This window comes from Rutilus rutilus (assembly GCF_951802725.1).
Source record: "Rutilus rutilus genome assembly, chromosome: 16".
NCBI lineage: Eukaryota > Metazoa > Chordata > Actinopteri > Cypriniformes > Leuciscidae > Rutilus > Rutilus rutilus.
Genome location: NC_140224.1, coordinates 29,392,987 through 29,445,865, shown reverse-complemented (window position 1 = coordinate 29,445,865; position 52,879 = coordinate 29,392,987). Strand labels below are relative to the sequence as shown.

General features: G+C 37.1%; 1 protein-coding gene across 6 annotated transcripts; it reads right to left on the bottom strand.

The window, feature by feature from the left end:
- Nucleotides 1-1,435: 1,435 nt before the first annotated feature.
- On the bottom strand, nt 1,436-39,508 carry qki2 (QKI, KH domain containing, RNA binding 2). 6 transcript variants are annotated; one of them, XM_084434917.1, is made up of 8 exons: nt 38,696-39,508; nt 25,710-25,849; nt 20,048-20,164; nt 15,888-16,031; nt 10,838-10,925; nt 9,384-9,671; nt 7,428-7,502; nt 1,436-2,848 (listed from the first exon to the last, which is right to left on the bottom strand). In XM_084434917.1, exons 1-8 carry the CDS (start codon nt 38,835-38,837, stop codon nt 2,832-2,834), a joined length of 1,011 nt encoding a protein of 336 aa, XP_084291043.1. In that variant the 5' UTR covers nt 38,838-39,508; the 3' UTR covers nt 1,436-2,831. The 6 variants fall into 6 exon arrangements, with proteins under 6 accessions (XP_084291043.1, XP_084291044.1, XP_084291045.1 ...); XM_084434918.1 differs by having other exon boundaries at nt 9,384-9,668; XM_084434919.1 differs by having other exon boundaries at nt 1,543-2,732.
- Nucleotides 39,509-52,879: the final 13,371 nt, after the last annotated feature.

The following is a 52,879-nucleotide window of genomic DNA, read 5'->3' as shown; positions in this document are numbered from 1 at the left end:
TTTACAAAAGACGATGTTAGATTATTTAGTTTTCTTACACATTTCAGAGAATCTGGAAAGTTTTGCTTGCATTGTATGGTTTCAATGGACTCCTTTGAAAGACAATTACCGGTGTAATCCATCTGTGGATACTCTTTTCTTGGTGACTCTTATGACTTTCCAAAACAGCTCAACAGATGGCTACAATACAAAAACAAGCACACATAATGGAGTGTTGAGAAAGAAAGAATGAAACTGTGTGAAAAAGAGGTGGGTGTTCTTCCAACTCAAGCAACCGTACCATTTATATAGATTTTACTTCTTCCTTTTTTTTTCTGCCCCATAATCATCCTGTCACTTTCCTGTTAAATGCAGCTTTGTTCAGGATGATCAATTAAACAGTACAGAGAAGTTTGGACCCAGATCTTCTCCATTATCTACAGCAGACCTGAATCAGATTAGTAGGCAAAGTGTTCTGGCACATGTAAAAAGCACAAGAGAAAGAGCGACCAAGTTAGTTTCTTTTTTAAAACTATGATTTTAATATTCCGCTGTTGCTTCTCATTACAGAGTTTAGTCCAGCATATTTCAGTCAGTAACACACTCTTTTGCTTAATTTCACACAAATCCTGTTCTAAAGATTCAAAGCAGACAAAAGAAATTATTGACGGGGTTAACGTAAAGAAATCATCAAATGTTAGTACAATCGGCAAGAAAAGATTAATCAAATTATGTAACTAGAAATGGTTAATAGCTTACAATTTACATAAGAAGGCACATAGGCAAAGCAACAATGACAAACCAAACGCCCCAGCAAATAATAACCACTTTAAAACTTGCTCAGAGTGAGGCTGGAACCAAATAATATTGTTCATCGAATGGGGGTTTCCATTTTCCACCACCTATGGAATTATATCATCATGGAAAAAATACGTCTCTCATATCATTTTTGTAATAAGGCATACTGTTCATATCTGGAAATGTGATTTAATGTTATTTCTCACATACAAAATATGATAGAAAAATACATTATAAAATGTTACAATGGTTATAAATAGGACTGTATATTTTCCAATGCAGGGAGCTGCTTGGGTTTGCAGAAAAATAAAAGAAAAATAAAAGACAATAATAATATGCTTGAATGGCGAGTTGCAGTTCATTGGCATATACAATACACAAACACTCACTCACACAATCATCAGTAAACATGCTCACACATGTCGACACGGTCTATAATAATACTGCATGGAAGGCAAACACTAAACCAAAAAACACACATTAACAAACAACTCCAGTTCCTGGTCGTAAATATATTTGCCGGATTTTTCCTTTAGCAATATCCCGATTAATAGTAATAATAAAAATAAAAAAAATTACATGCAACTTGATCACAAACGCAAACGTCTAAAAAGTATTGCATTTGCTCTGCATAAATACAACCAATATTATAAAAAAAAAAAAAAAAAGGAGATGTATCTTCTCAAAATCCAGTTATGATAACCAAATAACAAAATGTAATCATAATTTGTTAATAGGCTTTTAGTTTCTGAAATGGTACTGGAAGACCAACTGAAGGACATTTATTCGGTAATTTTAATAAAACTGAAAATCATTTGCATAGGAAGGAAATGTGACATGTCTGCACACAACTTCTAGTACACTTCAATTCTTCAAAAGGAATAAAATGAGTTCTGTACTAATCAACCCCAAACCTTTATCAATTTCAACCTGCTGAAATGAAAAAAAATGCTCCTTGAGAGAAAAATACAGAATCGAAGTAATAGTTTAGAAGTTTCATATTGATGTGCTTCATTGCTGTATAACAGATGTAGTGATGGCTCTATGAACATACACGTATATTTTCACAAACAATCAAATTGCGAGTACCTAATGTAGTGGACAGGGTAAAACTCTATTAATCATTACTTGTAAAGAAAAATATTAAACGCACATGTAACGCCTGCAACATTGTTCTGTACACCTCTTGTTTTCATGATCACGATAAAGAGGAATTGAACAGAAATACCTGATATGTTGGCATATAACACATTGATGGACATTCATACTTGTTCGTAATTGATGATAGTGTAAAATAAGGCACTTGTTTGTTTGTTTTTATTTAAAAAAGACACCGTTTTGGTCTCTAAATATTTGTCATAAGGAAATAAGCATTGTTTGTTCATCACATTTAGACAATACTGTTTGTTTTTTTAATACAAAAAAGGATCACCTGTGAAAAATATATAATCATTTCCTCTGCAGCACCCTCGTATCAAAAAGATATTAATCGATGTTGTGTTTGTACACACTTCCTCATGTCACTGAATGCTTTTCGGCAGCTCTCTGAAGAAAACGCTGGTAGGCAAGCATGGCTTTTACATCCCTTATGGACATTTGGACCTCTAAGTCAGTTTTAAAGTAAACTGCAGGGTTTTTCTTTTAACTATTCAGGATGGTATGAGAACTGCAGTGCACAAACTTAGAGTGTTAAACATTATGCTCAATTATTTATTTTTAGAAACAAATAAAGATGTGTGTATGTGAAAGGCTAACATTAGGATTTTAGGTGTCGCCCAGACAGTGTTATTGCTTTATGACACTTCAGTGCAGGCTGGGAAGCCCAGGTCACCTGACCAAGGAGGTCCTCAGTTTGAGAAGGGGAGTGATTCGGTTCTGCGGGTGGTGGCGTGGGGCCATCACGGCTTCTCGGCTGTGTTAAGCGAATTAAAGCTGCTTCTGGGCTCACCAGCAGGCTGCCAAAACATAGAAGCGAAGGACGAGAGCCAGAGAACTGGTCAGCAGGCAGGCAATGGTCAGGTCATCATTGGGTGAAGAGTTCAGAGGGTCATTGGTTAGTTGCCGGTGGCGGCTGGGTTGTTAGAGAAAAAAAAAATGGACAGACAGAGGGGAAACGAAAAATAAATCAAATAAAAGGACATAAAAAGAACACAAAAGAAAAAAGATAGAGAAGGAGATTAGTTTCAGCTAGTGACGGTTGGATGACAATATGACATTACTAATTACAGCTACTGTAAGAGAAAACTGCTCAAAAGTCTACATTAACACGGCAAAATCATGAAAGCCTCATGATTTAACTCCAGAACCCATCTCCCAGGTGAAAATGGTTAAAGAAGCAAAAAGGCAAAATCAATTACAGAGTCATTACGAATTAAACTAACAGCACTTAATAGTTAGTAGCAGTCAACAGAGTTTGGGACGGGTGTTTGGAAAAACCGACCTCAATCCTGGATTAAGAGATGCAAGGATCCTCTGACTGCTATTAAGCATTAGAGTGCTGCTTCAGTACAAAAGCCACAAAGCTGCTAGTGATAATGATATGGATTCATGAGTAGTTACAGAGATGTGACGAGAGAAGTAAAATCAGAGAGTGACAGGCTAATCAAAAGATTTCTAGACAGCACAAAAAGTTTGGTGGTTTTTTTAACTCAAATTTTATTGCCTTTAAAATTGGACTATTTACAGAATGCTAATCAAACAGAATGATACTAAAGCACATCGGCTGAAATTTAGGGCTAAAACAACACTACAAACACAATGAACACAGTCTACTTGTTTCGCAAGCTGATAAAACTCTTACAAGACAGTGTTTCAAGACTGTCACAGGTACGACATCCTAAAAAACAAAATGTACCCCTTATGGAAAAATAACATGGCATTGTTCTCCAAGCTTACATGTTTATAAATTCCCTATTCATTTACAAATACAATAGAATTTCATAAATGTTCTTGCTTTATAGTTAAACATATTGCTTTCATAAACTCATCTTTAAAAGATCACACACGATAACTGCTTTTCCATACATTTGACAAAATTCAAAAAGAAGCTTACTGCAAAACAACAAAGAAACAAACAAACCAAAAATGGAATATTTCGCCAGTTCGTCTGTTGTTCTTGTGCTAACAGGCAGGCACAGTGTGTAACCGTCCTGCTTTGATAAACAACCTAACATCTCATGAGGTTTTTTGCGTTTCTTGTTTCACTTTGCTCTGTCTGAGTAGCGCAGACTAGGAGCTGGTGATTTAAAATCTTCAGTGCAAAATACTTGTGCCATATTTTTATGATGAGGAATTTCTTGAATGGAGAGTTTAAGGGATCATAAGCACCTTTATAACGCACCGAGCAACTATTTTAAAAAACGAGTGGTGCATTATGATGACTTGCGCTCTCAAACAAGTCCTAACCTTCATAACTGTCTAGTCGATCTCATGTGACACTGTCCAAGCCAGGTGCTAGGAATATTTCATCCAATGCAGGAATCTTTTACAAATGATCAGAGATCTTTCTGTGGCTGTGGACAGTAAGCCAGACAAGGTAGATTTGACTTTTTGTGCAATTTCACAATTGTTATGCATTAAACTGGTCAGTTGTATTGGTCTATTAAATTATGACATGTTAAAGTCTTATGGGAGTGAAATTCACTTATATTGATCAGTAGATTCTCACATTTAAAGTTTTTTTTTTTTCAGGAGTCATAGTTATATGTACAGTTTTGGCACATTCACATGTTTGTAATATGAGTTGTTTAATTCAGTTTCAATTACAGCAATCTTTAAAAGCCGGTGCGCTGTAATTCCCTTAGATCCAGTTTATTCCATTTAAGGCATTTGAAAGATTTTTTAATCATGAATATGCTCAGTGACCCGGGCCAGAAATGATTACTTTTAACTTAAAATACAACGATCAACTGATCTATACATAAAAACTGCAGTAAAAGGTATAAATAAAAGTATAATAAGTTGACGAAAGATTCTCAAGAATGCATTAGAAAATTGCAATATGAGAAGAAAAAAAACAAAACAGATTTTGCAGGAATCAAAGTATCTTTACAGAAGAAATACTGTAATTAGATACAGCTTATAACAAGCCTGAAATAATATTCAGTAGTTTGAAGTTTCTCAATTAATATGATTAAGTATACATCTGGATCATAAACTGGGTAAAATTTCACCTATCTTCTAAACATTATTCATGCTTGTCTGGCCAGGTTGAACTATGATAAATAAGATTATGTTTCATTATGTGAAACTTAAAAAAAAAAAAAATCTTAGATCTTCCTCCAAAACCTAAATCTTGTTTTAAAGTTGTTCCATTATTCAGAAAAACTCTTTGTAAGCTGCCAAAAACTGTTTCAAAGGATCAGGATTGGAAAGTAGATATAAATGGGACACTGTATTCAGGCGGCATAAAATGATCTTCAAATACACTAAAACTATGAAAGAATATTAAAGGAATGACAAATGAAGAATAAACCGAAGCAAACAAACAGGTGAGCTCCATTACCCTTCATCGACTATGAGCCCGAAGGCCATCACAACGTCATCAGTGTAAGGAGTGCAGTGGACAGTCAGTTTTGCTCCATGTAGGTTCTGTGAACCCAAAAGTGGTTCTAACACTATCACACTAGTTTTTCATCTACATGCGTCCACAACTAAACTCCAGGTCATGTTTGTCTCAATATACAATGCATGCAAGTGCTGAAGTTATCAGATCATACCAATAGTCTGTTCCAAAACCTGGTGAGCTGCCTACAGAGGCAGTTGTTATGAGTTAAGTAATATGCTCATTGATTCCATTCTGACTTTAAGGCCATTCGCAATGTGAGGACTAAAGATAGCCTCGTTTTACCTCATTTTAGCCTAAGGCGGAATGGTATGTATCCTTCACGGAAAAGGCAATCCCAGAATGCATTGTGACGTTGCATTCACTTAATTACTGACAAGTATTGATAAAAAAATAAATAAAAAAAACTCTATCAAGTATTTGTGTTCTATGCAGGAGCGTAGTTTGTTAGTTTGAAGCTTTTATACGCGCTAAGTTCCCATCTGAACTGAATGGACAAATTATCAGCACAAAATTTAAACCCCAGTTTATTTAATTCTACGTTTGTGGCGCGCAAATCACCTAATACTGTGCACGCGTTACACGAGCTGCTCCTGTCGCGACGCCGATGATAAAATGTGCGATCCATTTGTATTATTTTGAGAATTAACAACTTTAAAACGCTATGGAGAAAGTCAAACATGATCTAAAACAGCTACATAAACTAAAAAGAAACAGGAGAAAACAAAGTTTTTAAACTACTCATGACCACCCATACTAGAATTTATCACTGTTTTTTTTTTGTTTTTTTGAGTTGCTATAATACAAATAATAAAAAAAGTCAACATTGAGGAGCCATCAATGGTCTCACATGTAATTCTAGCCTTATCGTAACAAATGCTATAGTTAAACAATTACAAGATCTATACGATACATTTTCATTAGGGCAAGTACAAGTTTAAAGTATGGACGTTCTTGAATTACTGACCAAACAAGCAGTTTTTCCCCATGTGTAAAATGTGTTCTGTTCTAATGATGACGGACAGGAAAAACCTGGCCTTCAGATATTCCAAGAGATGACATAGTTGTAATCATTAAGAGCCTGATGAACTGTTAAGGAATAGGAAATAAATCATTTCAATGTAAGAAAATGTAAAGTTAGTTTGACTTCCCATGGCATTTTGAAGTAGAAAATTCTGTCAAACTGATAAGGTTCCAGATGCTTAAATAATATAAAATACATAATATATCCTATGTAAACAAGTAATTGTTAACTATAGGCTATTTCTTTATTGCAGTTATGTTATCAACCAACTTTGCATGTGTGGACTATAGGTAAGATACCACAAATGACCATTTTGCAAAATTAAACAAATAAACAAACAAATAAATGTCATAAGGGAGCATTCTCTGAGACCCTGCTAAAACGGTTCACACATCAACCCCCCCCTATGTGTATCTATATATCCTTAAAGTATCACACTGTTAACTTAGCAACATGCTAACTGCAAACTCTGAATCTATTGAAATCAATTGCAAGTCGAGTCTCCTGTGCGGAATGCAATTTATGTTACATGTTGCCTAAGTAGTGTTCCAAATTGTACATTAACAGTGTTCCATGGTGGTTAGGATGCTCTTTTTGAAGGTAGCTCACTAGATTTTGGAACAGAGCTGAAATCTCTGAGTTTGGAATGTTTTCATAAGCCATAAGGATGTTTTGACCTATTGTAAATCAGTTATCATTTTTTTTGCTCCAGTATTCTATTTTTTTAACCTTTGCTTCAGTGACCCCAAGAACATGCTCAACATATAATAACGAGTAAGATGATAACACCTTCAGTTTCAATGCATTTCTAGGTTGGCAGGTTTAGTGAGTATAAAAACCCTGCACAGTATGACTGGCATGTACTTTACCCAATAACAGCAACACTGAAATCTCAAATGATGCCTTTGTTTGGCAGGTTAGAAGTTGCTAAAAACAGTTCATCTCTTTGTATTGAGTGAGATGCAATGAAAAAGACAGTGTAATCAGCATACTGAAGACGACAAAGTACACACACACACACACACACACAGAGCACAGTTTGAACACTGGAGCTAAACTAACCTCGTTCTGCGGTCACTACCCTTTGGTAAGGATGGACGCGCATATCCTGCCTTCGTACTTTAGTAGTCACTGCACCTGCTCAGAGCGCAACATTGCCAACAAAACAAGAATTAACAGATTATTCATCAAAATACATTAAAACAACATTTCACTCAAAATTGTTTCACAAACAAGGCTTGGAAGTCCAAATTACAAGCCACAAGTGACCTTTTCTCCATTGTGAAATCACATCATATGTTGTTCCCCTTCTCAATTTCCCAGTAAATCTGATGTATTTCCATCAAAACACAAATTCTGCTTAATGCTCTGACTAATTTAAACTATAGAGCCCTTGTATTCCTCTCAATTCACAAGATGCTTCAGATAAAATTAATTCACTACAGGCTTTCATGGAGAATGTTTTTTTCACAAGCACGTTATATTAGCAATAATACTGATCACTCTCTAAATATCTAAGATACAGTTGCAGGAAAAATATTACAAGCTAAACAAATATAGATTATTTTCCAACAGAGGAATGTAATAAGGCTTAATTATCAGTATTTATCTGAAAATATCAATTTTTTTAATCTATGAATAAGTCAACAAAACAGTTAAGACCAGTGTAAACATGAGTAGTAATGATCTTTAGTCTTTTGTTTCTTATAAAAATCAGTTTCTTCGTTTGCTCTTTTGTTCCAAGGCAGCTGTAAAGCAAAGCATTTTTAACACTCGTATGGGCTGAAGACTGTGTAAAACCCCTGAGCATTACTAGCCTTTTGTCGGGAAAGCCATACCTACAAGGACAAGACAGAACGCTGGAGTTAGTCTACTGGATCTCTGAGCAAATGAGGACAAACTGTGTACTCCAAACAGGGTTGGACATACAGAATATAATATGAAATAAAATAAAATGTATCTTTTTAAAATAGAATCAAATGTATATAATAAAACAAATATAAAAATACTTAAAGGAGCCGTATGTAAGATTGTGGCCAAAAATGGTACTGCAACCACTTTCAAATTACTGTAGAGCGGTGTATCCCCTCCCCCTCCCCCCTGACTCGAGGTTGCCAGATAGTCTGGCAGGATCCAGCAGGAACGTTTGTAGCTGCAGCTGTGGAAACTAGAGCTGAGCTGGCAACCCGGATGCCGAAACACTACTGACTTCGTGATTGGTAGATAGGTGGAGGGTGGCGCATTAGGCCAAAACACAACATGACAACATCAACATCAGTTGAGGGCTGCAACTTCACTTTTAAATGACAATATCCTGGCCGGACTACTGTTGTCAGTGATATAAGTATTTGAAATGAACATGATTTCTTAATGTCTAGTGACATATCAGGGCCATTTTATGATTAATTGAAATACATTTCTTACATACAGCTCCTTTAAATAAATTTAAAAAAAAGTATTTTATTGTTTAATAAAATAAAACAATGTATTAACATAAAATGTATAATTATTGGAGTAACAAAGCAATAATATAATTTGCAAACTACTAGTTTATAGTTAATAAACTGCAGTTAATACATTAATAGACTGTATACAAATAGGGAGTGTCCTTCATTCATTGTCACTGTAATTAAAAAAGTGTTATTGTTTAATTAGCTCATATGTAAAGAGTTAGATAATGCTTTGTTAACAACTTATAAACCATGAATATTTCACACTTTAGATTACGTCATGGAAAATCGGAAAATGTCCTTAATTAAGTGCTTTAATCCAGCCTTTATTGGACATTAATTACATTAGTAATTTAAAATGTTTCAAAGTATTATATAAAGTGTTACCTTATTATTATTATTAATATTATTATGAATATAAACTGCTACAGACAGATGAACAGTATAGCAACTGTTGACAAATACCATGCATTTTGGGTATATCATACCAGTCATAACTCCAAGTCATGGTAATCACATAATCTGTACAAAACACCTTTAAAGACAAACAAATTATCAAATCTCTTACCTAAAACACCACTGGAGTCAATAGGATATTCAAGAATGGAGGCAGGGGCTAGGGTGTAGGGGTAATCGTAGGGTGCATAGATGATGCCTGACTCGGGGGTCTGGGGTAAGAGGTGGTGCGGCGTGCCCGTGGGCATGAGGGCAGAGGTCTGGATCTGTCGGATGAGGGGCATGAGGGTGGGTGCGTTGGGTGCAGGGGTACGCAGTGCCCCAGTGGGCATCCCCGGGGAGGGGCCGGTGATAATGCGGGGAGCTTGTGCTGTGGCGGCCAGGGAGAAGGCTAAAGCTGCTAAACAGAACAAGATGCACAAGAGCAAATACACAAAGATGTGAGGGGAAAAGAAACTCAGGTGCTAATCAATCTACCTTGTTTTACATTTCAAAAAGCAAACCAGCTGCCTGTTTGCGTATTAATTCATCCACATGGCAACAAAAAAATTGAGACGGGCAACTTTGGCCCTGGAGGGCCACTGTACAGCAGAATTTAGCTCCAACCCTTATAAAAACTCACCTGCCAGCTTTCTAGCATTCCCGAAGACATAACCTGCATCTTTCGAAGGCTGATTGTGTCTCGGTGGCGCGACAAAGGCAGTCCCAATTCAAAGGCTCCTTCAAATGCGTCCTTTGTTTCCCGTGCAATGAAGGATAAAGCAGATCTTTCGCAGCCTTGCCTACCAGCATGATTTTGCCGAAATATTTTTGACTGAAATTGACGAGTTACACTTCTAAACATAAGTATTGGGTTTCAGCTTACTCAAATATCTAATGATTCAATGTTTGTATCATTAGATATTTGAGACCATGGTGAACATATTTACATAGTTTGTGAACCCTGTTTTGTTTTCAGACAGTTTAATATAACTTTCAAAAAAAGTCCAGTACAAATGTTACTGCCACCCATCAACAACAACAGCAGCTGTCAGCTGCTTGGAGACAAGAACAATCTTCCGTAGCCTCGACGGTCCCATTTAACAGTGCTCGTTCCGACCTTCGCTGACTTCGAAGGATGAAGCCATTGAATTGGGACACAGGTATTGATTATCTTGTTCAGGTGTGTTTGATTAGGGTTGGAGCAGGACAGTGGTCCTCCAGGACCGAAGCTGCCCATCTCTGGTTTAGGTCATTATTATTCCAAGTCGATATTCAAACTTTCTTTTTAATCAAGTTCACAAAACCCCAAAATAGACAGCATATCTAAAACTGAAATGATGTACAAAAAGACTCAGTGTAAGATGTACGCTAAGTGGCTCGAGTTGAATTCATTGCAAGAAAAGATTAGTTTATAACAAAACCCTAATCAGAATGTTTGAGGAATATCAATATGGTGCTCCAATATCTTGTAAACAAAGCTAAAGAGCCCAATAGAGGCGAAATTAGTTTAATATAGAGGGATGAATATTAGAGGGGAGGAGAATCTGGACAGATAAACAGGTCGATGTTTGATGTCATTCTTACGTGACTTGATGTTGGCGTCTCTGTATGTGCCGTTGAGTATGGCCAGCTCCATCAGCTGCATTTTTTTCAAGCTGTCTTCACCTTCAGCCTGCACATACACATGAGAAAAGTTGTTTAGAATAATTTTACATTGTTTAGCTTACTTAAAAAAAGCTGGATTCTACATGACTACACTTTTTGTTTACTAGAATGTTTGAGAAGTAGGCAGTGCAGTGGCGTGGGTAAGCTAATGTTTCACACTTGCTAACAGCTAGCGGATGATTTACTCAGCCACTGTTAAAACAAGCCAGCCCCAAAGAGCAAGAGGTTAAAAAAACAGATAGCATTACTCTCAGCAGCGAATACTGCGACCAACGCCTCTCTGCATTCCCGTTTTCCGTGGCTCATCCTACAAGCTGTTTCCCACTCTGCATAGTTCACTTCCCCTGAAGTGGACACTTTTTTGTCAATTAATGATGAAGCGGTTCATATAAACCACTGGTTCTCAGTCAGGGGGCCTCAGCAAACCTCCAAACGGTTTAGGGGCAACAAGATGACTTACAATTATTAAAATAAGACAAAATTATTTTAAAAAAATTGTTTTTTTAAGAAGAACAACCAGGATTCCCACAGTTTTTAAAAACTTTTAAATGATGTGTTTCTAGACCTGGAAAAGCCTAGAAACATTTATGATTATTATCAGTGTTGAAAACAGTTCAGATTTCTGTGGAAACCGTCATACATTTTATTTCTCAGGATTCTTTGATGAATAGAAAGAATATATATATATATATCACTCATATACATACACACACAATCAATTATTATTATATATAAATATTTATAATTTTTTTTAATATAAATGTACATTCATTTTAAATTATGTATTTTATATTTTTTTCTAGTTATACAAAAATTTACATTAATCTTGTAATATCATGAACGCCTGGAAAAGTTATGAGGCCTTATTATTGTGGACAATATTCTGTTGTCTACAACACTTGTTTTCCACCTAATCATTTATCTGTGCATGACATAAATAAACAGCCATAAATGCACTGATCTACTGACAGCAACTGTATAAAAATCCAAGCCTAAATAAGAGAAAAGATCAGCAACTGACTTTTCGTCAAGCTCTCAGACAGTAAAGTCTGAGTTCAGAGCTGGCCAGGGAGGGGCATGGCAGACAGTCCACAGAATAATATGAACTATGTCAGCAAGCAGAGAAGCGAAAGAAAAGCGGAGCTTTTCAAAGTGGGATCAGTGTGAGAATGTGCGTGTGTGTGTGTGTGTACCACCCTTCTCTCTGCTTGCTTTGCTGAGATCTGCCAGCCAATTGACTGAAGCTAGTGAATATCAACCACTGTATGACTGTATGTTAGTGAAAATACATATATAACAATTATAATCTTTTGATGAAGGAAATGCTGAATTCAACAAAAATTGCTGAAAAATCTGAATTATTCTCGTGAAATTAACTTCTCTTCCATTAGCTTTTAGCAGAAAATGGTGGAAGAGCTAGCACAAGTCAAGCTCAAACCTGTTATGAAAAGACATTTAAAAACTCTATGTACTATAAATCAGTGGTTCTCAACTGAGTTGGTCATGGGACCTACACCTTCCCATGGTCATGAAGCCACAACCCACATTTTTAGGGATTTGAACCAAGCTAATTTATTTCTCAAAAATGGCACACACACAAGTAGGCCTACCATCCCACTTTACTTAACATACACATAAATTGTAAGAATATAACTAACACAAGATAAACTATTTATATCCCTCATTCATACTATAGTTTTTCATTATACAATAGTAAGTTAGTATGAGCCACCACAGTTATCAAAAATATAGAAAATAGCAGAAAGTAAAATAAAGTGGTATTTCGGGTTACGAAATACAATTACCATGGTAAATACACAATACTAGCATGAAGTGTTAATGAAACATCTGGACACTGATCCATATATTTAGGTTATAAAAAAAATACATTGAAAAAATATATACTGGATGCCAAAGCTTTAGTTTAGTCACCATTCAATTCAGGAAAGAAACAAATGGGATGAATTTGCTTAGACAATGATTTGTTCCTATGGGGATCCTTTTATATCTTGATATATAATTGCAGAGACAATTTTTTCTCCCAAGTGAGACAGAAAGACTAGAGACTCTAGTCTCTGAGGGGAAAATATGTCTTCCATATGTTTTGGGCCCTGAGCTGGAAAACAAACGCCACAATCACTTTTTTTTTCTACACTGGGGCAGTGAAACATTCAACATTTTTGAAATATGAAAATGGTGAAGAAGTGCATAACACTGACTTGCCTAAAACAGATCAAACTGAATTCAAAATAAATATCAAAACATTATCTTTGAACACTATTTTATTACAAAAAGCAACTTCTACAAATTTCTCACAGCTTTAAAATGAGTAGGCAGTGCCAAAAAAAAAAAAAAAAAAAAAGCTGAACACTTCCCCAGGATGGTTTGATGAAGACAAACACAAACGCAGTGGGTTTACCTTTAAGACGAGAGCTTCCTGGAGTAAACAGTGCTAAACTTTATAAAGAGCTTATTCCCCATTCAGGATTCCATTGCAGAGAAAGGGCACAACTGTCAATCAAGGATCAGTGCATCCCAAGAGGGTTTCCATAGTAGCACCACAGGGAGTCCAGAAACCCTCTCTCTTTGACAGCAGAGGAGGGATTACAATCCACAATTACACAATATTCCTGAATTCCATTCTCTAATTCTATTCTGCTTTCTACATTAAATAGCTGCTTTTCACAAGAAATACCACAGACTCGAGAAATGCTTTTTCTGTATTTCACTTTAAAGTTAACAAAACAACATTTGCAACAGTATTATTTTATTATTAGTTAAAGGGACTATGTGTAGCTTTTTAGGTATTTTATTATCTAAAATCAATATTTTTATTAATAAATATGCCCTCAATGGTGAACAAATACCTATGCCAATGATCAGACTAATCCTCGTAAACGAAGAATTTATTATCTTTATATACATGGGACGGGTAGGTCCACGGAGGCTTCCATGTAGTTCCGCCATCTTGAAAAACTATAATAGCAGAGAGGGACAAAAAGTACTAGGCCAACGCGTCTCCACAACGCGTTTCCGTTCAGAGCCAGCGTCACGTGACTGAAGCCAGCAGAAGCGGAGGAGCAGAGCAGTGAGAGGCGCTTGTCACTGCCGCGGCAAGTTTAAAAGGATGCACTGCACGGTTATTTATACACCGTTCATTCATACATATGCTGAGTCACAGGATGAGTCCTCGTCGTCGAAAAAGTCCAAAATAGACCGTAAAAGGAAACGTGACCGGAGATTACAAAAAACAAGGGTTAATGTCAGGATAGCTAATGCAGGAGAAAGCTTTCAAAAGAGACCCTGAAGTTGCCTGCTTTCTTCTCGACAGGTAAGTCAATGTTACGGTCTTAACTACAAGCTTTTTTTTCATTGCTTGGTTGTGTACTTTATTATATAGACAGTAGAACATTTATAGTTCAAAGTTAAACAGGCTCTTTGATGAATAGCAGCTATTGAGTAAAGTAACGTTAGAGAAGGCTCTGATGATGATGATGATGATATCTAACAATGCACGTACTTCAAAAAATATAACGAGTAAAGAAGGCATTACTACTAATTACCATAGTTAATGTTTTTCACAGTCAGTAATTCATACTGTAACATTCTTTTTTTCGTTGTTTCAAGTTTCAGTTTGTTTTAAATAACAAACCTGTTCACCCGAAGAAAAACTCGAAGTGCTATTATAACACATCCTGTCATAGCTTTTTGGTACATAACGGCTACCGTAGATGCAACGCGCATTTGAAAAAGTGAGGCGCTGGAGAGCATTATTCGTTTGAATGCAAAATACAATTTCACCACTAGATGGGAGAAATTCCTACACACAGTCCCTTTAAAAACTATAACAGTATTTATTAATATCTGAATTAGCATTTTTTTTTCTGTTTTAATCATTGTTTAAATGATCTGATCAAAATCATTTTCTATAATAAATTTCCATTTTAACAATACCAACACAAACAATATGTCTGTAATGTTACATATTTTTGAGTGAAATGGAACAATAACTGAGAAAAAAAAACATGCAACCCATTTTACAGGTACTGAACAAGAATAATATCAGTCATTGACTGGATTATGTCTCTACTTGATGGATAAAAAACTAAGAAAAATAGTTCAAGTTAAGAAGGCATTTTGATGTTAAGCGACAAAGCAAAATCGTTTCAGAGGACATGGAAATAGCATTAAAGCAAATATGACCAATTTTGATTTCAATCTTTTTTTTACTTTAATATTACATTTTAGTTTAAAGTCCTAAAAAAAATAATTAAAAAGTAAATTGCTCTTCTTGACATTTCAATGTATCCAGCTAAGATTAGATAACTCTGATGCAAGAATATTGCTATATTTCAATGTCTGACCTCAGCCATGAAAAAAAGAAAAAACCTTGTGAAAAACACTACAGAAAAAGAACATTTCTCTCAAATCTCACCAGGCTTCTAATGGCACTTCCTCCTAACCTGCTGTCACTTCCTTTAGACCCAAAGGTTAATTGGCATTCAGCTCTGCGTCCCAGGGCAATGCTGAGACTTCTGTTGTTCCCCTGTGGGGATCTTTTGAGTCTTGACCCTTCAGTCCTGAGCTCCTCATTAATTTATAAGCAAAGGTAATTAAGCCTATTAAAAACTGCACACGGTGCTCACCTTTGCACATCTGGAGTCATGTGTGCTCATTGGCTCCAAATTTATTCTCATGGAGGAAAGCAACTCCTCTGTTTCTGCTCCCTGCTCACATTTACCAGTCTGAGGATGCAGAGCAACTAGCAGGGAAACAGAAAACCTGCTGAGCTCAGCTCTTTCGATTAATAGTGTTCTCCTCAGAGTAAATATATGTATCAGCGCCCAAGCAGCTTTTCCATGAGTCTTGTTTGCAAATCGATGTGATTTTTCCACTCTACACATTTTTTTAAAGCCTCTTCTCAATAAATACACACAAGATCAGGAGATCAAAGGGACAAATCACTCACCGCAGGGACAAGCAGTTTCTTGACCTCCTCGACGGCTCTCTTGAGTTTGATCTCGGCACGGTTCTGAGAGTCTTCCACAGTGATGAGGACATGCAGGTCTTCGTTCAGGTGTTCCCAGTTGGGTTTTCCTCTGTTTTGCTCTTCCTGTTCAAATGAAAACAGAAGAACCGTTTGAGAACCGGGGCTGTGTGCACTATTCAAAGCTGAATTAAAGAGTTTTTTTATTTTTTTTATAAATTCCCGAATTTGAATTGATGTGTCAAACAGGATGCAGAAATGCAATTCGAATTTAAATGCAAGCAAAATTAAATCCATCTCAATGCAGCTTCAAAGTCTCTACACGATCCCAGTCAAGAAATAAGGGTCTTATCTAGCGAAATGTTAAAAAAAAAAAAAAATCAAAATCAAAATCAAATAATTTTTATATATATATATATATATATATATATATATATATACACTTTTTAACCACAAATGCCCGTCTTTTTCGCCCTTCCCTACCTTTTTTAACCGGAGTACACAGACAAGTAACTTAGATAGATGACGTGGCGCGTGACCTTTACAACGTGATGACGCAATGCGTGGCGCATCTCAGAGATGGTACAAGACGGGCATTTGTGGTTAAAAAGTATATATATATTAAAATTTTTTTAGAAAATGACCGATCGTTTCGCTAGATAAGACCCTTATTTCTCGACTGGGATCGTGTAGAGACTTTGAAGCTGCATTGAGACGGACATTTAAACCTTCTTTGAACATTGGAATAGTTGGTTGCCATTGAAGTCCATTCTGTGTAGGAAAATCCTGGAATGTTTTCCTCAAAAACCTTAATTTCTTTTCGACTTAAGAAAGAAAGACATGGATATCTTGGATGACATCGGGGTGAGTAAATTATCAGCAAAACATTTTTTGAAGGTGAACTAACCCTTTAAATTGCAAGGGAGTCAATTCTTCGGACAGAAAGATAGACAGACAAATAGACAGATAGAAAGGGGTAGGGTGAGATTGGCAAATGACTTGATTCGCCCACATAAGAACTACTGGTAGATGTGTCGGAGAACATACACAACCGGCCAGGCCACATTTCCAACAAGACATTTTTCGAAAGTATTTTCCAGGGACATTTGTAAGACTTTGGATCAACTGCCTATGAACGCACAGACCGCTTCCTTTGAATACGCAGTGCCACAGTTTCCATGGAAACTTTTCCAGACTCTTATTCCAACTGTACAGCTAAACATGGACATAACCTAAAACATCAACAGACACTTAGCAACAGTTAACTTGGAGACAAGTGACTGTCGGTTAATCTCAGGGTTCAGAACGGCAACAGCAGTGACAATCCTGTTGCCATAGAAATGGGGCGTTGAGCCTTATTGAATGCATTGTCTCCAGCTGGGTTTTTCATCACAGCGGGGCTTATGTTTACAACACAGCTCAGGCCTACAGAACAATCCATTACTGTGAACTCGCTCGCTGCCTTCTGAGGTTCCCACTTCAAGCAATCACAGACATCGCCATGGCCTCAAGGGAAAAGTTTGAATGAGAGTAACAAAGACATAGACGGCCCGGCCTCATCCTTGACCGGGGGACGCCAGCCTCAGATCACAGTTGGTGGTGTTATATTTGTTAATAAGTGGCTGCCACCTCCTCAAAATATAGAGTAATTAGATGATCAAATATGTGCATCAGATAAGGCTGCAGTCTTGAGCACAGCTGGTTATGTGCTAATAATAACTGTAATTTTGACTCTGAAAAAGTCTAAGCAGCAGCACAATGCATAGAGGTCTTCTGGCCTACTTCTGGTGGGTCTGCATTTTTGTGCACAACACAGCAAAGAATGAAAAAGTTAATAACAGCTATAGATCAACAGTGAATGTAAAAGGCCAATCCAACACAAGCTGTAAATTACAGAAAGTTCACATCAACACGATTTTAGCAAGCTTTCATAGAAGGATTGTGCACCTAATGGTGCATTTGGTCTATTTTCCATTTTCATTTGTACGCAAACCTCCCTCAAACTTAGAATCTTTATTTTGCTTTTGCATGATCCGAATTACAGCGTACAGCCTAAACAGGCTATTCCGTCACGTCATGTGATATTATAAACGTAGCAGTTTGCTATAGTAATAATTGACAAAAATATAAATCTGCCATCATTTACTTCAAAATCAGTGTGACTTTCTTCTGTGGAATATGAAAGGATATCCAAGTTGCTCTTTTCCATAAAATGAAACCATAAGATGTTCCTCACATAAAGATAATCAAACGGCTTGAAGCATTTTTTGCTTGTTTTGGAACCTGACAGTTCCTGGTACCCATCCACTTTCATTGAAGAAGAAAAGAACAACCAGGATAAGCTTATCCTTTTGTGTTCCACAGAAAAAAGAAAGTCATACAGGTTTGGAATGACATGAAGGTGAGTAAATAACCAACAACATTTTAATATTTGGATAAATTCATGCTTTAATTACGAACACCTTTCACAGCCAAAAACCCTAACTCTATTATTTGTTTATTCCAGGAAATGTGACAGTAAATCTAATTTAGAGAAAGAGAACAGATGCAGATGGCATCTCCATTTGACGCATGACTTGTTTGCCCCTGGCTGTAACTTTTCTTATTTTTCTCGCTTCCTTTGATTGCCATAATTTTTCACAAGATTTATGCACAAGTTTCGCTCTGCTGTCAGAGTAGTTTCAGTGTTACAGAAAATAAGTTTGCAGAACACCAGAGGGCTTGATGGTTTCATAATCTCACATTCATTCTAGCACAATACTCAAAAACTTCACAGATTTAATTTTGACATGCTATTATGACAACAGCTTTTTGCACTGCTGTCAGAAAACAATTATGTCAAACTTGAGGAAACAGCTGAGGTTTAAACTTTCCATTTCAATTGTCTGTTCTGCGCTTCCTAGATGTGCAACACTACAGTCTGGCAAAGAATGCTGAGCCACCAGTCTGTTTTTCCGTCTTGACCCACAGTACGAAACAGCCTTTATAAGCATCTCTGGTGTGATAGACATAGATTGTGCAATACAGTGAGAGAATGGCACTTTGCCTAAGGCATCTCAGCTCAGCTCATTGTGTTCCATTAATTCGCCATCAATCTGAATCTCATCAATGCGTCTAACCCAATATTTTACAGTGTTTGCTCTTAATGTTTTATGTGCATGCCTGTGTAGGCAGTAGAAGATGCACTGTGAGGAATAAACACAGATGGTGTATCCTCAAAAATCTCAAACTGATAAAACAAGTGATTTCTATTATGTAAAAAGGAAACATTTATGATCCATCTGTGGATCACTACTACAGGCTTGGTGTGTGGGAGTGGGAAACAGGCCTGAACTCAAAACGGTAGTTGTTAGTGTCTGTATACCACATTGAAATCAAACAGGATGACATAAAGCACTTTAGAAAAGCACCAATGCAATGCCATTAAAGCATTACAACATTTTGAAGCATTATTTGTTCTGTTCTTGTTTATTTGGTCTTTTCTTGATTTTGATAGTTATTTGCAACATGCCCATACTTCCTCTTACCTAAAAACTTGGGACTAAATGGTTGTAGGACGAGACATTTCAAGGAAGTGAAACCGTATTCTTTGAGCTTGAAAAACAGAGCATTCTCCTTTATCTAATAGCACTCATTTTCATTTTAATGCGAGTCATTTTTCCTCTGTGTCAGGCAGCCTTGGAGGCAGGCAGATCGTCTGCCTCAGTTCTACAGTTGGGAAGGCCATGCAGACTCCGTCAGGAATTCCATTAAAATGGAAGTGCCTGGATTTTGTCTCCTTCCATTTGGTATTTATTAGTTATGCGCTGTCGCAAAGATAGTATATGGTCTTCGTCTCTATAAAACATGCAGTAAAAATGGCTCACAAGCTCGTCCATCATCAAAGAAAGAAAGAAAGAAAGAAAGAGTCATTTAACTTAAATTAAACTGACTTATTTATAATCATTTAATCTTGTATAACTTACAAAAATGTTGAAAATTGCTCAACTTATTTTGATGAGTTAAAGTAATGAAAAAACATGTCATTTTTACAGTGCAACAAAATAAAGAAATAGTAAGAAGGGAAGGAAAAGAGAAAAAGATATAGAAATAAAAGACGAAAAGTAAAAAATTGTAAAATGCAAAGGAAAAAAACATCTCACCTTCTTCTTGTCTCTCATGGAGCCTTTGCCTCGCACCATGATCTTGCAGCCCGTCTCCGCCTCCAATTGTTTGGCTGTCAGGCCCCGGGGCCCCAGGATTCTTCCCACAAAATTGAACTGTGAAGAGACATCAAAAGGTAAGCAAAACAAGAGAATTCTTTCAGTGGAAAACATCTGCATTTTACACATCTGGTATGAGGATCCCAGAGCTGAAAAGCTGAAACGGATCTGAAATCATTTGTGTTGCAGTCTCGCCGTGACTGAATGATGTGTGCTTTATCACTGCGCACACGCATTCATTCGTAATGCGCATAGCTCTGATATTTTAGTCATTATAAAACTACTTAACTTGGTTAAAAAAGACCTTTGAAAACTAGAGGCAGAGGTAGCCATAGTCACATCCTCAAGGTTACAAAACACAGACCATCATCCCCTCAGCTAATGGTTCTCCCATATGGAGGTTTTGGCAGAGCTCGACGTAAACTGCAGCATGGTAACATAATTGTATAATTCAATCAAAGGGACTTTGTAAACCCTGGCAAGAATGCGAGGAATGTTTAATCCCCTTTTATTGAAAGGGGAACATCTAGAGACCAAATGCGGTTTTGGAATGTACCATTTGCCACGGGGAAGCCTTAACTGTGCTCCACCCTATTCCTGCACTGACACAAGTCACATGGAACAAATTTTAACCTAACAAAGGGGTCAAAGTGTCATAGAAACACAAATACCTACCATATTTAACAGCCAATATGACTTGGAATAGGTACAGGATGTACACGAAGGTGCTCGCTTGTTTGTTTTTTAGTCCAATCCAAATTCATGTTCCAATTGGTTTCTACATGATTTCTGCTTTAAAAGTCAAACAAAACAAACCTGACATGTGGGACTATGAACAATCAACAATAATTTGTATTCTTACATTGACATACTATTTTCAAAAACCAAGTTGGTTTGAACCGTTTCCACTAGTTTCCACAATCAATCGAATACCGCAAACATTATAAATGATGTTTTTCGACATCTTGGTAGGGAAACCACCAGGCAAGCATACTGAATGATTAGTGAAGCTGTGATTCGACCCATGGCGTGATTTGTTGCTCTGCCGCTTTAACAGTCGCGAGGCCAGAACATTGTGCTTTTTGGCATTTGTGGGCCAGTGGTAGCGCCGCTCTTTCAGCATTTAACCTTATCTGTCACAAGGGTTGAGTGATAAGCCAGGCAGCTGCATCTCTCTCAGGGTCACAATGCATTCTCTTCCTTTTAAAGCTCATGTCTTCTCGGGCCGCTCACAGCTGCTGGGGGTCATTGGCTCTCTGTGCTGTATATTTAGAGTTGAGCTCATCAAACTACTGTGTGGATGGCACTGTCTGTCTGTCTGTGTCCTTGTGTTATTGTCGTTTTTAGGCAATGTTTGTGCAACTGTTGACTTCGTGAACTTTTTGTCAGTCTAGAATGTTTTTTGCCACCTTCCTCTCATTCTGATTGGTAAGCCGTATAACAGTGAGATGAGTCACCGCTGGTCTATGTAACCGCACAGAATAAATGACAGAAATGACTGCTAGTGTATAATTTCCATAACAGAGGGACATTCATTTCGAAGAGTCGGATAGAGGGTGGATATATTTTTGTGTTTACAGCACAAAAATACGCTTTACTAACATTATAAGAAAAGAAATAAAAAAGAAATTTTTTATTTGATCAAAAATACAGTAATATTGTGAAATATTATAACTATTTAAAAATAACTGATTTCTATTTGAATATATTTTAAAATGTATTTTATTCCTGCGATGATAAAGCTGAATATTTAGTATCATTACTCCAGTCTTCAGTGTCACATGACCCTTCAGAAATCATTCTAATGTTTTTGTTGCTCAAGAAACATTTATTATTATTATTATCAATGTTGAAAACAGTTGTGCTGCTCAATGTTTTTGTGGAAATATGAATGTGCCCTTGCTGAAAAAAAAAATAAAATAAAAAATCAACAACTAAAAAAAAAAATCTTAATGACCCCAAACATTTTAATTACACCCATTATATGGACTCACAGAATTTTTTTTTTTGTGTGTGTGTTCATCTGAAGAAAGCAAGTCATATACATCTGGGACGGCTTATTGAGTTATTGATGGAGTTATTGATGAGAGAATAATCATTTTTGGGTAGACTTTTCCTTTAAGAAAACAAAGAAAGTCACAGAGTCCTGACAAAAAGTAAACAGTGTCTTTTCTGTGATTTTTAACAAGTTCAAGGCTCTTAATGAACAACAATGGAGCATTGGAAAAACCTCATTACCAGTCGACAGCTAGAGAGAAAAGAGTGGGAAGAGGATGACAGACTGAGGCGACGGCCTGAGAATCATTCTGAATGGTCTTTACATAGAAACAGTGAGAGCATGCAGAATAGAAATCTAATCATCATTCCCCACCCCTCCCATCTCCTCATCAAAGTCCACATTTGTTTTCACACAGACTATGCAGGCAGGGATAATGTTCCAGATCATTCTCTCCAAAAGGCGACGGAGGACAGAAAGGCCAGTGACCTGCTTGTCTCTCACCCGCACTTGGCACTGATTGTGGGATGGTGGTAACCCTGACGGGATTATCGGAATTCTGGTTCTATTACAGGGGAGCAAAGTCACTCTCAAAACAAGCCTGATGATTGATGGCTGCAAATAGATAAGATTTGTTGGGCCCCGACTGATCTTTAAAAGACAACGGCCAACAAAGTGTAAAGAGGAAAAAAGGTAGAGGCAAAGCAACAAAGAAAAAAAAAAACAGGGAATAACAGTATCTTACATTTGCTAATCATGTACATTTGTCGAAAACCTTGCAAACTTGCGATTTTCTGTGACGTGAACACTGAAAATTGAATTGAATGTTGATTAAAGGCAACTCTAGCTGGTTGACAGCTATATTGAATTGTCAAGAATATTCTAGGAAGCATCAATAGAAATATTTGATAATAACAAAATCAATAATGTATTGCACAATATGCCACTATTCTAGCTAAAGTACTTGTGTAGTTTGTTCATTTTAATTATTTGAAATTGTAAAATTTCCAGCTATACTGAAATTTAAAAACAAACAATCTTTATATGAATCAATTTTGTCAAAAAAAAAAAAAAAAAAATTTATTTCAGCAACATATTTTTGTACATTTATTTAAAAACATCTCGCCAAATAATAAAATGTACCTTATTTTGAAGTGGACCAGAGAAAATGTTGGCCAGGCAATTAAAGCTCTCATAGGCCTGAAAAATCCCTGTTGTTGAGCCTGATTAATCACAATAACTGGATAATATTGCACATGAACCAGACCTATTGGTGCTTGCGGTGTGCTACTCCAAATGACTTTGTTGCTTTATGAATTTGTGACCTCAATGAGTCACTCAACAATGGGAAATTCTGAGCAGGTTGTCAAAATGTATCACATTTTAATACACTAGACACCAGACATCAAATCGGAAGTTCCTGTGTTTTGTCATCCATCAGGCTAATCTATTCAAAAGCTTTTCTTTCTTCAAAATGTGTTTACTTGACGCAAGAACAGCATCAGAATGAGATGTTTTACATTTTGTGAGTTCCAATTTCTCTACATAATTTTTCAAACAAGTTAATTTTGCACACTTGCTCAAGTGCTGTCAGTAGTTGGTTGGGTTTCACCCTAATATAGAGTACAATTCACAGAGGTTAATTATAACTAAACGAGAGATAAGAGAGAAGCCCCAGTAACGCATCTCACATTCAAACTCGATTAACCCTGACCCCGCTATCACTCTTATCAGCTCTTTAAAATGGCAGAATCGTGAGAGCTGACAGCCAGAAACACTCCTCCGTCTACTTAACATCTCCTTAAACTCAGTCTCAACCCTAAACCTGTTCAAGATCAAACGAGCCAGATAATCGCCCACTGTGAAAACGTACATCCCAACACTTTGTTCAGTTCATATACAAATGTTTCAGATCGGACTCCTCGCGTAACCCACTCTCGGGCCTGATGACCGTTTCTGCATAAATTATGTTCTCTGAGAAGAGTGTGAAAGCTGCCCTTGCATCGAGATTTGAAAGTCACGATGTATTCAAATTAGAAACACAGGCTGTGAGTCAAACAATGCCTAGGATTGCAGTATTAAGCAATATTTACCATGCTAATTATAATCATTTGATTATTGTTGTCCTGGTAGAGACGAGTTAATTGGATCAATCTGCTGCAGGCTTCTCATGCTCCCCTGAGTCGACGTCTAAGGTAAAACAATCAACGTGCAAACCCCCCCCCCCCCTCCAGAGGATCCACCTGTGATTATAGGCTTGAAATAAATGTGCTTTCATGGACAAATTACCAATTTTCTGTCATTTGAGTAATCTAAAAAAAACATGTGTTAACACAAAGACTTGTCTCTCTCTTTATTTACATGCACTAGTCAGGGTGCATTTTAATCCCTCAAACATTTTCAGGAGGTAAAAATGGCAGTTTCGGTACATTACTTTTCCAGTAATACCATGAAGTGGCAATGATCTTATCAAAATAATAATCTTCTATAAAGCAGCTTTATTGACCTTAATGTTGCATAAACATGCCCACACTGATGGAGATTCAACAGTAAACTGCTACTCGACAGTCTATGAGTTGGAAGAAAACAGCAAGGACTTTGGGCAGCATTTGGGACAGGGCCAAACATTATTTTTGCAATTCCGGGAGTCATTAGTGTCAGAAATGGTTTTCTACTTTTCACTTGCTGCCTTTACAAACCATTGGCATTAAATGTGTTGATTCTGTAGAAAACATACACTGTCAGAAATAAATCTTTAGGGGTACAACAGATTGTTTCTGTGCAGTAGCCTTAATGAGACAGATTTGTATCTTATCAACCCCTAAAGACTGTCCATCAATATATTAGGTGTGCATGTTAGTACCTTAACTGTACCTATTAGTATCTTATCTCAGGTTTAGACTACACAATATTTTTGTCTGTTATGATAGTCACTGTCAGATTATGCCATTTTGACTCCTAAATTTTTGTGTCGTGGACAAGAAACATGTCAGACTACACGTTACTTCCCGACCAATCATCACTTGTCGTCTTTAACAATGTGCGTGATGTCATCAAGAAGGCGGAACTAGCGACTGACTTCCGGAAACAAGAGCGTAAACAAACAATGGTTTCAGAAGCCACGTACATACCGGGTTGCTGAAGCGGCTCCGCTATCATTGGCCGGCATTTATCTTTTTTCACTCTGTCCTGGTAGTCCCTCAAAAAAACATTATAAAGGCAGTAGGACTGTTGCCATATCTCCACAAACCTTTCTTTCCTCCATTGCATAATTCCACCTAGCAGCAACAATACCATCGTCTCTCTTTTGTTTCACCATGTTTGAAAGATGTGTACAGAAGAGCTTTGATGTGACGTGTGTGTTGTTTACGAATCACCACCACGACACCCTACCTCAAACAGATCGCGCCAAAATCGGGCCGCTATCGTGTAATCTGAACCCGGCATTAAGGTATGTGTTCTTTAGGGTAAGATGGCATACAAAAGGTGTACTTTTAAGGGTACTGCCCCACTAACAAGCTAATTTTTTTGACTTTTTTTCCTGACAGTGTAGCTACTAACTAAACATTTCTAAAAACGTTACAATAGCAGTGAAGTAATACTTACGTCTGGGAATTCTTTTACAGGCACATAGAGTTTCTCTTGGAGTTGTGCAATGGGCCCCACAGCATCTGGGAGCTCGGAAGTCCTTTTATCTGTGCCGTTCATAGTGTCATTGTACATGTCCTTCCGTACCCGTCCAATTTCTGTCAAACAGACACATTAAAAAAACAATTATTTGGAGGCTTAATCCATAAAAGTTGCCTCATCTATCTTTAAAAACAAAGAAAAGTTTTGTTTTTGTTTGTGTTAAAAATGACTTGCAGAAGTCTTGATGAGTTCATGCAACTATTTACATATAAAAACAACTCCCAAAGGGCATGAGAGCCCAGCCAGCCATGGAGGAGCTAGCGCAACATGATGTGCATTCACAAAGAGTGAATCAGACACCAGCCTTTTGAATGCTTGCTGGTCCAAACCGAGGAATTCCAAAGAGACCAGCTTAAAAGACTGAAGCAATAATTATTTTTTAACTAAAGCTCTTTAGAGGATATTGGGAAGAAGCAGCAGTATATTAGAATGGATTTACACCGATGTACAATATGGTTCAAAATAACAACATCAAAGCAAGGCCCAGGCCTACAGATTAAAATGACCTAAATATAACCCTGATCTGAGCTAGCTGTAGCTTGTTGGGGTCCCATAGGATCCTCCCAGAGTAAAGCAGAGAACCTCAACAAGATCTCATAAGCAATAACTCAACCGTACTCAGCAGGATGTGGTCTTCTGAACTCCACTGACACCACCACCCCCTCCCAAAGATGAACAGGATTGTTTTCATATGACTTACATAAGTGAACGCAGGCATGTAAGCACATTTACACTCAATTACATGCAACACATGCTCTTGGCACTGCCCCATCTAACCATGTGTTCGATCCCTGCCATGAGACACAGCGTTTTCTGATTTACAATGTTTTAAATGAATCCAGACTGCACTGTCACATTAGGACTGGTTTCATCTGTTCATATGCTATCATTCAGAATAAAGCTGATTAAATAAACCCTCCGAGTAAAACCAGCCATTTGAGGTCCCACAATGAAGCACAAATCCAAACATCAGCTCAAACTGCTCAAAGCCGATTAATTTACACATTCTGGGACTTACTCATGAAATTGGTATAATTGGTCACTTTACATTGAGTGTTGAAAGGGGATTAAACAGTCAGTCAGAAGTTTATATTGGGTTTTGTGCGACTCTGCGGCTTAACATTCCAACAGTCTCGACACTTTGGATTAAGTATGATTTATCCCATGAGTCACGAGGGCTGGGCGATAAATACAATATTCCCATCTAAATTTTAATGTTTTTTGTTTGCCCATTAAGTCGAAGGGATAGGATAGTTCACACAAAAATGAAAATTCTGCCATCATTTACTCACCCTTACTTCATCTTCGGAACCAAAATGACCTAAATGAGATCTGTTTCTTATATAAAGTGATCGTGTCTCTTCAGATGACTTGTATTAAAAAGCTCAATTCATTTGGATATGGATGAACTTTTTGATGCATTAAATCTTTGGTTGCAGGGACTTTTAATGGATGGACAAAAATGATGAGAGAATATTAAAAAATATCTTCATTTGTGTTCTAAATGTATGAACGAAAGTCTCATGGATTTGGAACAACATGAGGGTGAGTAAATGACAGAATTTTCATTTTTTTTGGGAGAACTATACCTGTCATTAGTGCCCGGTTTCACAGACCAGGCTTAAGCTAGTCCCAGACCAAAATGCATGTTTGAGCTGACTTAATTGAAAGCAACTTGCAATGGCATATCTTAAAATATGTCAGTGCCATTGATTTTGATGCACACCAGTAATGTTTTTTCTGAGGCACATTTATAAAAGCTACTTAAATGTCCTAATTTAACTAAGGCCTAATCCTGGCTTAATCTAAGCCCTGTCTGTGGAACCAGGCCTATATGTTTTTAAAATTCAGGAGAAAAACATTTCAAAAGAATAGATTCAAAATTCAATGATTTGCTTGCATCACACAAATATTTTAACAGAATTCTTTGCATGCTATTTCCATATATTATTATTAATATATTGATAAATAATGTTGACATATTGGGTTATATATTGGTGCAAATGAAAACGATCAATACTAATATGAAAATCAATCTTATTTGTGTTCAATTGGTAAATATCAATGTGAAAACATTTTGGACCTATATGGAAGCAATCACTTTTTGGTTGAGATGGTAATTCCTCATATTTAAAATAAAAATACAGAACAAATGCATAAATAGAAATGCAAAATTTAAAATAAATACTATCTGTTTTAACCATATGTATTTTGTCTGAAGAACAGCTGAGGTGACACAAGACATATAATTATCCACCCCCAGTTTGGCTGTTATTAGCACAAGCTTCAAGTGCACTAAAAACAAACATTAGAGGCGACTGGTCAACACTGCCAACCACAACATACACAGACAGTGAGATAGTCCTTCCTACTGCTGCTGCAGACCATCATTTACGTGTGTGTGTGACAGAGAGAGAGAGAGAGAGAGAGAGAGAGAGAGAGAGAGAGAGAGAGAGAGAGAGAGAGAGAGAGAGAGAGAGAGAGAGAGAGAGAGAGAGAGAGAGAGAGAGAGAGAGAGAGAGAGAGAGAGAGAGAGAGAAAGCAAGACGACTCTGATTACAGTTTGTGTTTGCTTGCTGTCATCTGAGTCTGTCCAATACTACAGTATGATACACTTGGTCTGGTATGGCTGTGAGCGAGCAACAACTACATCACAGAGACATAAATATCACCTCCATAATGCCAGCAGATCCTGCACTCTAAACACACAGCGCTACGGATAACCTACTCAGTTGCTGTTATTTACTAATGGCACACTGTCATGCGTCTGGTTTAAATTACTTCTTCTGACAACTTTAGTATTTTTCACACTTTCAGTGTCAGCCATGGAAAGTTTGCACCTATATGATAACTTTCAAACAGGCAAATTTGGACGCAGTTTTTAGACTTTCTGAAACTTTTGACTTTATAAACCTAAGAATTGGAACGCAGAGATATGTGCTGGCAGAAAACCAAGCGTGATTTAATGTGAGATGTCAGACACATTCTTTGGTCGTTTAGTGAACAAAAGTGTTGTTGCCTGCGAGAGCTGGCGGTCTCCAGACCATGCTGGACGCTGGATAAAGACAAAGCGTTTACTCAACCAAACACTGCTTCATAGTGTGTGCCATTACATAAGGTTTGAAAAGATGTGTGCACATACACACACACACAAATTCATAGAAACAACAGAAGTGGAGATAACAAGAAAAACAACACTATGAATGAATCATTTAAGGAAGGTTGTCAATTCAAATACTTGACAGAAATATCAACCAAGTACGCAAGTACATTTTTGGGTGAACTAACCCTTTAATACGGGATTTATGCCGTCGTATGTCCCGACTTCGCCTGGCTGCATCGTTTTATCTGAAGACTGCCTCTTTGTCGGCTCTTGTGCAAAATGATACGTGTGATCCTCCATTTGTTAAAATTTCACTAATTACAATCGTACTTCGTTATTACTACTACTTCGTCGTGCGTATTCAATGTAGTGATGGTGCAAATTGCCTCTAAAAACACCAACGAAGAAGCAGCAAAAACAACAGAGTGACGAAGCGCGCTCTGTAGAGAAGTTTGTCCGTTTAGGGCTACTGTAGAAACATGGTGGCGCAAAATGGCGACTTAACATGTAAGGTGACTCGCGGTGTGTGTAGATAGAAATGGCTCCTTCTAAAGAAATAAAAACATAACGGTTCATTTTGTAAGGTCTTTCTACACCAATCAAACCATAGTTATGTATATTATAATGGATTTCTGAAAAAAAGATACTCATACATTTTACACATTGCACCTTTAAGTGTGTAAAATAAATTCTATTTAAATACAAGTGTTGTGCAGTGATTGCTAAATCAACTGGTTTGTAAAAACGTTTGTTAAAAGTTGTACAAAGCTAGAGGTTTTGTATTGTATATTCCTTGATGACTTGTAGGATAGTTGATGAATTATGTTGATTTTGTGGTTCATGTTAGCAGACGATAAAGCCAGGCCACATTGCATGAATCAAATAAATTATATTTATTTTGTTTTCAATTAACAATTTGTTTTGATATTCTGTACATCTCTTTACATGCCTTTTTAAAATGTTTGTGAATCAAGGTTTTATATAACTGCTTAATAAATACATTAAGTGGCTTGTATCTGTTTTTCTACTGATTGCACTATTTTTTTACAGTCTATGTGATTGCATCCACAAAGACTAAGTAACGTTACACATAAACTGGGATGGGCAAAGATACATCAGTCTATTTTGAAGGGATGTAACGTATAGCTCTTAAACTCCTGCAAAGTGTACGCACTCAATTCAAAAACAAGGTTAACGATGTCCAGATTTGTGAGCGGAGGTAACGTTAGTGCGTCTGGATCTGTAACGTTAATCCAGTCTTGGGCTGCTAAATAATATGGATCAATGTTGTTTATCGCGGACAGTTTGTCCAAATAACGTTTTTGGCAGTGGCATTTAGTTTCTCCCGATAGGGTCCCTTCTCTTTTTCTTTCAATTTCTTCCGTTCTTCTTCAATTTTACCTCGTTTTAGCCAAACACACCCACTATTACATGTCATAGCAATGGGCGGCGAAAAGGTAAACAGAGATCATGCCTGCAAACATGGCGCCCACATCCCATAATGCAACACTGCGTGAAGTACCTTGACATTCCCTATAACCAAGTTACCAACATACATTTTTCACATTCTTTTTGTGAGAAGAAAGCATCCCTACAACTTCCGAAAGTAAACAGCAGTATTTTACTGTAGCATTACATAAAAGTAAGTGTCATTTTAATGTCAGTGTAAACCAAGGGGGGTTCAGGGCTTCAGGTTGGACATAATGTTTAGCAACAGAAATTTAACACCAAGCTTCTCTGTATGAATTCAATATACACTGATTTTTATTAAAGCTACAAAAGTTATTCCATGAGAGATTTTCTCTTTGTCTATTGTTGTTTGATTAACATTAAGCACACAGATTGAAGGTTTATTAGGCTGCTGTCACTTTAAGAGCTGCATGGATCCAATATGTTGTTACATGTGCACTTTCTTTCTGTGTAACTGTTTACTCCATTGACTGTGACTGACATAACTGACTGTGTTTACGTGAAAACTCACCAAGATGGGCATTCTAACATACTTTTGGCCATATAAACTGCAGAAGAGTTGAAATCGTGATTACGCACTGTCCGAGAGGCGGCTTCATGAGTGCATGTGTACTTCGCTTATTGCGCTTAATAACATTAAGCATATCACACGTATGTCACAGTCATGTGTCCAGTCTATTCTCTGCTGTCTGCGTCTACCTAAAACTTAGACCTTTTGAAGTATTAAAATCATTCAGTTATAGTAAGCCATTAGGAAATGCTTATCATGATATGTATATTTTCAATATATTGTCCAGCTCTAATTAAAATGTAATATTTCAAAATACTGTTTTATTCGCCTATTGTGCCCATTCCTAATTCATCACATTCATCATATTTCTGCAATGATTATAAGTTCCCCACTGATTTATCAAAGTCTTAGATAAAATCATTTTATTTAATTAAATATACACTGATTCTTAGTCAGGCACCAGAGAGTTTTAAGACTTTGGAACAGAAACAGATTATTTCAGTCTCTAACACACAGACAGCGAGTTGACCATCTGTGGCAGTGTGGGAGAGATGAGAGACGCTGAGATGAACAGAGGAAACATGATAAAAAGGTTAAAAAAAATAATAATATAAAATAAAAGCTAGAAAAGGTTGCAAGAGGGATGAAAGAGTAGACCGCAAACCGTGAAACCATCTGGATAATCGTCGACTGCCAGGAAACGGTCCGACTCCTCCTCCGTTTTCACACAGAGAGCAGACGCCACAGTTACTGCAATTGTCAGGCTGTGACAGTGTAAAAACAAATGTGTACATGAAAGAACAATATTTCCCTTTGCTCTGACAATATATCTTCAAACTAAATCACATTCGGCTTCAGACCAAATACCTGTGGTGAAAGCAGATCTGTTTCAACTGCAACTACCGTCATTTTAACCAACGATTAATGACTTAAAAATGCAACATGCATAAATGATTCTAATTAACAGCATTTTGAATGCTTGCTGTGTTGAATGCATAAAAAAAAATCTGTCATTATTTAATTGCGAAAGCCATGCATGACGAACAGACACAAATTTAAGCCATGTTTCACTGAAAATCATGCCTTCTGCCATAGCTCTTAAATCAAGCATTATGTCAATGATGGCTGACCATGTGATGTGCCACAAGGACCAATGAGCTCTGATGATGTCATTGACATCCAATCTGACACCTGAAGCACTTGAAAGGCACCATAAATCACTCAAAAGGTACAGCGGAGTGCAGGATTTTCTGAAAATATAGACTAAACATTTGATCTGTTCATCAAAACTATCAAATGACTTCAAAACATATACATATAAACTGAATTTTGTAATGATTAATATAAATTAAGATGGTTCAAATGCTTATTTTGACTATAAGAAAAACAGTACACAGATTTGGAACTACACGAGGGTTGAGTACATGTACATGACTGAATTTCCAATCAAGGTCATCTTGATTCTCCTAGCAATCAGGAAATTTGAATGTGCAGCTTGCGCTTATCACTCTGATTGTGTAGGTCAGCAGTAATGTGCTATTGTGATTGGATGATTGCTGATTGAGTTTAGGTTGAGAGAGACAGAGGAATTGTCTGGTGGTGTCAAGACGACTGCAGGGCAAACTGGCAGTTAAGGGTGGGATAAGTATTGAGTATTTACAGATGCAAGCTAAGCTGCCTGGAAAGAGCAGGAGACTGATGAGATCACTGACACGCTTGATAATCAACATTTATCTTATCAAAGAAAACGGCCAAAAGGGAGACAAAGAAAAACAGACACACACACAAACATCTGAAAAGCACTTTCACAAACACACGAGACTCGAGGCTTGACACAAAAGCTAAGATTTGACCTGAAAACGACATTATGACTGTCACTTTATAGCTCAAGGTCATGTCTGCCACTGCCAAACAAAGCAGTTTCACTCAGAAAAGCCAATGAGTCAGATCTAGTCAGATTTAAACATCATTAAAACTATTTTTCCCCAATATTGTTTGAGATTCACCTCTAAAACTCCCTAGCAAAAATCCAGATATGTTCAATTATTTACAAAAGTATTTATTTAGCTTTTCTCTGGGAAAGAAAATCAACTGAGGCCAATTATGATTGTTATTCCACAGAAAAAACATTTGTCATCTTTAATCTAAATGTAAGAACTTGTGCTGACCTCTGAAACGACTTTTCAGCAGGCATCACTAAACCCTCTTATTTTTAAACCACTTGTCAAAGTGACCACTTTTTATGATGCAATAAATTCCTGATGGATAAAATCATGTCTTGAAAAATATAAATATAATAAAATATAACAACTACCGGTCAAAAGTTTGAGGTCGGTAAGTCTCCAGACAGTGCTGTCAGTAAAATGCTGTGCCTTTCACAGATCTGAGACCAAAATGAAATGTATACACCCGAAAATAAATGACATTCGGAATGGGATTTGGAATGGGATCAGTGCTTAAACAACAAAATACCAAAATGTTGGGACAAAACATATATTCCCTTTTAATAATCGCTGGGATCAAGTCATTTGCATACAATGCTGGATATAACACTCAAGACTTGCACATACATTTTTCCTCATGTCAGATTCCATTGTCCATTAAACACATATGTAATACTTCTACCACTTTGAGGAACGTTTTATTCTGTTTAACTATTGAAAAGGTTTTTAACCAAATAAATCCAAATTTATCCTTAAGGTTTTTAAAGAAAAAAAAAAGAAAAAGAATCTTAAATCTTGATTATGATTTCACATTTCTAACTTTAGTTAGTGTGTAATGTTGCTGCTTGAGCATAAACAACATCTGCAAAGTTACGACGTTCAAGTTCAAAGCAAAGAGAGATATTTTCTTTTAAAGAAATTGCTTTTTAAGGACTACAACAAACGGCTGGTATGGACTACACGACATTCCTCCCGGGTTAGTGACATCACCAACCCCAATATTTACATAAACCCCTCCCCCTGAACACAATTTATATATTATCAAGACAGAATTTACTAATCAAAGACTAGAAGATAACTACACATAAGCTACATAAATTCATCAACTAACCAGTCAGGAATGTTGTCTACATGTTGTCACTTCTTCTTGAGTCTCTCCATCTTTCTGACTCCGATTTGAACATAAAAGCTAAAAGTTTTTGAAATTTTCAGTGCATTTCTGTGTGAGGTAATTAAAGCTGCTAAGGACAAGAGATGTTGTAGCTCCGCCCCCTGTGCCGGGAGCAGCAGCTCATTTGCATTTAAAGGGACACACACAAAACGAGGCGTTTTTGCTCACCCTCAAAAAGTGACATTTAACATGCTATATAAAAATATCTGTGAGGTATTTTGAGGTAAAACTTCACATACACACTCTGGGGACATCAGAGATTTACTTTACCTTGTGAAAAGGGCATTATACCACCCCTTTAAAAACATTTTTTTATTTTTTAATAGCTAAACCTGGCTCTCGCCATTAACATAGCCAAAGAACCTGGCATGGCGTTAAAAAGGAAAGAAAAAAAGAAAGAAGTCTCTTTTTTGCACCATTTATTTGCATTTATTTGATCAAAAAATACTAAAAACAGTAATATTGTGAAATATTATTACAATTTAAATGAATGGTTTAATATTTTAATATATTTGTCAAATGTAATTTATTACAATTTTGCAACCATTGTCACGTGATCCTTCCGAAATCATTCAAATATGCTGATTTGGTAACATTTCTTATTATCATCAATGTTGAAAACAGTTGGCTGCTTAATATTTTTGTAGAAACCATGATAAAAAAAAATTCAGGATTCTTTGATGAATAGAAATATCAAAAGAACATAATTTATGGGAAATATATTTTTGTAACAATGTAAAAAAATATATAGATATTTTGATCGATTGAATGCATCCTTGCTGAATAAAATAATTTTTTAAAAATCGAACTGAGCCCAAACTTTTGAACAGTAGTGTAAATGTAATAAAATATTGCTTTATTAATAAAACGTTTTCTAATTGCAACATTTTCTGATGCTAAATATAATAACTGGTGCGACACCCTAATGGAACTTTTCATTTGGTTGAACAGTGATTTAAGCCTTTTTCATTCACCTGCTGCCCTCACCCCAAACCCTGATCCCCCGGGACTTTCAGCATCTCGCTCTGTCTGTGTCACGGGATCTGGCTAAGGAGGTAATAGCTTAATGCAGTCAAAATCAAAGACCATGGATGTCACATGTATTGAGTCAAAAAGGTCATTTAACTACACTCACTCACACACATTCATACTGAAAGGCATTTCAGGGGAGCATGAATATATGGAACAATCATGAACTTGTTAAATAATAGATACATGGACACAATTATATGTGACAAAATGTTTCCTGGAATACCCGATACTCTCTCACACACACACACACACACACACACATTCACTTGATCTCTATCTGTGGAACATTCAGCACTTCTAACAGTCATGAAGTGATGACAGACTCATGAAGAATCATGTGATCTTTGCTCCACTCCACTCTGTGTGTGCCCTTGTCACGGTCATATGATGCATATAGGTCAGAGAGGCGTCTCTTCACTGCTCATGTGCCACTCTATGTTTGGACAGGGTGACCAGAGCACCACGCTTCACAGTTTAACCGAGAAGACCATAATGTGAGGACAATCAGAGGTCAAGAGGCACTAGTGAAAATTCAAACTTTTACCCCTTTAGGAAATACATTATGCTATGGAGACATTTAGAAAACGTAAATTACTAATTTAAGTGACAGACTTAAATACAAGCATTAAAAGATACCCCACCAGAAAAAAAGAAAAGAAAATCAAGGCACTTTATAAATGGGATGCAAACTTTACCCAAAGTATTACACGAAAACACAATCAAACGAATACATTTCTTCATTTTATGCACTGTAAAAAAATATATATAATCAATAGTTATGACAGCATATGTTTTTACATTGATTTAACACATCAAAATAAGTTAAGCATTTTTAAGTCAATAAATGTAATTTAAGTTGAAATGACTTAAACATCCAAGTTGATTGTATATTTATGGCAGCAACTTTATACTCTTACAAAACCTCTAATAAAATACTATTTATTTGACCTTATGAGGTGGAAGGTTTTCTGAAGGATAAGAACTTTCTTTTGCTGACCATTTATTGAAAAAAAAGTTAAAATGGCCATATTTTGTACCCCATTTATTGAAAGTGCCTCCAACAATAACATTTGAGCAATGTTGTTAACGCGAGCCCAATATTATTTATATTACGCAATAATAAGAGGCAACAGAACAGTTGCAGTAAAAAGAACAAAAAAGCACATTTTGCAACAATTTCATCTTTGAATCACTAGTAGGCCCCCTGGGGCTCCGAAGTCTCTTTTTATATCTAAATCAGATAAAGAAAAGCCAGTGTTTTCAAAGAGAGGTTCAACACTACTTCTGGATTCGCTCCCAGATATTTTCCTTCAATGATGGCATAATTACTCAAATAATTCAATTAGCTGCATACCAGCAGAATATACTGTATACTATGTTCCTCAGAGGGAACTCAAAATAAGTGAGAAGAAAAAGAGCAGCACTTGGAAAACCAACACTGGAGATTTACAATACCCATAAGAGAGCACAATATTAAATAATATGGGTTATAAAATATTATGTGTAACAGGTTGTGTTAATTTAGAACACTACAGACAATGCACGCAAGAACAACTGCTATAAACAGTAGCCTACATTTTAAATAATGCAGAGATAAACCTATAAGAGCAACTAGAAACTGTCAGGATGCCATGAATTTTAGGTAAAAAATTAACACATTTGAAAACTGCAAACCCAAACAATGGAGTTCTCTGGCATCATAAAATCCAATGAGTGTGTTGGAAAAAATAGCCTGTGCTCAAGCAAAATACCAAGCTTATTATACAGTAACCTCTTTAAAATAGCCTGACAGAACTGGGATCCTCATTTAAGGGAAATATATGAGACACTAAAGCTATACAAAATGTAGTGGGTGATTCAGAAACTGTGATTGTGCGGAGAAAGCTAGATTAAAGAAAGCTAAACTTTGTAATTCCACATGACAATCAACATTTCAAGAGCTCCAAACAGTTTGTGATTTGATCAGCTGAAGAGAACAGATAAGGCTAAATTAGCTCTAAACAGAGGAACTGAAAACCCTCAAGTTTTGTGAGTTTATTTATGACACATCCTTCAATACGCCACAAGCTATGGGTGAGCTATGATGAATCTAGAGAGATTTCAGTGTACCAATGAAGCAGACAGACGAAATCCACTCTAATATGGATTGCAAGATACTCTATATATAAATCTAACAGATCACCCTTCTCTCCATGGAAGTATTGCAGTGATAACATTCATATTATTACACTGGATTATCAGCAATAAACTGTGAATGAAATAAACCAGGGCCATGGGCTGATTAGAATGAGAAGGAGAAAGAGAAAGAGAGAAGTGATTCTGTTATCACATCCTTAGCTTCCCCTGCATTCTCAGAGGAAAACTATATGCGTTCTGCAGCGTTTGAATATGTTGGAAGTGTCAACTCTGAGCAAACTCAAGCTTTTCACTTTAAGAACAAAACTTATTTTACGATACCACCCAGGTCTGGAGAGCCTAGACAGATGTCGTGCCACTGTAGTACGTGTTAAAAATAGCCATACCTCTAAATTCACAAAGCAAACAAGTAGGTTAGTCTCGATTACAGCCACCAGTTCCCTAAATCGGAGTATCATCCAACTGCGTCATGGCCCGGTATGATATTTTGTAATTGAATGCATCTGTGCTGATTTAATAAGCTTGCTGCAAAATATCTCAGTGTGTTTGGATAAGATTAAAGACATTTCCAGGTCATGTAACTGATTCATTTGAGCAAAAAAAAAAAAAAAGAATGGTCATTTAGGGAATAAATTATACTGTCTGAAATGTTTCTGAAGCCTGTTAAAAATCAGAACATGGTCATTATTACAGTCTGAAAGAATGAATAACCTTCTGTAGTGATCAGCAAATGTGTTCTTTCGTTCATGATCTAATCTTTTTTTTTTTTAAACAAGCCATGTCCTCGAACAAATCACTGTCGTTTGCTTCAATGGAGACATCTATCTTTCGTTCATCAAAGTCCCTTCCTTGTGAATGCTTTCCTGGTTTCAAATACTGACTAAACCGCTTTAAAGTAAGAGCTGTGAGGAATAATTTCATTTGTTGGATCAATTGAAAGAACACACTTCCTTCACCGAACAAGTCGTTGTTTTGAGGCAGCACAGAGCTAATCTTGTTCAGAATAAAGAAGAGAGAAATGATGTGTAGAAATTACTTTGACTCTCTAATATTGCATGATTTGTCATAGCTTTTTCCAGCATAGACGACAAATGTGCTGTTTGTGTTCTATAGGAAAACATGAATGAACGATGCATAAACACTTAGGTCCATAGTCTCATAGTAGATTAGCATAAGTAAGTATCATAAGACTTGATGCTTTCAACGAATCAGGAGTGAATGATTCAAAGACTCACTCATAATCATATGCACTTGTCGCCACCCATTGGCGTAACAACACAGTGTTACTTGCTAAGTGTAGGCTACTTACTAAATTAATCGGATGACGAATAAAAATAAAATAAAAAACTCGAATCACTGGAATGAATAAAAGTGATCAAAAGATATTTTTACAACAAATTTAAGAGATTTTGTACAACAACACTGAAACAGAAAAATAACAACACTGACATTTTTAGGATAGCCTACATCTGCGAGCATCCGCAGTTCTTCCAAACACATTCATTCGTTCTTTTGATAAAATACCAGAACTCTCACCTTCATCTAACAGTCGCTCGAGATGGTTGAAAATGCCACAGAAGTTTGGCAGGCTGCTCATCAGTTTCTTGTCATTCATGAGCTGCATCAGATAATCAGGAGTCGGCTTAGGCTTCTCCTTCGTTTCCATTTCCCCAACCATGTTTAAAATATTGCCCCAAAAAAAAAAAAAGCTAAAAAAAAAAATGCGTTGAGTTTTGGAAAAACACGACAGCCCCCCACAAAAACGCAAACGGAGGGGTTTTTGATATGTTTTCCGTTTTATTCCAAACTTTTGACCCGATGTTGCTACTTTTCAAACACAAAGTTCCAACTTTGTATCACCCTCAATCATCCGTTTAAAAAAAACTGATGACGCAATTAACGAAACGAATCTGCGCGAAAGTTCTTATTTGTTTGTAGAATGTTTGCAGTCAAATAACTCCAAAAACTCCCGCATGCCCGCTGAGATTTGTTCGTCTCTCCTCTTCTACAGAGTATGTTTTATAGCCACCACACCAAACCTCTATCCAGGCTGTTGAAAACAGCTTCTTCTCCTCCCAGGACTTTTTCACCGACCGTCGATGTGTTTCACTTGAATAACGGTTTTAAAGCAGGGGCGATGTTCACTTGTAGGCTCTATCTCTCGCGCTGTGGAAACTCCTTTAGTCGCGCCTGATGTTTCTGTGTTCAGTGCCGTTCTCTCCCAAAGCTGTCTGTCAGTCACATGATCATGATCAACCCTACACTGCTCAACATTGCCATCGTGCGAAGTCGCCAATGGGAGGAGAAACCAGCACTCACTCTATCTCTCTCTCTCACTCTCTCTCTCTCAAACTTGTACACAACATACAGTATACTTGAGGTTGAGGAGGAGCTCCCATTCACAACGTTTTTCTTACATTAAAGTCATTATGAATTCTACAGACTCTTTGTATGGGAAAAGCCAGGCAGGGGCTAGAGCCTAGTTGTTACACTTTTTAAATGAAACATTCCCATTAAAATGACAGTTTGTGACAATATGCCATAGCGAGAATATGCAAAATATGTAATTGGACATTCGAATGGGGCTAACGTTCTGGCGATGTTCTCTTAAAGTTATGAACAAACGTTATTCTAGTAACGTTAATGTGACATTGATTTAAATTGATCTGGTCTTTAATAACGTCATCAAAATGTTAGCACAAAAAAAAAACATTATTTTTGAATGTTCAGAAAACATTAAGAAAAAACGTTTTCATAACAGAGTGAGAACGTTAACATATATGAACACTTTTGTTAGCTGGGTAGTTACTGAGATATAGGCAATTTTCTTGTGTGACAACTAGCCAAGGTGCACTTCATAACCCTAAACCAAACTTAGGCTACTACATTTTAAGACATTCTGCCCTCATAAAACAAATACACACACTCAATAACCCCTAAGCGATGACATGAGTCAAAAAAGTGGGCAGGCTTTTTTTTCTGCATTCCAATGCATTACTAAATATTTAAGCATGCGGCTGTCTCAGAGATAACATTATCTTGGGGGAAGCATGATGGATATCATGGTCTTTAAAATCAAGTTTGACAAGCTGTGTCTGTACTTTCCAGTTCTGACCTTGTTTTATAAGCATGTGTTATACATGTTCAAACGCCACGTTTTAAGAAGGTTTTATTTCTGAGTGTGTGTGAAACATCTTGAGCCAAGTCTTGAGAAAAAGGAGAGAGAGGAATGAAAGGGCTTGGGGGAACAGGAAAAGTTTTCATCAGTTTGTGCGGCCCTCCTCTTTCCTCTGTGAAGTGGGCAGCATTCTTATGTAGATGAACAGACTTCAGCTATTGCTCTCACAACAGCAAAAGGCCAGAATGAGAGGCCCTCTTACAGGGAACAGTTTGATGATGAAATGCTGACCTGGGATCAGATTTGTGCCATGTGACATTTTAAGCAACTATGGTAAATGCAAAAAGAAACAGATCCAAAGACAGGAGAAAAAGCTAGTGTTCCTGCTGCCTTTGTGATTGTACACTGAGTGATTGTGAAGGGTGGCATGGGTTAGCATGCTAAACTATACGCACACACTGTAAAAAAAAAAAAGTTATCAGCTCATTTTTTCCTAGTAAAAATACCCCAAAAATATACAGTAAAGATCAATTTACTTGAGACAAAATATATATATTCTATTATATATATACCACATCACAACATTTATACTTAAAACAAGAAAGAAAAATGCCATTACCTGTTTTCCCCCTTTATTTCATGGACTTGTTCTTGTTTTGAAACTGGAAACAATACAAAAATACACTGAAAAAAAAAAGATTCGTTGAATTTAATCATTTTTTTTATCGTAAATGGTTGCACACAATTGATTTTAGCTACATTTAAACAAATGCATTAAGTTGAACTTAATCAATTTTAGTTCAACTTAATGCACTTGTTTAAATGTAGCTAAAATCAATTGTGTGCAACCACTTACGATAAAAAAATTGATTAAATTCAATGAATCATTTTTTTCAGTGTACAGGTTGAGATTTGTTTAAGTTTTTTTTTTTTTTTTTTTTTTTTAAGATAAATCATTTTATCAGACAGGATTTTTTGAGGATCACGGTTTATGGCTGAAACATTACCTAGCAGAAAACTGTCAAATCACAGTGTATGAGTATATAACAGATATTTCAGTGTTCAGAACATTCCTCCTGGATGCTATGCGACCCTTTATACCCTTATTTTTCACTATGGGGAGTCAGATGGGTGCTAATTTGCCAGGCCGTGGAGATGAAAGTGAGGATGGTATTAGCCTGGGCATCAAGGGATTGGAATGCAGGCTATTTAGCATGGGAGTCAGACAATCCCCAGGGCCTCCCATCACCACAGCACAACGGCTAAATAAATAGAGAAGTAATTAACAGACTAGTGAGAGAACGGACCGTTTCATTACTGCACCTTCTTCTGATAGAGAGAGAGAGAGAGAGAAAACAGTTCACTAGGCAAAGCCATGCAGTGAGATGTATCGACAAAAGACTATGTGCAAATCTATGGGAGAAAAAAAGGAAAAACGCTCAATTGTCATTTGATTGACACCTCAATAAGATTATTATAGGCTTTGAGCAAAACAAAGAAAAAGTTTTAATTGTCTTTGTGGAAAGTTACACTAAGAAACTACACAGATTTGTAATGCTGATGTGCGCATCACACACACATTTCCTCTTTCAACAGAGGCTTATTGAAGCATTACTTTAGTGATGGCTGCAACCATTAAATACAACTGAAATGTGCAAAAAAATACTCTTTTTCAAATAGATTTTCACTATTTCTGTCTGCCATTGGTTGTACAAACAGATAGGGGCTGTTTTAGGCAATGTGTAATAGTATTACAGTATAAATTGTTAACTTATAAAATTACAAACTTCACATTTTCTGTTGTGACGCATATGAGTTCTTGAATGAGAAAAATGTAGGGCAGGATTTGATGAGATGTCAGTTGTAAGGGGGAGCGAAAGATGTTTTTGATGAAAGATTATGAGAGCACATGAGTTTTAAATAAAATAATAATGTGTGTGGATAAATCATTTATAATAAACTGCGATATTCCATAAAAAAACTACAAACTGTCAAGTTTGATTTCACTGTTTTCAGCTTAAAGTCGTCATGACATGAGAAATCAAATTTGCCTTGATTTTTTGACATATCAAAAGTCTTTGTATTAAAACATCCTGCAAGTTTTATAGCTTAAAATCTCCTCATTATAAACAAAGCATTTCTTCAATCAGGCTCCAAAAAAAAAGTCTTGTTTTGATATTGCGAGGTCTGTGACATCAGACGGGTAAATATATTTGCATACATCGCCAGCAGAGCGAATAACAATGAATCATCAAACCACAGGCCCCTCCTACTGGCATTCAGTCACTTTAAAGGGTTAGTTCACCCAAAAATTATCCCATAATTTACTCAGATGGCTTTCTTCTTTCAGCCAAACACAATATAGTTGTATAGCTTTATAATGGGAGTGAATGGTACTAATTTTTTTTAAGCCCAAAAAAGCACATCCATACATCATGAAACTAATCCATAAGGCTCCACGGGTTAATAACGGCCTTCTGAAGCAAAGCGGTGTGTTTTTGTAAGAAAGAAATTTCTTTATAACTTTTTAAACCCTAATCACTGGCTTCCGGTAACGGGCGTATACGCGAGTCTAGTTCCGGCGGAAGAGTGACCTCTGACCCGACGCATGATGTATTGATGAACGCGGAGGCGCAGAAGAGGACAGAGTAAAACAAAACACCGGTCACGAATTAGAAGTCTAAAACGAGAAGTTTTAAAAAATGTCAGAAAAGCTTGAGTTTGTTGCCCAGCCCTATTTGTTTGAACTGCGAGAGGCGTCCACTCTCACCTAAGCTTATGCCAATCGTCATATGTCATACGCCGGAACTCGACTCTCTCATGAATGTGTGGACGGACGTTACCGGAAGCTAGTGATTACAGTTTATAATGTTATAATTATGGATATTTTTCTTACAAAAAGTCATCGCTTCGCTTCAGAAGGCCTTTATTAACCACCTGGAGCCATATGGATTACTTTTATGATGGATGGGTGTGCTTTTTGGGGGGGGCTTAAAAAAATGGTACCATTCACTCCCATCATAAAGCTTGGAAGAGCCAGGATATTTTTAACTCTGACTGTGTTTGGCTGAAAGAAGAAAGTCATATACACCTAGGAGGACTTGAGTGCGAGTACAGTCTTTGGGTGAACTAACCCTTTAATGGCTGATATTTCCCATACACAAAAGAATTATATTTGAAAAATATTTTCTGGATATGTTTTGGAATATATGCAAATATTTGAAATTGGCCCAATAAATATATTTCATACTTATATTTCATATATTTTTGTTATATTTCAGAATATATTTCAATGTATTTGGAATATATGCCACATATATTTTTGACACTTTTGGGGACCCGTACAGAAAAAAATACATTGAAATATATTCTGAAATATAACAAAAATATATGAAATATAAGTATGAAATATATTTATTGGGCCAATTTCAAATATTTGCATATATTCCAAAACATATCCAGAAAATATATTTCTTTTGTGTATGGGTTGCCTACACTGGATGTGAGCATTATGTCACGTCAAAAACAACTAGAAGCCATTATAATCACTGCCACTGTCTTCACTGGATACAATATTCAGACACACATTCTGACATTCTCAATGCGCTAATTTAGGATTGAAAGAACGTTCGCTTTGAATAAAAGCGTCAGCTAAATGATTAAATGTAAATGCCTAAAAGTACATTCAAATAAGTTAGACGGTTTTTATTCATGCTGACTTTAAGAAGTACGGAGGCCCCCTACATGGTGATGGAAAAAAATATGAGACGGGCGTAAAAATTATAAGTCAATGTTTTTGTGTTCTCTTGCAAATGTTTTGTGTTGTCCCAAGAAACTTTGATTTCGCTTGCAAAAAAAAAAAAGTATATATATTTATATATTTAAATATATATATATATTTTCCACCACCATATCCCTTTAGGGGCTCCATAATGAGGGCTGTATGCTGACAGTAAAACCATTTGAAAGCGTTATTTTGGTCATAAGACAAATTGTATCATTGTTAAACAGATACAGGGAACTTATGCAACTGTTCTGCTTTCATGGGTAGACAGGCTGGCAACTACTTGTGACATGGCGATGAGAGTGTGTGTCCCAGTTGTGTGATTATGTTAAACAATGTTTGTTCACAGTTTGTTTGTGAATGACTGTATATTTTTGCATGTTTGGGTATGAATGTATGCTCATCTAACAATCATGTCTATGTACATAAGCATCCAATGTGTGTGTGTGTGTGTGTGTGTGTGTGTGTGTGTGTGTGTGTGTGTGTGTGTGTGTGTGTGTGTGTGTGTGTGTGTGTGTGTGTGTGTGTGTGTGTGTGTGTGTGTGTGTGTGTGTGTGTGTGTGTGTGTGTGTGTGTGTGTGTGTGTGTGTGTGTGTAAGAATGCTGTATGTCTGGGAATGTACGTTGGGTATGACATGTATGATGCATGTTTTGCCACTAGGCCTTTGTGTGCTAACAAAGTTGGTTTGTAAGCCTGTCGGTACTCTGCAATCCAGCGTGTGTATATATTAGTGGAATACAGAGAATGAACATGCTCTGTCTATGATGTTATGATGAATGCCAAGAGACTATTAAATATCTCTCCCACGTCATAGCACACATACCAAAGAGCAAGAAGGAGTTAAACAGGCTAGTGCATTTGCCTTTGCTGTGTGCACGCATGCTGTTCTGTCAACAAGCCAAACAAGCTTTACATTCAGCATGGGGCCTGGGTCAGATGAAAGGTCAAAGTTCATCCCATGCTTAGGCTTCATGTCTGCATCTTCTGACATTCCATTATAATCTATTGATACAAGTGGTGCAAAGTATCCATGTAAAGCAAGGAATATGATACACAGACATTCATGGCATTAAGATAATTTATCATTCATTGTGTGTTGTATTTATCACATTGTATATTTTTTAAAACATATTTTGTGAAATATATATATATATTTTTTTTAAATAGAAGTCCCTTAAGTCCCAGTCTTCAGTGTCACATGATTTTTCGGAAATCATTTTAATATGCTGATTTGGTGCTCAAGAAACATTTCTTATTGTCATCAATGTTAAAAACAATTTTGCTGCTTAATAATTGATAGACGTGATACATTTTTTCCAGGATTCTTTGACGAATATAAACGCCAAAAGAACAGCATTTATTTGAAATATGTATTTTTTTTGTAACAATGTAAAAGTCTTTACTGTCACTTTTGATCAATTGAATCCTTGCTGAATAAAAGTATAAACTTCTAACAAAATAACAGTAGTGTATTTATATAAATGTACATAATTACATAAAAACCGCCTTAAAGAAAACAAGGACTATAGCTCCTATATAGTTAATTGTGATTAAGTTGCATTGGCAAGAAGGGGATTGTTAAAAATGTGTGTAAATTTACACTGAATGTGACAATAATTCTGTGAGCTTCTGCCCACATAAATAACACTGAATGTTTTATCTTTTTATCCTTATTTAGACCATCAGTCTCATTTCAGAAGGATTCAAGCACATGCAGTGAGAATGCAGTGTCTCTTAAATGTGTACAGAGTCAAAAGATTCCTCATTTCATGATTTCTCTACAAGTCATATCAAAATCCTTTCTGCATCACTGCAATTTATATGTGGCCTGCAGGCATTTCAGCAGATATTCTTAAGACCACCTCCAGTGAGGCAGCCCACCTTAGCCGTAGATTCAGCTGCCCATCACCTGTCACTCACCAGTCAGCTGGTGGTCCTAACTGTTGAGAGGCCATAGTGAGACAATTTGTTGCTCTGTTTGAAGAATAATTTAGTCAGCTTGAGAAAAACAAGGTGTTTTTCTCTCCAAAAAAGAGAGATTTTTTTTCTTTCCAAAATAAAAAAGACCTCTGTATGTATGATCATGTTCGGACAAACTTTCTTTTGCATTCTCTGCGCTTATTTTAAAGGTGCAGTAAGCGATTTCTGAGAAACGCTGTTGAAAGTGGATTGGACCGAGTATCAAAACACCCTTAGCCAATCAGCAGTACTCATGAGGGGGGCGGTGCCTGTGCTACACAGCTTGTTCAAGAATTTGGGGGCGGGGCTATCAAGAAAGGGGTGTGATCCTTTTCGGGAGGAGCGTGTTTGGATTGGTGATTTCAAATATCAACAGCGGTTCTCAGAAATCGCTAGACGCTTACTTAGAGAATTAGGTGGAATGAATTTAAAAGCGTTTGACTTTTATTGCTAGCTGAAATCATAATAGAAATAGCTATACATTATTTTATACAATTACTTTTTATAACATTTAGTTTTATCAATAAATTGCAAGGGATGAGGGAAAGATTTTTGTGAATATTTTTCTACGAAAATTGTACAAACGTTCTGTGGCAAAGATTGCGTACATCCCTGATCATGCAAAGAATTACATCAGATGTATTCCTTTTCTGATACATCGTGTAACCTGTTTATTTTTGTTGTTCTGATGCACAGATCACGAATCTATTATCTTCAGACGCAGAGAATGCATTAGTGTTTTATCGACACTGAATAATACAGTGCCACCGTACTCATTTCTCTCTCTATCCACAACAGCTATTTTAGATCCATTCCTCCCCCTCATCACCCCTTTTCATTCTCCCACCACTTCTTTCTGCACAAAATCATTGGTATTCACTAATAAAGACCTCAGAGACATAATGCAGGAGACATAGCCCCGTTACTGAAATAGATTTATTGCTAATCCATTATGCATAGTGGGTAATGTAACATATCCAATGCACAGACGCACAGCGGGAAGAAAAAGAGGGTTTAAGTGCATTGAACATTAGACTGGAAAACTGGAGAGCAGAGAAACCCACAGGCATCACAACATGCCAGCCTGCAAGTAGATGGGCAGTCCTGGCCTCCAAGCACACTTTCATTGCTGTCACTTCATTTCTTCTTCTTTCCCTCTCAATAAAAAGGAAAGTTCGCTTAAGGCAAAGAGATACCCTGAGGTGACTCCCAAACCCACATGTAGCCACTAAATGCTAATAGGCACGGAATGATGCCAGACCGTATGGAAATCGGCGTACTGGTGTGAGGCTGTGGGGTTGATGTGATTCAGTTCAAAAAATGCTCACATCATTTCGCATCTGTGTCTTTCTTTCTTCTTTTTTTTTAATTAATTTAAAAAGGGCCAATGTACATTAAACAAAATTCAAATACATGTAAATTAACTCGAGTTAGCTGAAAGGCTAATTTTCATCAACAGTCCCTTTGCAAAATGAAAGGAAACAGCCCTTAACCCTCTGGGGTCTAAGGTGTTTTTGGGGTCCTTGAGATGTTTTGACATGCCCTTTATACAATAGAGATAAAAAGCATATAAGGCTCAGTTAAATACAATTAAGTAGCACACATACTGTACATTATGCTTAAGATAATAAAATCATATTATGATTTTGAGCACAATTTAAGCTTTACATGGATATAAAAGCCTGATATATAAATGTATATAAATCCTGATCACCCTGTTAGGGTTTATTTTACACCAAGAACTAACTATAAAGATATCTAGGGCCCTATTTTAAGGATCTGAAACGCAAGTATCAAGCGCGAAACGCAAGTAACTAGTAGTAGCTTCATTATTCATACATGTGGTTTGGGCGAAACGTGAAATAAATCAGAGCAACGTCTCACATTCCCTTTAAGAGCAGGCGCGCTTGTTCCATGGCGGATTGCTAGACGTTCTCGCCAGGGCCGTAAAAGACTGAGAAGTGACATTGGGGATGGGAGAAACCCACCCAAATTAGCTTCGGTTAAACAGTCGTATAATAATTGTAAGCTAGATTTATGCCTATTTTTTCACATCTTCATGGACACAACAATGATTGTTAATGAGTGTGTTAATATTTTTCCTTGTAATAATGTATGGTTTTCTAAAAATGATAACTGCTGCATCTGTGTGTAGATGAGATAAGCAAAGTGTATGTGCGTTGTGCACACGCTACATTGATTATGGCCAAGCATGCGCCCTTAAAATAGCATATGAATAACATGCGCAACGCGCCACTGACTTTAGACTAGGTTTTTCCTGGTCAGTGGCGGAATTGTTTTCTAAACTTGCAAAATAGCACCAGGGAACGTTTGCGCCGGAACACGCCTCCTCTTTGCGCTGCACCACCCCCGGGAGCGCAAGTTAAAGGAGAACTCCGGTCAATTTTAACATTGAGCTAATTTTTTTGTACATTTGGAGTGCTGTCAGTACAGAGAACAACGACAAAAATCGGTGTTGCCTACAACGTGTTATCCTCTTTTTAAAATTTGCACCCTGTTGACTTCAATGGGGCAAGTTTTAAACCTGCTTTTAGCCTCTTAACATCCTTGATGTGTCATTACAAGTGCACAGGTCATGTGAGTGATTCCTTCTGAGTGAACGCGGGTGAATCTGACTGCAGTAGATGTGAAAGAAATATATAAAAAATGATGTTTATTCAGCCAGCGCACATACCTGTATTTACATCCTGTTTTCGGTCGAAGTTCACATCTCACGCGTGATCATAGGTACTAAACCTATGCACGTGAACTCGACAATCGATTACTGTGGACTTCGACCGACGTGCGTCTGTGGAGGGAAAAGTCCGCTGTGGAAGGCTGTGGAAGACAAAATAGGAATGATACATGCGTCGGTGTACAAAGTCAATTGCGCTGGGTGCAAGGTAGGGCCCCTAGCATGATATTAGCGTCCACACCAACATACGATAACGTTGTGTTTATAAGAGCCCTGCAGTTTTGTATTCTGCGACTTTAAATGCTCAAGCTCTTTAAAGCATGATGGATACTTATTGGCTGTCAACCGGACACCGGATGGAGAAAAAAATCATTTGGAAAGTGATTCCAACGATATCGTGCCTCTGTGCTGTTACCGTTAGTTGTGGTGTGGACTCTGCTATTCTTCTACATTTAGAATGATTTTTAAAACTTAGTTATCGTTGTCATTCATTATGGTTATCACCCTTGATGTGAACGAGCCTTTATTGTACAGTATCCCTTATTTATTAAAAAAAAGAAGTTTGTTTTCCAGTTCTTTAATCTTGCACTTTATTCTCCGTTTTATCGGACATTTAGGTTTTAGTCAGTATGAAGGGAAATAGTAAACATATGAAAATGCCATATGGATGCTTTTAGGCAAACTGAATCTCAGTGACTCATTTCACATTGACTGCAGTGGTTCATTTATATGAACTTTACAAGAGAGGACATCCACTAAAGTGTGGCCAGCATCATAACAATTACGGTTGATTTATGGGCAACAGAGGGAGATCAATATGTTCAAGTTGACACCTTGGGCACTGGGCCGGTTGAGTGCTATAGATAGGTCTTTGTAAAGCCCTTCACATCACCACCTTACCTCCGCTGCATGTCGCACATGCCCCAAGGTCCTGGTGCCCTTGTCACAAATCCAAATGAGAGACAGATGGCTATTAATCGGGGGGGCTGGGAGGGTGTGACAGCCATGGCCGACCAAGATGTGTGTCAGAGACAGGCATGATTACAGGAATCTATGCCTTGTTTTTTCCACTGTTTGATCCAAGCAGATATAACACTGATTCAGGGAGAGATAGAGTCTTGGGACAGAAAGAGTCCAGAGAGCACATCAAGATAATCAAGATAATCATCTGTCTTTCACATTGATGACAGATACATTAAGGATCACCTGGTTCAGACGTCCACTTCATGATCAATGGATGTGATTAGATAGATATCTATTCCTGAGTTTGATTTGGTTCCAAAATGCCAATCAGTGAGAGTTTGAAGGATCGAAAGGCTGTGGTCTGTTGTTTTTAGAACAGAGAAGTGACTTCATTAATTGAGCTAGCAGTCTAAGCAATGACATCACCACAGCTGCCTACGGATTGATCTGTCAGTTCCAATCATCCGACAGACTATACCAGATGAGCAACATCTGAACATCATATGACTGCCGCAGAAAACACTGATGAAATATTCTGAAAGACTGATGACTTAGAAAAGGGGTTTTAAAGAAATAGCTCAACCAAAAATGAACAAATAAATATTATTTACTCACCCTCATGATTTTCCAAACCTGCATCTATCCGCAGAACATGATTTCATCAAGTACAACATGTCCCTGGATCAACATTCCGATCATCCAATCAGATATGAAGTTTACAGTTTATGTCAAGTTTAGGCTTACAACCAGGGTTTGGTGCTTCTATATCAGTGTTATTCACCTATCATTTCCCTCTGATTTTAGGGATAACTTATGGGGTTAGGTTTAGGGGTAGGGATATGGTTATGATTACATTTTCGGACAGGAATGTTGTTCCAGGATCAACAAAATATGTTGGCCCAGGAGCGCGACTAAGTCTGCAAAATCAGGACGTGTTATCTATCCCGTTAATGAAGGTACACTCCATATATCCAGATCTTCTACTCTAGAAGTGTCACGGTTTCCCTGGTTTTCCCTGGCCCTGTCACATTTCCCAGCATCCCCCTGGATCCACAACTTCCCTCATCACCGCAGCTGAACCCCATCTCCTCATCATTACCTCATCAGCAGCCTTTATATTCAGCTCCCTCACATGCACATTAATGTGATTTGATGTTATGTTCTGGGTCTAGTTTGATTATCTGTCACTAGTTTCAAAGAGCATCGGTGAGTGATTCCATGTTTCCTCACTCGGGGTGATTCCAGTGTCGTTGAGTTCTCCATCAGCACAAACGGGGTGGATCCCCGTATCGTCGGAGTATCAAGAGTTCGTGTGGTTAAACACTGGTTCCAAAGGTCATCGGCGAGAGATTCTATGTTTCCTCTCGCGAGATGATTCCAGTGTCTACGGTGCTCTAGTGTCAACCGAGTCTGAATCTATGTTCCATGCTTCTGTGAGTCTTCATTCAAGTTCAGTGTATCTATGAGTCTACGTCTATGTTCCATGCATCTATGAGTCTGCATTCAAGTTCAGTGTATTTACGAGTCTACATCTAAGTCTCAAGGATCTACGGAGACTAAGACTGTTATCTACGAAGACTATTATCTACGGAGACTGTCATCCATTGAATCCATTATCTCCTGAGTTCGAGCATTCAAAGACACTATCTGAGTTCCAGTATTCAAAGATGCTTCCTGAGTTCAAGTATCCCAGGAGACTCTAAGTTCATTGCCTTTTGAGTTTGACCTTCAGTTGCCTCCAGGGATTCTTGGGGTTGCACACGTGTATAAAGTTTGAGTTTAAATTGTATTCTGGTCTCCTGTCCTGGTATAGCGTGACAAGAAGGTTTTTTTTTTTTTTTTTTTATAAATATAAGCTTACTTAATCTAAAACCACATACCAACAGTTGTTGGGCGGCGGATTATTTAAATATATGGTGTGACTAATTTTACACAAAGCTGATAAAATGGTGTCAAAAGTTTAGCGAAATTCTGCAACCGCAGATGTGCTAAAAGAGAAGCACATGTTATTTGCTTGTGTGTACATTTGTCTTTTAAGCTCAAGTGGGCTAGAGCGAAAATTCTCAGTGTGAAACAATTGACTCTCAAGAGTCATATAAACAGACTTGGAGGGTTTGAAACGGATCCAACGACCTACATTAAAAGCAAACATATAATTTTATAGCTTCATTTTAAACTGTTGTCATCTCTGTTAGCCTGCACATTAAGTTCAAAACCAGATTTACCACAAAAATTAACTGGTTTGTTTTTGCCACATAACACATTGGGGAATCATATGGGATAATCATATTGTAAAAACAACAAATCCAGCTTCTTCGAAATCATAATTTTGTTGTATTGTTTCCACAGTTACAGAACTCATGCTCTCAGTCAGTATTAGTACAGTGAGTAGTAAAATGTATATATAGCCCTAAAAAAGCAAATGTGTCATAAGGATCACATTGCTTTCACTCTATAGAAGGAAATGTGCTCTGTTTATCTTTACACACCTGGAATTGTCTTCAGTCAGTGTTGTCAAAAACAAGTTGTAGGAACAAAAGAAACTGGATCAAGAGCCCGTGCTCAAAGTATTCTTGGCAAATGATCTTTTCTCTTTCTCAGGAATGGGGTGTTGCACATTACACACACATGTTGAAGGAAATATCTCTAGGTTCCACTACGTCATGGCCATCTGCCGAAATCAGATCCTCTACTTTCTGATCTCACTCAGTTTACATTTAATGTCAGAGCACACAACAACAGAGTATGAAGACTGCAGCACAGCCCATTAGACATAACACTGTCAGTTTCACCACATCATAAAATCCTGGGTGGGGAAGTACTATATGTTTATGATTGCTTCAACCATACTTTGTAATGAAAAACACATGATACTACTCTACCATGTCAGTGCAAAATCAAAAGAAACAAGAGTAGCCAAGACAGACAGTAAAAAGAAGTAATAGTATCATAAATAGTAAATTATAAATAGCGAAACATAAATAGTGACTCGTAAATAGCGTCTCGAGATATTTAAGCGCAGACATCTGATCTACTGATATTACATTTGGACCAGTCACTAAAAGAGGAAGTGCTCACAGAAGTGGGAGGAAATGGAAGGACTGGGAACTGTGTGTATATAATGAATGAGACATGACGGAACTCATGGGATTTGAAAAGCTGGTAGTCCATCTGAATTTGCTTTACTTCTGAGAGCAAGT

Coding starts and splice junctions, on each gene's coding strand:
- qki2 (XM_084434917.1), bottom strand. CDS start 38,837: ATGGTTGGGGAAATGGAAACGAAGGAGAAGCCTAAGCCGACTCCTGAT. Junction 16,032..20,047: donor CCATGAGAGACAAGAAGAAG/GTGAGATGTTTT, acceptor TCATTTGAACAG/GAAGAGCAAAACAGAGGAAA. Junction 10,926..15,887: donor AGAAACTGCTTGTCCCTGCG/GTGAGTGATTTG, acceptor GTGTATGTGCAG/GCTGAAGGTGAAGACAGCTT.